Here is a 72,089-nt window from a genome sequence, read left to right as displayed (position 1 = left end):
AAGAGGATTTGCCAGAGTCATTAGCTGTTCTCTGTAATTAGGGCTGACCTGGTGCATTTTGGTCCTATTTCTAGCAGCTTTTAGTTTTCTGAAGTCGTTCATTTGGGCACTGATGTGCCTCATAGTGTTCTTCTGTTGCATGTCTTCTTTATCTCTTCCTATGGGCTGAAGATTATCTTTCTCCTTAGGAAGAAATTGTGGGAAACACTTGAACATTTTGATATATATGGGGCTTACCAAGATTTTCTATGCTATATTTGTAATTCCTTCAATTTTAGTCTGTTTCTTTTCTTCTAGGCTAATCTGTTCAGAAGATGTGAACGTTGATGCTGCTGGGTGTAGTAAATGTTAAATCTGGTCCATGAGATTTTTGAGGAATGTGGTTTGTCCCCTACCCAGAACTGCATGTGTCCAGTCCCAACCAGATTGGATTTAGTCTGCTCTCTGTGAAGCATTGCTCTACTTGTGTTCAGTTTATTAAATCAGATAACCCTACACAGCAAGGTTACATTCTAGTCTCCTGCGGAAGAGATCTTTGTGTCTCAGACTCTGTAATTTTCCTACATTTCTCTGGTAATTAATTTAATACAGCTGTTTTTCCCTTCTCCTCCCCCCCCCCCTCCCCCCCCAAAGTCTGAGGTGATCCAGCTGTTGGAATTACTCAGCAAAGGAGAGTTGTTCTGTAGGCCATCTCTGTGGATGTCTCTCCCACTGTAGCCATTGCAGAAGAAATAGGGAAGGACACTTAAAACAGCATATGGAACAAAGCTCTTCACACAGCTGTATTTCCCAGCTCTCTTGGCTGGCTCAATGGCAAAGATGTTTGTAGTGGATCATGATGTTACAGCAGCTTGAATATCCATGATAGGGTTTAGCAAGTGCTAAATTGGTTGTGGTTTTGGTGTTGTTTTTTTGTTTGTTTGGTTGGTTGTTTTTTTTTTTTTTTTTGCTTTTTGGGGTTTTTTTAAAATCTAGATAATAAGTCTTCCAGTTGTTCTGTTGAAAGAAGAACATTAAATTTTGAAAATTCAGGTGTTGCATTAGGGAATGTTACGTCCATAATGGTCTTTTCTGTATGTGCATTGTTGTGGTTGATACAAAAGCTCTTGTTCCATCACAAGGGCATGTTTCAGACCTTATGTTCCCCTTCCTCCCCTGCAGAGAACTGGATACAAACACGTGCCTGATACAGGACCATCCAGCCCTTTAGGAGCTCAGAATTAGATATGGACCAGCCTTGCAGGTGGTCTCATGGCCAGCTCTGATCACTTACAGTTTAACTGCAGCTTCAAGCAGGCAGGTGCCACCCAACCAGTCGTGGGATCCTGGAGCATTGTAGGTGGGATCTCCAGGGAATTTAGTTGCTAGGAAGCATCACCTCCTTAGTGAGCTCATACAAATTAAGGTTTATTTTTTAAGAGGTTAGTAATTTAGTCATGTTTGGGAGTTTTCTGCAGAGATCAAAACACAAAAGATTTTGCCTTGACGCCTTGCAAGTTTATGGTCCAAATGACAAAACCTCTTGAGCTGTTCAAGGAGTGACCAGAAGCTTTTCACATGAATAAATCACTCCAGTTTCCCATGCCTTGCTTCAGAATTAACTTGAAAAATTTTGGCTGACGTCATGCCAAAAGTCCAAAACAGCAGCAAAACAGGGGGGAAAAAAAGCCTCCCAGCAGAGGCCCAGCATGGAGAATATTGCCAAACTTGGGTCTGTTTGTGCCAAGTTTATTATCAGGCAGCAACAGGGGCTTAGTAGGTAATGCTCTCAACCCACAGCTAATGAGCCCCGCAGCGCAGGGAGTAAGGAACACTGTAGAGAGAGCCTGGTAATGCTGTGTGCAAGGCCCAGATCATATCAGGGAATAAAAAAAAGGAGAGCGTGATCTCTGGGCATTATATAAAGTGATTTCTGTGGATATTAGTCTTTCTAAAGGAATAAGTGTTGCAATGACAAACAGATCTATAGGTAGAGTTTAAGGCATGTGGACAGATGTAGATTTTCCTGACCTAAGTGTACTGTATTTTGCAGTCTGAGCCACAGAGCTGCTTTTCTTTTATAAAGTTTTTTTATGAAATACAGGAGGAGGGAGAGGGTTAAAATAATTTTCTCAACATTAATTCTGCCTCATCAATACTTCATGGCCTTAATAGATTTTAGAGTTACAGTCATTTGGGAGATTATTTTATCAGCCAGATTCAGTGGAGGCTGCTGAAAGTAAATGGAGGGCAGAATGCATGTGTGTGCAATACAGGATGCTGTGGTATCAGGATTTAATTATTACGGGATTTGCTTAGGAGATTTCTCTGTGCTATTTATGAAGCTTTATATTGGGCATTAAATATATTGCTTATAGGCATCTGATCTCTTCAATAAGATTTTGGTATGGATCTCCAGGTACAAGTGTGTCTGTTTCCACCTCATAGCATAAGCACACTGCTATAGTTCTTCAAATCTCATTACACCTGCCTCTTGTTTAAATGCTTATCTAACACAAACTTAATGAAACTGCATATAAAGGATCATGAAGAGGAGGAGAGATCTCATTGCAGATTACCAAAGCTGAATATTTTTGGACATGGAGTTATTTATATTATCATTCTACTGAGCTCAAAGATAAAAGAAAGCCTTGGACGCAATCCAGAAAAATCAGGAACAGAAACTAGTGTAAAGATGATGCATTAATGTGTCTTGAGAATGCCTGCAGTGCTGTATCACAACAACCATTCCGAAATAAAAATTAAGATGGGTGGTTCCTGAAGGCTGGTGCTCGGTGATGTGGGAGGTTGCTGCTGGAGGTGTCATACTCCATTAGCCGAGGTGGAAAGCTCTGTTTTTAGGGAGTGCTCCACATCTTTCTGCAGCTGCCCTGCTAGCAATGGGAAACAACATTCATGGGCTCCAATGGGTCCTCTGCAGCCTCCACTGGTCTGGAATAGTCAGCTCTTCACAAGACATATTATCGGGGAACTCACTGATGGTGTTTTTTCGAAAATACTCAGCAAGCTTAAATTCATGACAAGTTGGTGTTTGTGTTAGCTCTGAAAACCTCAGAGCTAACAGAGGTTTATTCAGCCTTCTTATAAATAGCATTTTGTCCTGGTGACCTTTATACCTGTACAGCACCCACCTATAGGAGTCTACCTAATATAGAAAGTCATGTTGCTGCTATTGTTTTTAAGAAGAGAAAATAATAAAAGATTCAACTGTGTAAATGTCACTCCTGCCCAGATCATTTAGTATTACAAGACAGGGAGAAGTCTGCTTTCAAATTTTCCCTCTGGCAAAAGCTTGAAAAACCTTGAATACTGTATGCATGCTTGATCGTGTCATGCAAAGGTAGTAGTAAAAATACAAAATCTACTATCTAATTCTGCTAGGGTCTTGAATGCTGTGCTGAGTTCTGAGCACTAGTCTTCCTAATCTTACAAGGTGGTGTTGAATCCTATAACAGCCTTCTAGGGAAGCTATGACATAGCCACCATCATGGAAACATGGTAGGATGGTTTGCATGACTGGACTGCTGCAATGGATGGCTACAACCTCTTCAGAAGGGACAGGAAAGGAAGGAGAGGAGGCCTTGCCTAGGGAGCTTTTAGATTGAGTAGAGCTGAGGGTAGTGACAATGAGATGTGGAACACCTGTCATATGAGGCGCAGCTGAGGGAGCTGGGGTTGTTCAGCCTGGACAAAAGGAGGCTCAGAGGGAACATTATGAAGGTTCTGAAACCACCTGAAAGGAAGTTATAGCCAGGTGGGGGTTCTCCTCTTCTCACATGCAACCCGCTGTACAATGAGAGGACATAGCCTTGAGCTGCCCCAAGGGAGCTTTAGGTTGGACATAAGGAAGAATTTCTTCACAGAAAGGGTGGTTAGGCATTGGAATGGGCTGAAATCACCATCCCTGGTGGTGTTTAAGGAAAGACTGGATGTGGCACTTAGTGGCGTAGTCTAGTTGACATGGTGGTGCTTGGTCATAGGTTGGGCTCAATGATCTCAGAAATCTTTTCTAACTTAATTAATTCTGTGTGATCCTGTGATCCTATTATTTCAGATAGGACTGATTTACTGACATAAGTTTTGTGTTGTTATTTAATTGAACTGTATTTCTTACTTTGTATTTTGTTTTATGCAAAATCATGATAACTGAAGGTAGTGACATTACAGGCAGAAGGATAAAAATAGCACGAGATATTTTAGATTCTTTGTAAAATTATTAGTTAAAAATAGACATAGATGTTAAATACGATCTGAAATGTTAACTAATTTGATCCCTGGCTAACAAACATTCCCATTCATGCAGTTAAGATGCTACATAGAAAGAAGACTTTATGGGAAACAAACTTCAGTTGTACACTATGGAAACAGAATTTTGAGTCATCTCTTGTCCTCTTTTGCTGCTTATCAAAAGTTAAAAGTTTGTCTTTTGCTTCAGTGGGAACTTACATCAAACTGAAGTACAGTATGCTTTAAGCTAGTGATTGCATCAGTCACCAACATCTGTTACTGAGGGGTGCTGAGTCTGGTCAGCTGTAATTGGACAGAATCATCAGTCTGGGGAAGACCTCATTTTCCATGATATTTGTTGCTTGTGCGTGACACTTAAGAGTTTTTGTCCATTTTTTCCTCCTCTGCTAATTCCTCAATATTAGGGAATTAGTGTCTGTCTGCATGCCATTTACTATCAACCATAATCCCCCTTTCCCCTATTTCCTTCAATTTACATCCTTTGATGAGAAATATTTAGGCCATTACATTCTTGTCAGACAGACGCTGATGAAAGATCTGTTAGAGGAAATTCTGCTGTATCTATAGAGCAGGGTATCTCAAAATACATGTTTAGACATATAGAGAGCAGAGACTGACAGCTGATAGATGCTGTAGACTTCTCATTGTTTCTGACCATGGTCATTATGCCAAATGTGTCAAAATACAGGGAAACAAATTTGTATACAAGTGAAGGGACATATTTTTTGGCAGGGAAGATGTAATATCCACTCTCCTATTTTTAGGGTAGGATACCCCTTATGACCATTTTGGTATCTGCTAAACACCTTTGCAGAAGCTTATGATCATTCAATTTGCTTTATTAAATTCTTTTTTTCTTAAGTTTTGCCTTCTAACTGACTGTAATTAGACAGGGAGGCTTAGTTTGAGTTTAACCACTGGCTTTCCTGCGTGTCATTAGATAGTGTTGGGGGATTATTAGGCACAGCTGTAAACCACAGTATATGTCTTCATTTTCTTTTTTGGATTGGACTGTTCATAAGCCAAGTGTTTCAGATGACAGAAAAAGAGAACATTAATCAAAGCTGACAAAGCAGAAGGAAAGTTTGTGTTAAACTATGAGGCTGTTTGCAGCAGCCTTTTGCTCACCCCAAGGAAGTAAGAGCATGCTGAAGACACAAGCTATATTACTAGTGTAGAACAGAATTCTTATGTGTTGATGCTAGCATATTCACCATTTCTGTGTTAGTGCAACCTGTGCCTTCCAGATGTGTGCCACCCTGTACATGTGGTGTAGGTGTTATCCCAACACCGTTTCTTGTCTGGTTATGTGCATGGAATATGCCATTGGCTACTATCAGCAGTAGTAAATCTTGCACAAACTGCAGCTCCTGCCATGCTCTGAGCACTTGCACGTGGTTTATGCTCAGCAAAAGGTGTAGCACCCTTCATCTAACATCTCTTGCAGCAGTGTGCAAAGGCACTGTGTATTACATAGCAGACAGAAAGCAGCCGAACTTGGAAATGCTTCAGAAGAACGCTGGGAAGAGCTCTCAGGAAGGAGCTCCATTTCCAGGCAGAGGGAGGAAGCACTTGAGCTGCTTGCTGTGCACAGCCAGTGGTCTTTGAGAAGAGCTCACGTTCACATCAGTTTTGTTAGTTTGCTTTTCCATCCAGTTTAGGTCCCCTAACTTGCATCTGCTTTCATCCATACTTTTCTGCGTGTGTGATTTGGGTGAATGCATGTGAGACCTGAATTTTAATTTTGTGGGAAATAGACCTGTTACTCTGGTGTTGCAAGACCCCTTTTACAGCACTTTCAAGTTTCCAGAAATCAAAAGAATATGATGGGGGTTGTTTTGAGGCATATGTTTGAGACAGCACTGAAAATTATTCACATTGCAGGGGTCTTCTAATTGCTCTATGAAGTATTTCTGTTAACATCAATAGTTTCTATTACTATATTAAATATTTCCCTAGTTGTGCTTCTGATTAAAGAAATAAAAAATTCCTAAGCTGTTGCTTTTAACCACCTCTTCTTCTCAAAGAAAACTCTTGCTCAATACTATGAGAGTCCAGTACCATTCCAGGCCACCATCCTGCTTCAGTAGGAGCTGTAAGAGTGCTGCCACTGATCTCCTTCCACTGTAACCAGCAATTCTCAGGGTATTTTTTTTCCCCAAAATATTTCTCCTCTTTTTGATGCTACTCATGATTTTGGTCAATGTCTTGCTATGCTCTTTTGGATCTCTTATGTCTGGGATGAATTCCAGGAGCTTTATGGTGTGGCTTTAGGCCCCACTGGATTGGAGATGCTTCTGCTGGTCACCCAGACAAGAACTCTCCTTAACTATTTAACACCAGAATATAAAAACAAACAAGGAAAGTAAAAGCATGATATAAAACCATTTTCATGTTCCAGGGTGGAGGAAGAAGACACCCTAGGAACAGCTGGAAATCAGTTGTATATTTTGTTCAGGTTTTTAACCGGCTCTCATAGAAATCTGTTTTTTGATGGACAGTTCTCTAATGGCAGTGGACAGTGAGAGCATAAAATTTAATATGCTCTTCAAGTCAGGAATGGTTGAAATACCAGAAAACTGTGAAAGTCTGAGAGAAATGCCCTTGGAGCTTGCTTTGTCTGTTCACAACTTCCCCTTCCTTGTATTTAACCAGTTTGAGTCCAGGTCGTCTGTCCTAGGCTCGTTTGTGTCAGTGAAGTGGGGGAGTGTGAAGGGAGTTGATTTTTAAAATATTTTTCTTTTTTTAATTTTATTTTTAACCCAAGAACACATGAGCAAAACAATAGGCTGTATGCCAGTTGAAATCACTGTGGTGCATGCAAAGTGTCAACATAGCTGTTGGCACTGTCAGAAATCTGCTCTTGGTTAGTTTGGAAAGACATTGACTAGTAAGTGACTCTCCAAAGGTATTTCTGTGATTATGTGGCAGGTAATGACACATTTACTGTGTTAACAAGCTTGACTGTAGCTTGCTTGACATGTCCAGCAACCTCCAATTAAACTTTCTGTAATTTACAGAAATAATTCCTTCTGATATTGCATGCTAGTACCCTGCAAGAGTCTGGAAATATCTAAGTCATCCTAATCCATTTATTAAATTTTATAGGGGTTGCTTATCTCATGATTGAACAAAATCTTGAGAAATAGGATTCTTCAATGGAGCCCAGTCAAATCTTTTGCAAGGGCTGCTAAAGCTTGCAAGTAGAAGAAACTGACACTGCAGATCATTTAAATCTGTATTATCTTACCAGTGGGTAATTTCCAAACCCCACTTATTATGTAAATGTATTCAGTAACCAGAAGGAGGCTTAAGGATGTGAGAAATCATACTTTTATGTGTTGTAAGTCATCTCACCTGTGTTATGTTTGTTCTGGGTGAAAAATAGTGACTGTTTTTCAGGGACTGGAAGCCTCTCCAGGGATCTCATCCTCAAATCTGCAATGCTGAGATTTACAGGAACAGCCTTGTGATGCCTCTTGAACCTTTTGGAGCTTCCTGTTTCTTTCTTAGTCTTTCCAGGACTGATGTAATTTTAGCTACTTCTTAGCAATTAGATTAGACACAGGCAATTTCCTTGCAAAATTGCCTGAGCAGGTTCTTCCATAAACTGTAATAAACTTGTGTGGCTCAGCAATGTTTGCCAGAATAATTAAACTGGACTTCAGCAGCACAAATAGGTATGTAGTTAAAAACCACAGATCTGCTCAGGTGCTTGTTGGAGTTTCTATGAATATAGTCTCTGTCATGGCCATATGTGTCTTCTATTTATGGTTTCTGCTGCAATCTATGCATCACTCACTCTGGAAGATCATGTTTTAAGTACATTGGACAATAAAGCCCTTGCACCTCTTACACCACAAATGTGCTAACATTAGACAGCTTCAGTTTGTTCCATGTGTGTCTTTGGCGGTTTTGTATTGTTTTTTTTTAATATTATCCTTGGAAAATATCCTTGATTGTGATTATTTTAGAATAATACTATTTTAAAACAATAGCCTTGAATGTTCAGAGATCTTAAGACAGACGAAAGAGAGCAGTTAAAAATTTCATAAAAATCAAGAACCACCTTTGTGAGCATCTTTCCAAATAAGCCTGAGAACTGTACAAACCTGCCAATTTCTTGTTCATGCAAGGGCTGTATTGATTTTGTGCAGCATGACACGTTCTGCTAGGTCTTTGTGCAAAAGAAACTGTGCTAACCTCCTGCCCCTTTCCCTATCAACCTCATCACTTTCTGACTGCATGTGTCTGGTGCCCCTGCAGCTATCCCCATAAACACAAATGCCCCTTTAAACATCATTTCTCAATCATTTTCCTCTTCTTTTCAGAGAGCACAGAGAAAGCAGAGTGTCCCTGTATGGAGACATACCATTACATTTCCATCCAGTAGTCTGATTGCTAAAAAGAAAAAAAAACCCACCCATGGGTAATTAATACTGTGTGTGTAGTTAATCGATTTAGAATTAAATGCCACTGGTGCTGCTGAAAGGTCATACTAGGTTTTGTTATTGCTTTGAAAAAAGACTGTTTTAGTGAAGACTGTCTCTGAGAAGGGATATTGGTTCTTTGTGCACTGCCCGCGACAAAAGAGAAGCTGGGGGTGCAGTTTCCACAAAGGATGCTGTAAATTTTATTGTCACCTAGATTGTGGGGTTCTGTGTTGATTTTAAGAGAGAGGCCCTTCAGTGTAAGGAAGAAGCTGTATCTTCTTACTCGCAGCAAAAGGAGCTTGTGTGCCAGCGGTCTTGTGGGTGAGATAGGAACCTCGTCCCCTGCTTCCTAGTCCATCATCCTCATCATTAGATGATTCTGCCTCCCAGGCAGACTGATTACTTCATATTTTCATTCATTAATGATTTATCAGACAGCTCCTCCCCTGAAGGCTCATCTCCTCCGTTATACTCACAGCCCACACGCAACCAGCAACACGTAGCTGCCAGCTGGCACTCGGGCTTTGGGAGAGTGAGCTGCTGGTAGCCCTTTCCACATCTCCTGCTGCCCCCTCCTCCCCTCCCTAACCAGGTGAGCTGCTCAGCTCACCTGCCTGCTCCTTGGTGGCTTCTTAGATTGCACCAAAGCCATGAAATCCCCATGCATCCTTTCCTTCTATGCCATCTCTCCAATCTGATTGTTAAATTGGCTTTTCACAAATATTTTTTAATAGGAAAAATATAGAAAGAGAGATGAGGTCACACCCACCTGTAATGCGGCCATGCTTGTGTCTTTGTTATGCAAAGAGCGGCCTCTCGTTTTGGTGAGAGGGTTTGCTCAGTGGTGACTTAGATTTTAGCAGAGCAGCAGGAGTGCTGGGGAGAGACTGAGCGAGCAGGAAGGTGTGGGTTGGCAACAGTTTCAGGTTTTGCTATCAGGTGCTTGGCACAACAGCTCTGTTGAAATCCCTCTCCAGTTGTCTGTGTGAGAGAGTGATTTTTATCAAGTTGCTAAATATTAACTCTATTCTTGTTCTCTGTTCTGCTCCCAGGAATCAGGCATGCTCTGCGGTCTGGGAAAGAGAGTCCAAATGAATTCTCATGATGAAAGGGGGGAAAATCCAGAATTGTTTGCTACTGTCCAACTTGTCCACTGCAGGCAGATGGTGACTGAGAGAAGTGGGACCAAGGGCTGCAGGACAGGAAGAAAAAATATAAACTAGGAGAAAATGAATAAATTAAACTCCCTTGAGTCATTTATACATGAATGTATAGCTACTGAGTGCTTAATCTACTCTTGGCAAGTGGTAACTGATAACTAATATCTCTCTTACCTCTCCCACACCCTCCCAGCATCTTCAGAAAGGAGTGTGACAGGAATAATAAATCTCATTATTTTAACAGGCTAAAATGGAAATTATGGATTAAACATGCTATGGATGCCTCAGCAGAGAGAAACTGACTGTTCCTATGATGCCTGAAGTATATTTTCACTTGCACTGTTTTTGAGATCTTTCTGTATTATTCAGGGCCCTCCACTTACCTTTTTGGAAGAACACTTTTAAGTAAACCAGTGTTAAAAACATCAGTGTCCAATTGAGGAGCTCTTTTGCTCCTGCTGTTTGAGGGTAGCTAGAGCCTGACACTGCTCAGGCTTTGGGGGAAGTCTGGATCTAAATCTGGACTGGATTATTTTTTGCTCTAGATCTCTGAGTTGGCGCTTTGTGCTGCTGTTTTAAGGAGGGAGATGGAAGGTGGAGGGGAGTTCAGGCTGACACACATGGTGGTGCTGCATGAGCGATCAGTTCGGATGCCTTTGCCTTTGGAGCAGAGAGGTGTGTGAGAACAGTAGCTGTTTGCATTCTTTGTGCAGCCAGGTGTCTGAAAACCAGTGTCAGCTCTGAGGGTCTAGGAACTCTTGCTGGTCCGTGTCAGAGGAGGCTTCAGGGCTCTCACAGAGAGGGTGGAAGACCATGGCAGGGCTCTGCTCACACAGGCTGAGAGGAAAGTGCAATTGTACGTGACTCAGGTCAGAGCAGGGAGAAAACCAAGAACAACAGCAAGTAACTTATTTCAAGGGGTAGTCTGTGAGCAGAACAAGGACATGGGACATGGGTCTTGCAAGCCTCTAGACCAAGGACACAGTCCATTGCTTGCTGTGAGATTGGTGCATCCCAGAACTGTGGATGAGGATGGTAACTGAGATGTATAAAGCACTTAATGCATTAGCAGGTGTGTCAAAGCTTCTTCCAGGTCTCAGTAAAACTTGTCAAACATGGCACATGACTGTTAACAGAGCTAAGGGCTTGTTGCCTGAGGAGATTTCCATCAGTGAAGCTGGCTGTAAATTTACAGCGCCTGAGTGCTTCATTCTCTGTTCTCATTACATAGGATGTGTTATCTTGTGCACAGGGTGCATTAACTGTGCAAGAAGTTGCTGTAGTTCAAAGAGTATACACTGAATTTCCATCTAGTGCTAACTGTCTGGAGTAAAGCACAGCTCACGAAGCAACTGTTTAGTTTTTCCTTGCATCCCATCTCTTAGCTTTACCACTTAGATTGGAGCACAGGACATAAAAAAGAGGGAATCTGAGCCACACCTTTTCCCTGTAAAATGTGTACTATGCTTTTGTTACCTTACTGAATTGTTGCATTTGTCTCTATCTTGTAAGAGGAGTGAGAGGAGGATTTTTCTAAGTGCACCAGGTCTTTATACGACCTGGCAGAATCACAAACTGCTGCAGTTAGAGAGGGCTTCTGGAAATCACCTACTCCAACCCTCTGTTCAAACCAGGGCCGACTTAAAGGTGATGTCTCAGAGTCATATCCAGATGGGGTTTGGATATCTCCAGCAATGGAGACCCTACAGCCTCTCTGTGTTCAACAGCCTCTCTACAGTGTTCAACACCCTCACAGTGCAGGAGTTTTTTTCTCATGTTTAAACAGCATTTCCTGCACTTTAATTTGTGCCTATCACCAGTCACTGGAAACCACTGCCTTGTCTCATTTACATCCTCCCATGAGTTATTTATACACATTAATAAAATTGTCCTAAGCCTTCTCTTCTCCAGGCTGAAGAGTCCTAGCTCTCTCAGCCTTTCCTTATAGGATGGATGCTCTAAACTCTTAACCATCTTTGCGGCCCTTTTACTGGATCTGCTCAAATAAGTTAATCTCTTTTCTGTACAAGAGAGCCCCAGATTTTCAGCGATCTCTAAACTGAATCCAGCACTTCCATCATGTCTTACCAGTGCTGAATACAGGGGAAGGATCATATTTCTCAACCTGCTGGAAGTGCTTTTTCTGATGCAAGCCAGGAGGCTGATGGTCACCTTTACCATAAGGGAGCACTGCTGGATCATGTTCAACTTATTTTCCACTGGAACAATCAGATTTTCTTCTGCAGTGCTGTTTTCAAGCAGGTCAGCCCTGGATTGCCTGAACCCTGCTGATTCATGTTGGCATTTTTAGCTTTTTCTCATGTTTAATGTGTCTGTGGAAGCTATTTCTTTGTGGAGACAATTTAGTTATTTTACATAATTACACTGCTGAACTAATTGAACTATCATCCTGAAATCATGTCCTGTGGAAAGCAGTTCACAAAACAAGGCTCAGTGAGGCTTGCACCAAGATGGAACATGTAACCCACCTAACATATTGGGGTTTATTTCCTCCCTTTTTCTCACGCTTAAATGTAAAATAAGCATTATATTGAAGGAACCAGGCAAAGGCTAATTTGCCTCATTTGAATGTGAAAAGGAGCCCACATCCTTCCTGTGCCCTGCAAAGAATGCCGAAAGACTTTATAGAGAAAACAGATGTACTAATATGTATCACTTGTTGGGGGCAGGGGGAATTCAGGGTGCTGCATTAAAGCAGTGCTGAACTTGCAAGAAAACAAAAGCACCAGCATACAAAATATAGTTCTGGGAAGCTGACAATGTTGGAACTCTTTTCTTTTGCTTACATTTATGCTCCTGGCATCTGAAAAACTGCTCTGAAAATATAAATACATACAAAAGGAAACAAGGAGCCTAATTTTTCATGTTTCATCTTCAGGGAAGATGGTTAAGTGCCCAAATGCAAACAAAAAGCAGAGGCTCCAGCCCAACTGTAGGGAAATCTCCTGCATTTCAGAGACAATGTTGCCTCACCAGAAGAATACACTACTTACATCATAAACAAAGCAAACCTAACTTTTGGAAGTATTCTTTGATTTTATTTGTGTTTTAAATACCTCTCTAACACTCAGTATGAAAGAGTTTGTCTTGTTAGCTCACCAAAAATGCAGGATACAGTGGGGAGTTTTAATGGTCTGATGGTTTTCAGCATGGGAGATAGAGAACAAATGAACTCAGATGTTATTTCTGCATCTATGCAATCCAAGTCAGATTTTCTGTCCTTTCCTGACCCATCTGTTTATCCCTTTCCAAGAACTTTGGCATTGAGCAGTCAGCACTGACTGGTCAGCTTGTGAATCTGCTGGTATTCATAACTTGCAGATTTGACCCTGTAGCACTATAGAGTCTCTTGCCAGCTTTTAACTTGTAGACAGGAGGTAGTAGTATGTGGCAATTTATAATATATTATATACATGTACTGTCAGTCCCAGTAATAAATAGGAGAATGCTTTAAAATTTTCTCTTAAAAGGTTACCCCAGACTTCCTAAATTAAAACTGGTTTTCTAAAAGCAAAGAAGTGAAGTGTAGCAGTTACTCAGATTTCTTTGTTCAGCAGTGATAGCTGAGTAACATCCATGGGTAGGTGCAGTGCTTAGTGAAGATGTTGTGTTCTTTTCCCTAAATGCAGCATAATGGACATTTTCTTACAGTCTGCAATAGTGAGGTTCACTTCAAAATTGACATTTCCCACTTGATCTGCTGTTTGCACCTTTGGAAAGTGTTCTTTATTCATAGGAGTTTTAAATCTCTAGCATTGACATACAAATATCCAGACGTGGATAAGACAGGCTTGAAAAGAGAAACTTTAAGCCCAATTACCAACAGTTTGAGGTGTTTGAGTTGCAGTGTAAGTGCTGGCTTGTTTTGTACAATCAGGGTAAATAAAATCTTGGCCTTGAAGTGGTGATATCCGTGTATTGGAACAAGCATCTCAAAGAAGCACACTGCAGAAGGAAGGAAGCAGAAGAGAAATTAGATCACTTTCCTGCATTATTTCTTGTAAGTGTGGTCTTCTTATGTATGGAACACACATTTCCTGTTGTAAAAATATTGAAACAGCCTGCAGTAGCCAAACAACAAATTATCTGCTGTCACTGAAAACTGGAGTCAGAGGAGCATGTTTAGAGGGAAGTATTGCAAGACAGGAGATGATCAGATCTCTCATGGTCTGAAAAGACAGTGAACATGAACTACATAACCACTGCTGTGATTGTCCTTGCAACCACAACTTCACAATGTGGAAGAAATTATAGACTGACTCTTCATACAAATTGCAATGTAAAGGTATGAGTGCACTTGGTTCTTGCTTTTTGTTTTGTATCATCTGTGCATTTAGACAGAACCATGTGGGTATCTTAATCCTCTCTTCCTCATGTGCCTTCATCCTGGAGTGTACGTGCTTTCTTTATTTCTGTCTACAGTGATTTGGGTTTGTACCTGTATTCCACACTTTCTCTTACAGTACCATTAAGTCCCAGCTGCATGAACTGCACCATCTGTGTTTTGTGATAGGAATCACAGAAGTGTGAATCCAATTGAGTAACAGAATCACCAATCACAGAAGTGTTTGCATTGGAAGAACTTTTAAAGCTCATCTACTCCAACACTCTTGCCCTAGACAGGGACACCTGCCACTAGACCAGGTTACTCAAAACTCCATCCAACCTGACATTAAACATTTCCACCAATGGGACACCTGCAACTTCTCTAGGCAGTGTGTTCCAGTGTCTCACCACCCTCATTGTAAACCATTTCTTCCCTATCCAGTTTAAATCTACCCTTTTTCAGTTGAAAACTGAATTTTTAAAAAAGTCACTACAGGTCCCAGTAAAGAGTTTCTCTTCATGTTTCTTGTAAGCCTTTTTTAAGAATGCTCTAAGGTCTTCCTGGAGTCTTCTCCATGCTGAACAATCCCAGCTCTCTCAGACTCTCTACATAGCAGAGGTTGTCCTTTCGCCTGGTCATCTTCACGGCCCTCCTTTTGACCTGTTCCAACAGGTCCAAGGTCATGTGCTGCAGATCCCAGAGCTGTATGCAGAATTCCTGGTGGGAATTCTGAGCAAAGTAAAGGGACAGAATCACCTCCCTTGACATGCTGGCCCTGCTGCTTTTGATGCAGCCGAGGACTCAGCTGGCTTTCTGGGCTGGAGTTACATGTTGCCAGCTCATATTCAATTTTTCATCCACCTGTACCCCCAGGTATTTCTCCACAGGGCTTCTTTCAGTTCCTTCATCCCCCAGTCTGTACAGATGTTGGTGATTGTCCTGACCCAGGTGCAGGACCTTGCACTTGGCCTAGTTGAATTTCACAAGGTTTGCACAGTCCCACCTGTCAAACCTGTCAAGGTCCCTCTGGATGACATCCCTTCCCTCCGGCATGTCAATGGCACCCCTCAACTCGGTGTCATCCACAAGCTTGCTAAGGGTGCATTTGATCTCACTGCTTATGCCATTAAATAAACATCTTGGACAAGGTAGGCTTAGATGAGATATGAGGAAGCAGTTCTTTACTGTGAGGGTGGTGACACACTGGAACAGGTTGCCCAGAGAAATTGTGGATGCCCCATCCCTGTTCAAGGCAAGGATGGGTGGGGTTTTGAGTAACCTGGTCTAGTGAAAGGTGTCCCTGCCTGTGGCAAGAGGTTGGAACAAGATGGTCTACAAGGTCCCTTTCAACCCAAACCACTCTATGATTTTATTACTAAATTGTTTACTATTCCTGATGATTGGTGGCCTTAAAATCCTTTTGCCTGAATCTTGTGACGCTTATGCAGGTCCCAACACAGATTAAAAGATTCTGCGGCTTCTGGTGCTCAGCCAAGCTGTGGACCACAACTTGTGGCCACATTCTGGGGGCAGGTCACATAAAGGGCAGTAGACAAAGGACAAAAGTCTGCTTTTACTTTGTATATGGGTGGTTTAATGTTCCACATCAAGTAGCTTCAGTGGCTGTTGCACATGATCACTCTTCTCTCAGACCACACTTCTACGGACATTGAAAATGGTTATCTTTATCTGTCTCTCAGTCATGGTCAGATGCAGGCTTTTATTGTGGTAGAGTGACCCACACAAGTAGCTGCAGAAGAGCAAAGTGGGAATCCTCACAAGACTTTCTCTTCCTGGAAGCACTCCAGGCACAGAAAGGGGAAGCCTTAAGTATCTCATCTGGTTTTTGCATTATAAAATTGCAGACAATCTTTCTGTATGGACTGATGAGGGAGGAGCTGGAGGACTGGGAGAAAATAAAAACTGTAAATAGCAGAGCTGGAAGCCTTTCTTAGGAGAGGAAGTAAAAGAGAGAGGAGGAAATGAGCTTGGGATCTGCCTTTTTGTTTGGTTTTTATTGTATAAAATTGAGGAAGCAGCGATGTTCAACCTTGGTATTTTCCCTGGTGAGTTCTGAAAAACTATCACTGATGTGTGAGTCTTCCTTTTTTTACAGAAGTAATTTCAGGAGCAGCATTACCAGGTGGAGAAGAAAATCTTTAGCTTAGTCTTTTATTCTCAGGACAGACATTGTGACATCCTTGATCTGGTTTCCAACCATAATTCATCTTTCCTGTTGAGAAAAGCATTCCCAGCTTCTCTTCTTGCTGTCCCTGTGCAGGAAAAAAGTCAGTGTTGCCTCAATGTTCTCTGACTTCATACTATGCAGCCTCAGAGCATGCTAGAGCTTGGATATTTAAGTGAGTGCCAAGGCAGGAAGGTATAGTCCTTTCAATTATATTGAAAGCAGGTCCATGCAGCCCCCTAAATTTTAGAAGCATGTGAGAAAGGGAATAAGAGTGGTTTACATTAAGTTGAAGGAACTGTGCTAGGAACTCTTTTGAATGTACTGTGTCCACACAGGACTGCATTAGGCTGTTCCTGGGATTTTAAATTCTTATCTTTTATAGGACACGTTTCGTGCATGTTATGTGCAAAGAGCCAATTATATACAAAAGTTGTGTAAATTTAGCCTATAAATAAAATGCTGTGTATACATACAAATGCTACTTCAGAAACGTTTGTCTTGGTTCTCCATTTCTTAGACAGCATGTATCAGTATTGCTGCTGGGAGGTGGGCATGTGTTTGGCTGGGGTTTGGGTTGTGCTTTGTTTCCTCTCATTGTTTTCTTCAGTGAGGAAAGGAGATTGGATAAAACCCTTTTCTGGTCTCTGTTGACATCAGCACATTCGATCTGCCTGCGTCCAAAAGAATTATGTCAAAGCAATTGCCTGCATTTGTTTCTTAGCGTGTTCTCCAGCAGCACTGTCGCTTGAGGGTCAGACTGGAATACATTAAACTGGAATTGGGGCAGAAACTGCAGCCAGCCTCAGGTCAATGATGCCTCTTGAGATTTGTGAAAGTGACACTTCTGGGGTTCATTGCATTAAATTCCATAGCATTTCTGTGTCTAGTCTGGGTGAATTACAAAGGCAGATGGGATGGTTACTTTCACATTCTCCCATTTAATTCTGTGTCTGTGTGTCTAGAATAAAAGAAAAAGCCTTGCATCTGATTTATTTTGCAGTATTTAAAAAAAAAAAAGAGTTTTTAAATCCATATATTAAAGCTCTTTGTTTCTATGTAGTGTTTATGGTTTATAGTTAGGAAGATTATCATGGTTATTTCATCTGTAAAATTCTATTTCTGGAGTCTTCTGCCCTATTAGTGACTGAAAAGTTGCCACAGTTTTGAGTCCTGAGAACTGTTGATAGGAATGCTGGGTATAGCAGACCTGAAGGGGAGGGGTGTGTGTGAATGCATGTACACATACACACCGCACTTGGACTGGCCTTTTTCCTCCCTAAAATTTTTACAAACCTTCTTGCTGTGATTCACTCTGCAGAAGCTTTGTACTACATGTTTACTGAAGACAGGATGTTTCTTTTATGTTTGTGACATTCGACCAAGATTTCACTATGCTGTGCATGCTGTGTTTTAGCAGGCATCACTTACTTAGCATAACCAAAAGTTTGAAAAACACATTTTTTTCCAACTGTTGAACATAAAAATAACTGTAGAACCATAATTAAATTTAATTAAATGTTTGTATGAAATAACGCCTTCTAAATCTCTGGAGTGGCATATGTGAACTAGTCCTAAACTCAAGTAATTGAGATTATTTTAACTGTTTTATTTGCAGAATTTACACTGCAGAGTTCAGTCATAAATGGGTTGATTCCAGAAGCTTAAAATGAGATGATGCCAGCAACTGGCACAGCCAAACACTTCCAGCCTTCTCACTCCTGCACATTGATAGGATTAATACTTTCTGGCCAAAGGCCCAGGTTAAGACAGACAGCATGCACAAAAGCTTGTGCTGCCTCCTTAAAAGACATCAAATTTAATTATTGGCAGGCTGTGAGATGAAGCAAATCTGATCACCAGGGCCCCACAGCTGAACACATGGTTCTCAGGAACCCAAATGCCTGACCCTAGTCTTGGGACAGATAGCCAGAAGCTTTCTTGGCAGCACCCAGTTCCCTCAGCATGCAGAAAGGGAAGGAGAAGACACGTAGATGTCCTGAGTGACCTGGGACGTTCCTGCAGGACTAGCACTCATATCCATTCATTCTGCTTAAAGGATCTAACTTGTTTTCCTGAAGAAGGTAGCTAGTCCACCAGTTCATCCTAAAAGGATGAATTTGGGAAAGGAAATATCTGTGAGGTATGGAGGACTCTTTTCCACAGCATAATTCTCTGAGGTCACCTTCTGTGGTCGGGGTGTGCCGGGATGAGATCCCAGCCAGATTCCTGGGACAAGGTCCCAGTGGCATGCAGCAGATGAAGTGAATTGCTGAAACAAGGAGTCACCGGTGTTTTTTCAGTGCCAGAGCCATAACAACACCCATCGGTTTCCTAGAAGTGGTTTCCTTGGCATCTCAGTGTGAGAAGCTTTGTACAGTGAGGTTTTGTGTGCAGCCAGGTGCTAGGAATTGAGAGAGGCTGCCTGCAGATCCTGCAAAAGATGGACAGTTGGGTGTCATCCTTACTTAGATGGCACCTCATCCCCAAAAGCCTGGCATTTCCCCGGAGATGTTTTGTAAGCAGGAAGGCTGCCAGGATGAACACACTCCAAGGAGAAGGAGAGTTTCTTGGTGGCAACACAAAGGACAGTGTGACAGGTGACCACTCAGCTCACCTGCAGGAGCTCCTGCTTTGTAACAATTAACCCAAACCCTGTGGGCGTGCATCCTTTCTGAATCAAGCACAGTTACTTTCACAACTTCACAGAGGTGGGCAGTACCACATAACCTGTGGTGCAAAGGGTTAATTACTGGTTAATTGCGGAACAAACTTGCCTGTTCACAGCCTGGATTGGAATAATTTTCAGTCCTGATGCAATTTCTACCTTTGCTAGATCAGAGCCTGCTGTTACAAAATTTATTCAGTGTAAGAATACTGCTATACCATGAACAAAATAACAAAACTCCCTCTAAGATTTTTGTTTATAACAAAGCCTTCTGTAGCCCAGTGTTTTCAGTTATTTAATTTCTCTTTCCTGAACACTCTTCCAGTTTTTCCAACAGTTTTTTTGTAAAATGGAGCAGCAAAACCTGAAACATTATTCACGGAGCTGAGGTACAAGAACCAAATGCAGCACAGCATCACTGTAACCTACCTACTCATCTTTTGATTTTCATTTGTTTGTACAGCTGAGGCTCCCATTAGCCCTTTTGGCCACAGCCTTGCGTGGGGAATTCATGTCAAGCTGATTGCTTCCCAGGACCCCTGGTCTCATATTCAGTCTCTGCTTCAGAGGATAGAGTCCTCTCTCTCCCTCTGATCCTGTAAGTATGGCCTGGATTCTTCATTCTAACAGGGTGATTTTGTACTTGGCCATATTAACACCTAAACTGGTTTCTCCCATCTTTCTACATACCCCAGTTGCTCTGTGTCAGGCTTGCTCTTTTGTGGTTTGTTTTCTGCCATTCCCAGTCTCATGTCTAACCAAAATGACTTAACTTTAATCCAGGTCACTGCTAAGGCTATTAAATAGTAAAGGGATGATCACCAATGCCTGTGGAATCCAGTAAGAACCCATTTGTTTGCTAATAGATAGTTTCCCCTTTACAGTTGCACGTTGGTTTCCTTAATTTATCAGTTTTTTAATACTTCTAATATGACTGTGGACTCAAAAGTGACCTCAGTATAAAATAGGTTTAAGGTTTTAGCCTGATCGTATATGGTGCTCTCCATCAATGGAGTCCTGCTCTCCATGTGCAGATGGAGACACTCCGTATAGGCTTCAAAGTATTCATAAAGATACTCTACAGAACAAGTCAAATGACTTAGATTTGTAATACTGTTAGCGATGCTGCCTTCATTAAGTGAACTTGTAATTTTTGCAAGAAATTACATCAAATTAGTTTGACAGGATCTATTTTCCTTAAAGCCAAGTTAATTGACTTTAATTACAGAGCTTTGAAAAAGTACTAATTGAGACCAATATTAGTTGTTCCATCCTTTGCAAAATACTGGAAACTCATCCAACTGGCCTGTAATTACTTTCTACCCTTCTCAAATAGTAGCCCAGCATGAGCCTTCTTCCTGTCCTTGGTCCTTCCCCAGGGGTCAAGAACTGCTTTAGATGCAGTAGCAGCTCCAAGGCTACCTCTATAAACCTTGTGAGACAAGTTTATTTCTAGTAACTAATCTGAATCACCCAGAATAATTTATCTGCTGCTTAACATTCCCTCTCCAGGGTCTGCTGTGGTGGGAATCTATTTCATTATCATCATCATAAACAGATCATCCAGCCTGTGTTTTTACCTGTGTGCTAATCAGAAACATTTAGGGAATAACTTCTGCTGCTGTCATATTGTTATGAACGATTCTACAATTTTTATTGTTCAAGATTCATCTTTCATAATCTGCTTGGAAAAATTAAAAATGTGATTCCTGAGTTTATGTGCCTTTATTTTTTTTCTAATATCTTCTTGATTCCTCTGTATAATCTTTATTTGAGCTTTTTTTTTTGTTTCTTATCTCTTCCTCTTTCCCCTTTCATGTACCAGTTTTCTATGTAAGATTATATATGTTTTTTCACTTCCCTGGTAAACCCAGCTGTTGGGTGTTTTTCCTTTTGTGTGTTACTTTTATCTAGCCCATTTCCATGGTTGTAACACTGTAGACATTTAGGAAATGTCTTAAACTGTTTGCATATGTCAGCAACTTTCTCTATGTTCTGCCTTCAGCCTGATTTGACTCCCATTTGCTCTAGTTTTGTGAAACAGCTTCTCAGAAAGCATGCCTTAGGATCTTAATTTATGTATCCATAAAGAGCATATGCTCAAATATTGCAAAAAATTCTGCTCTTGATTTGATTGCAGACAATGTTAGCCATTTGCACAGGAAGTGTTTGTCCTTTTCCATCTAAACAACAAGTAACCTTCTGGTCTGTGATTGTTTCTCTCAAGACAAAGTCTTGAGCAGGGATGCTAAACTAGGTACGATTCACAGGCGGTTCAGGCATAGCTACATTACGGAACCAGCGGTGAGCTGTGCTTGTGCCAGCACTGCAGCTCCTGCCGATGGCAGCCCCCGGCTGGGGCTGGAAGTGAGTGGGTCCTGCTAAGTGTTGAAGAAGTTCATCATCCCTGTAACTCTCCAAGATTATTTATTTCCAAGCTGTCAGTCAGTCAGATGTCATTTCTGACACATACGGCCTGGCACCACCCTCTTCTATTTGGAATTTTTAAATTGGCTACAGCTATTTTGGTTAATAATATAATAGTCTAAATACAGCTATTATTTGTCGAGTACTATTTTGCATTGCTACTTTATAGGCAGAGGGTTTATAATTTTTTTTCAGAATCCTGTAATTAGCATATAAGCAACTGAAAAGGGTCATCTTCTCACAGCCTTTGGTTGATGTTCTCCTCAGTATCATGGTTTGTGCTGAATGTGCTTGTGGTTGCTTATTTGACTTGACTCTCCCAGCCAGCCTGGCTTAGAATATCAGTTTGTTCCCTATCAAGAGGTCTTTTTCCCTTTACAACACAATCCACAAATCTGTCATGTGTCCCCTGTGCTGTGGGGACAGCACAGTTGTTAATTTCAGTGGCCTTCAGATTTTTGTCTCTTTGTGCTGGGAAACGGGGAGGAGCTCCAGACAAGATCTCCAGATCACCTGAATTGTCAGGAGTTTTGTATTTCACGAGGTGTATCACAGAACAGTCATTTTCAGTGAAGCCCTCCTGTCTGCTCCAGATTAGTGTCCACTTTTGCCTTTTTGTTTTAAACACACAGAAATAAAGGAACTTCTATGAACTCTTCCTCATGCACTGAGCGTGTAGAATATACCTTTGGGTTCTGCTTTCCTAGCTCTGTCCCTTCTCAAACCTCCCCCTGCCTACTTGCTACAGTGGGAAACAGAGAAAATCTTGATGCTTTGTGAGCACTGCTCAGCAATAACTTAAACATGGGTGAGTTACCAACATTATTTTGGTCACAAAGCTGAAGCAGAGGCAGAAGGTTTGGGATGCTGTGGAGAAACTGAGCCCATCCAGACACAGTACACTTACCTAAGGTGTCATCTAGCAGTAAGCTGCTGTCATACACTGAAACCACATTGTCAGCAGCTGGGTTTGAGAGAACAGGTCTCGCTAGAGAACTTTTCTATGGGTGTGTGACCACAGGCAGGGTTTCTGTGCGTCCCCATTACTGGTGTAGTCAGTACCTTCAGCACTCTGCCTTTATCACAATGTGACTGCCATCCAGTTTGGGGGACCCTGCTTGTCAGCATCTTTGCTGCTGTAGATGAAGGCAGCTACAATGATGGTGAGAAAGCTGGGGGTTTCTTTGTGGGCTGGCCACAGGCAAATATATGCTCATGCTTAGGAAGGAGAGTATTTTTTTTCTCCCAATGTAACTGGACAAATAAGGGATTTAAATAACTCTATTAAAATATTAGCAGTAGCAACCTAGAAGAAATGAAATCTCCTTCAGGAACGGGTGGTGTCTGGAAGGGTTTCAAAGTCTCCTGATTTGAGACTCAGGTTGCTCTCTTTTTCTTGCTGTCACATCCTCTAAGTTCTTCAGTCACAAAACAGAAATCATACAAAACAGAGAAGGGGTTAGTTTGATTCCTGCATGGGCAAAGGGGGTTGGGGAGGGGCAGTGAGGGGGTTTTTTGAGTTTTTTGAGAGAAAATATTTTTTTATGCCTCTTTCATAGTCCACAGTGGCAAACAGGCAGAACTTTTCTACTGTGCCCTTCCCTTTTTCCCCCTTCCTTCCCTGCCCATCCTGATTCACCTTTGGCACTCTGCTCTGTGCCACTCCCATACTGTGGGTCAGATGAACAGCCATTAATCCTGGGTAGAATCTAAAAATAAGAATTGAAAGAAAAAGAACAGTGTGAATCAACCTGCAATCATCTTTCTGTTCTCCTAATGGGAGAGAAGAAAGAGGAAATCAGTGGAGACAGTGTTTTACTTCTTCTCTTTCCAAGACAAAATTATTCTGACATTTGCAGCAGTTGTTCTCTTGCTATAGGTTTTCTAATTTCCAAACTTAAAAGGCACTTTAAAATTTAGGTGCATTAGCTCAAAATGCTTATGCAGACCATCCACCCACTTCTCTCTGCTCATGAATAGAGCTACCACAAGCAGTCTGATGGAGGAGGCATGTAGCTGGAAATCACACCGTTGAATTTACATGGTGTTCTCTCAGAACCAGGGATAGATCCACCCTTTGTGGGCATTAACTACAGAGTAAGCAATGTGTTTACCGTATGTAGCTGCTGCCATTAGTTCTTAGTTTAAAAGATTCTTTTAACACGTTTCAAGCATTTTTAAAAAATCCTATGTGTAGTTTCGAGTCTGACTTGCTCTTCAGTTCATGAGTGTAAAACCTGCGGGCATTCCCTCTGAAGTTAGTTATGCATAAGTCTTTTTCTTTTAGATTACAAGTGAAGTTTGGAGGTTGGTGGGAAAAGAAAAAAAAAAAAAAGAAGACACAGAAGAACCTTTTCTCAGAATTGCTGCGTTTTTCTAGGGCATCTTTTTTCAAAGTAATAAAAGCCCTGAGACAGTACAAGGCATAACTCCGTTACTGTAACTTTAAGAGATTGCAGCGTGAGCCTTTAATTGCTTCTTGTGTTTTGTTCTGGCTTGGTTTTGCTGAAAGGGATGTATCACAGGGAGTGGAAGAGAATTCACTGTTTTTTGAAAAAGACGGGGCCCCGACATTCACAGACTTGGCTGGCAAAGAAGCGGCACAAAACCAAAAGGGTGGAGACGTGTCCTTTCATGGGCAGTTTGGAGGGTTTATCTTCTCTTCTTGCACTGGGGAGCTTCTGATTATAGCTGCTCAAACAGCACTGTGGTAATGCAGATTCCTCTGGCTTTGCCAGGTGACGTCCCCACCAGACAGCTACCAGCCAGTCCCACCAACACAACTGCCCCTCAAAGAACACATGGACGTGGTTATTGCTCCTCACACCCAGCTGGAACACTGACTTCCTTTTTCCTCTCTAACTTGTAATAAAGAGATCATATAGCTGTATGGATAATAAACAGATTGTCTGGGTTGTAGTAAATCTCTTGCCAGAGGGGGACCAAGACATCCATCGCTCTTCCTTCCTTCCTTGCCCTGTCCCATGGACAGCTGTACTCACGGCCTCTGGCAGAACCAAGGCTCTGGTTGTAGCTCAGTGAAATCCTTCAGCATGCACCCTCTCTTCCCTGGTCCTGACCCCCAAGGCTGGCCAAAATTAAATGGGCAAGGTGAAGCCCAAACCTTCATTTTTCATGACGGTCTTTTAGTTCGGGTCTCAAAGGAGGAAAGAGGGAAGGCAAGCACAGGGCCACACTTTGCAGGCATGTGTTAAAAGTTAAACCTTGTCTGTGGTGTCAGGAAGCTGTTGTTTCTAGGGCAGTGTCCCCAGTCACTCAGTAATGGGGAGGAACAGCAGGGCAGAATGTGGCACTTCAAAGCCCCCTCCAGGGTCTGCTCTTCTCACAGCAGCTGGAGCTGCTCCCTTCCCTGAACTCCTTCTGCCACTGTTGTAGAGGACCTCCACAGCAACTGTAAGCTGACAAGAAACAATAGTAAGAGCACTCCAGCGCTGTGAAAGGCATTTGCTTTGAACCAGGACAGTATGGCAGCAGGAGCTCAGCTAAGACTGCTCTTCCTGCTCTTCCAGCCATGGATGTCCATGGACACTGGGCAGCAGCATGACTTCTGACTGCTGCAGATGAACAACTGAACTGCTGGGTTTCTTTCCGCTCAGTCCACTAAAGCAGAATCTGAGAGTGAAGCATTAAAGGCCTCCCTTAAAAATCAAATTATGCAGCCCAGGAATTTTTGAGTGTTGTTTTGAAACATACTTGAAGTTTTGCCCTGGTGTTTCTGGCTTTTTGTTAAGGAATATGACTTTGTCTATGTGAGATTTTCTGCATATCTTTAACAGTCAGAGGACATCCAGTGGTAGTACTGTGTCTTCTCTAAGTTACATTTTTTAAGGCAACATTACAAGTGTAGTGCACATGTAGATTTGGAAGAATTCTACACACATCTCCAGCTTTGTTCAAGGCTGAACCAGATCTATTCACAATGCAGTAAAATTATATTCTTTCTAGATCGGACCTTAGTATAAAAGTTATTGTATATGTAGTAACCTGCAACCCACAAGCCTGGGAAATAATAACACCCAGGAGTTTTAATTTTAAAGTATTTGTTGTATCTCTCTGACCTAAAAATTGTGGAATCACTGGCTAAGCTGGAATGTAGGCAGTCCTCTAAAATGTCTCAGAGTTAACAGATAAAAACAAAAATAATGCAATTAAGTGCTGCTATTTTATTCCATCTGTTTCATTTAAGTTGGCTTGAAACTGACACAGTATTAATTCTGGAAATCAAAAATGCTCCCATCAGCATAGATGTGAGTCAAAGCAAGGTCAGCAAGCAGACAGCATGAGAATTTGTGACCTACATAAGACTGGTTTTAAGTGCCTGTTTGTAGCCCAACTTGGAATGTCTTCCTAGTAACTTGTAATGGTCAAAGGGGGTGGGTGAGACTTCTCTGAAAATTGGGGAATTTAATGTGTCTCTGAGTTGTGTTTCAAAATAGATAATCCATCAGATTCTCTCCAGGGATCTACTAATAGGGCACGGAAAGTAAGATATTTCAACTTCGGGGTAAATTTCTGTGTTGATTATTCCCACTATACAGCCTGCAGGAGGCATTCCACAGTCCTTTTTAAAGTCTCTTCTAAAAATTCTTGGAGTTCCTATTCTTGGAAAGCCTTTTTTGTCCTCCTTGAATCTTCATGGTAACTCAGAATGTGGCATTTTGAATATTAAATCCTACAGTAGCTCATAAAATTTGGTTTATTTGATGTCACAGACTGATAGTTCGGTGGTGCTTTCAGTAAAACATAAAGCACCAAGAAGATGGCCCTTAGAGATTTCATTTTTCACAGCCATGTTGGATGCACTCCTCTAGTTTGATTCATGCCTGTTCACCACAGAGACTGAATAAAAGCCAAGGATTTTGTGCTTCTGATTTCCTTTTAACATAACTATTTCTTAACTCAGCTTCCCTGCTGATGATTTCCAGACAAGATTTGTAAGACTTGGTCAGAAAAAAGGCAGTTGCTAGTTACCAGTCATCCAGCCTATCCCTTTCATGTTTTTTACTGAGAGAAGTTATCTTAAAAATATGCCATCAGATTTCATTCCAGAGAAATCCAGGAGGAAAGAAAATATACCCTGCTGGGTCTGAACTTGTGCTGGGTCTGAACCTGCTCTCCATTTCTTCAGCTGGCTGGAGCCCTCTCCTGTGCCTGTTCCCTTTCATGTGCAAGGGGTTGGAGGACAGAGGCCACAGCATGGATCAAAGGGTGCAGGGTAGACAGGTTTTCCTCTGCATCTCCCAGTACCTCTCTCTCAAACACTCTAAGGACCTATTTTCTCTTGCAGCTCTAAAAAAAGAAGGTTCTGAAGACGTACCATAATTCAGACTTTCTGCTGTGAGTTGCAAAAGCTCTTGAGAAAACTTATGATGCTCAGAAGGACTGATTTTACACCATTCTTCCCCCATCCATATGCTTACTACTGCAGAAGCAAAGGTTAATCAGTACTTTTTGCTTTTCAGATATCACATGCTGGAGCTTTTACTTTTAAAATAGAAGTATAAAAAAAGGAATTTTCCTGCTACTATTGGACTTTTCCTAGGCTTTGATTAGCTAGCAGAGGACGGGTTTTGTTTTTTTTAATGGAGTGGATGTCTGGCTTTGTTAGGTGTTTCAGTTTTGGCTTCCATTTTGTATCAAGAACAAAAGAAAAATTGAAGTAGGATGATTTACAGTACTAATAATAATTTTAATACATCTCCTTAGCCTTCATCTGTATCCTACCTGAAAGTGATTAAGGTACTATGACTATATAAATTATTAATAATGATATAATGAATGTTATATCCTTGTTGACTAATGTTTCCACAATGTGGGTGGAAACGACTCTTCTGGTTAGACACATGTTGGATTGCAATGTAAATGTTGGAGTCCAAGAAATATAATAAGGACAAGAAAGGAGACAAATAGCATAATGTTTGTTTCCATTTGTCTCTAAGGAAGTCTCAAAACCCATGAAAATGGGGGGTTTATGTTTTCATGAAAATACGTTTTACATTGCCCATAAAAACACAACTTCAAAATAAACTAATTCAACTTGCTTGCATTAGTAAAGTTCATTTTAATTAGGCCAGTTACATACTTTTTAACATTACCTGTGTCAGACTATGATAATGTTGTGTGACCCATAACTCACACATCTGAGAAATGCTGCCTTTCCTAGTGGAACTGGACTAAAAACTTGTTCCCTTACTGTAAGATGCACAGGATGTTGGATGAGCAACATTGTGTGCTCATCTCTAGAGAGTTTAGTGTAAAACAACTCCAGATTTTATTTGGTGATCTCAGAGCAGGCTGAATAATTCCAGCCTTCCACAGTTCCAAATGCTGACATGCAGGGAGATTAAACTTTTGGATATTAAAATCCTGCTCTGTGATGCTGAAGGAGATTAGTTTTTGGATTCCATTCATTGACACAAAGGCCAGTGCTGAATGGAAGTGATATTTATTGAAACCCCTGAGTAAGGTGAAGTCACTTTAGGCATGTACATGCATACACGTATTCTCTCGCATTTAGCCAACTCCCCATGTTTCTTTGAGCCAAGAACAGACAACTTTCAGGGACTTGGCTTGAAAAGATATGTGCATGTAACACCCTCTGGCACATTTTACAAGAGGTTGCAATCAAGCAGTCTTTATACTTGGATTGTCTAGATACTGTGACAGTGGGAGGGGACAAGTGAAAGAAAAAGCCCATTTTGTCAGTCGTTCACTTTGTATCAAATTCTCTTTCCCTGTATGCTGCTGTTAACAGCGAAAAAATAAAGCAAGCAAAGCCAAATAAAAATCAAGACATTCATAATTCACTGGTTCTCTATACATATAGTTCCTAGTAATAAAAACCCAAACCATTTTTTAAACTAGTAGTACGTATGTATACCATCCTCTTATTTATTCACTTTTTTTCAGAATAAATACTTTTAGCATTTTTTCTTTTTGCAGCTGATTTTTTATTTCAACTTTTTCCTTATCAATGTGTAAATGAAATATGTAGGGTTGTCTTTGCAGCAGTTGTAAATTTATATGTGAAATATTCTCAGATTTCAGTGGGGTTTTTTTTTCCCTGCTCAGATGAGCATTTGTCAGTGAGCAACAAGAAAACCACTTTCCCTCCCACTGGTCTCCCAGATTTCATGTATCATATCTCTTTTTTCTTTATTTTTCTTGTCTACGTTTTTCATGAAAGCACATGGGGAAAGAAATAAGAGGAGAAACAGAGCTGGGAGGGGAAAGGGAGGAGGTGATAAGAGTTTCACAGGGATGTAAGTCTGCAGGCCAACAAAAAGGCTGTGAAATTCTTCTTCAAACAGTAAATCCTGCATATCACTTAGTTGCTTTGAGGCGAATAAGCCCATGTTGCAGCTTTTAAGCAGGCTGATTTAATAGCTTACTCTTCCCTGCTCAGGTGGTCAGCACCTTTCCACCCTTCCTGTGGAGCTGGGATTTCTCTCCTGGTATCTCCCATGCAGCTCACTGCCCATGTTTTGCTCTCAGCACATCACAGCCACACTTTCACAGAGGTGTAGCAGGGTCCAAGTAGTGAGTCCCAGACTCATCCCTCCCATCCAAAGCCTTCTGGGCTGTGCCCATGCTGAGAGCAGGGAGATGAGCCATCACCCCAAGGGCTCTTCCTTTCCTCGTGTCCTGCTTCACTCCCTGGCAGAGCTCATAGGACTCCCTGGTTCTGAGAGGAGCCAGGAAAACCTCAGTTCTGAGTGACATCTCCAAACAAAGGGTCTCCAGAGCCAGAAATAGTAAAAGCAGTAGTCATGATTCCACAAGCAGTTTTTCACAGCTTGAAAAGCATGAATCTGGCCAGGGCACCTCTGCACCTCTCATGGTCCCTGTGGGCTCACCTGATGTCACTACTGGTCCTGGGGATGCACAATTCTCTGCACCTCCAGCTCCAACTCAGCTTCCAGGGCAAGCAGAGGCAGGAGGTCATCATGGCTACTGCAGCAGTAACTGCAGCAGTGTGTTTTGCAGCCTCCAGGCTGCAAACCCCTTTCCCTCAACCAGTTATTGCTTTAGTTTCTTGAAGGATCCCAGCTCATGCCACCCATGCAGCAAGTGAAGGGTTAGGAGTCCATTTTTCTGTTCTTCACAGAAGACTTAAACATTTTGTTGAGAGACCCTGCTGAGTGGATGTGGTGTCTTGAAGGGAATAATGAAATGGAAAAAGGGCTGTTTTAAGTTGGGCTAAGAGCAAGGGAAGGTGGACCCATGGAACTGCAGGCAGTACAATTCCAGGAAATAAATGAAAATAAAATTACAGCATAACAGAATCATTTAGGTTGGAAAAGACCTCTGAGACCATAGCATCCAACCTTTGACTGATCACTGCCTTGTCGACTAGACCATGGCATTGAGGGCTGTGCCCAGTGCTAAACCCAGTCTGGCTGGGTCTGATCCATTGGCGGTCCTGTGTGTGCCCTGTGATAGCGCTCAAGATGATTTGTTCCATAACCTTCCTGGGCACCAAGGTCAGACTGACAGGCCTAGATTTTTCCAGATCCTCTTTCTGCTCCTTTTTGTGGATGGGTGTCACATTGGGCAAATAAAATGGTGCTTGTTTTTCTGAACAGTCTTGTAGAATAACTGGAAGAATCTGCAAACTGTAGAAAAGCCCTTCAACCGAAGTGTTTTTCTTTTTAATTAGGCAGGTTAGATGTGGGAAGCAGGTATGCAGACTGTGGACTGTCACAGTAAAACAGGGAACTGCTGCATAATTTTTCAAGCATCAGCACTGGTGAAACATTCTTTTTCCGAATCCCATGAGTTTGTCAAAACCAATTTCTTGTGTTGATGTTGGGGTAAGGCATAGAAAATAGCCAGCCTGACAGCTGCAGAAAAATTTAAAAATTTCAAAAAGCGTAGACTTTTTATTTACCCAAAGTAATAGATATTGTCTGAAAATAAATGTGGGGAAAAAAAATACTTCTCTATATATTTTTCTGTTCTCTGCATTTTCTTCCCACTTATATAGTCTGAAAAAAGTATGTCTAGTAAGTAATTTTTTAATATTTTTTTCTGCCACCTCTCCTCCAACCCCACTGTTCAGAGTATGTTGTTTTTTGTGCCAGGTTGCATCTAAGAGTCACTGTTACTGGTTCAGATCAAGGATGCATCCAGGCAAGTACCTGATTCCCTAGGTTCAACACACCCAACTCCAGAAACTCAAGTTTTGTGTCTAGGTCCAATTTGGGTTAATAGGAAGGAGTCCAGTAACACCACCACGTGGATTAAAGAAAGTTACAGCTAGCAGATGAAAGGCAGCACAGGTGACAGGAATAACCTGGCAGGACTGCCTCTGTGATGTGGCAAATCACCCTCTGTCTACCCCCATACAGAGAGAGACAGGCACCTGAAATAAAAAAAAGATTGACCCAGGCCCTGGTTGTGTCCCATGAGGGTGCTGCACAGGAGGTTACAAGAATTTAAAAAAAAAAAAATGTTGGAGCAACCTTTTGAAGCTGTAATTTCTGAAACCCTCTCAGTTTCATCCTGTGCAGAATCTGTACTTGGAGTTGCTCTGCATTTGACGTGTTAATTCTTCTGGGAGTTTCTCTAGTTTCTTAACATGTGTACCTTTGCCAGCCCCACCTTCTGTTACCAGTGGTTTTAGCTCCTTTTTTTTTTTTAGCTGTGCTCTCTGATATCTCCCTCCTACTTTCCTGCTGTAATAATTCTTAGCACACTGTGGCTGCTTTTCTGCCTGCCATGCAGAACTCCAGCAATGGAAGAAGGTTTTTATTGTCTTTAGGTGAAGTCCACTTGTGTGTAGTTAGCAAAGTCAAATATGAACCACAAGCTGCCTCATTCTGTGTCTGAGGGCAGTCTTGAACACCTCTAGCTGCACTTTTTTGGCTGAGTCCTTCACCTGCCCATTGCATCCTCCTGGCAAAGGTGAGCAAGATGGGTTTCATCCTCTTGGTCCCTCCATGCAAAATATTGCCTGTCAGGGCTGGACAAAGATCTGCCACTACCCTAAGAGCAGGCAGGACCCCCTTCCCCAGGCCTCAGGGAAGATTTTGTGTGAGCTTTTTTCCTACATGTTGCTGTTTATATTCAAACCACTGCAGGCTTTTTTCCAAAGTACTTAACTTTTGAGCAGTGAACTTAATTTGAGCCTCATCATATGTGCATTTGGAGGAGACCTGGTGAGCATCAACCTATGAGCACCTATCCTTTCCTTCCTCTCCTAGGATTTTAGATAATGGGCTGTGTGCAATGTAAGGATAAAGAAGCAACAAAACTGACAGATGAGAGGGATGGCAGTTTAACTCAAAGCTCAGGCTACCGCTATGGGACAGATCCTACTCCGCAGCACTATCCTAGCTTTGGTGTGACTTCAATCCCAAACTACAACAACTTCCATGCCACAGGAGGCCAAGGGCTGACCGTTTTTGGTGGAGTCAACTCCTCCTCTCATACAGGGACGCTGCGTACAAGAGGAGGAACAGGTGAGCTTCAAAGTTTTATTTTAGTGCTCATAGTGTCAATCATATGTCTACAGCAGAGTCCTGACTGTCTCAGCATGTTGCTTTTAGGAAGAGTTATTTCATGAAATAATGTGAAGAATTGAAGTAGGGTGGGTGTGGGTCTTTACCCCTACCTTTGCTAATTTGCAGGTTCACTTGGGGCTGAGAAATTATGTGTACATGCCAAATTTGGCTAACTGCCTCATCCCTCTACTAGGGAATGTAAAGTGTGGGCTGAGCCACCTCAAGTAGTTAAACACATGGCATGGCTATGGCTAAACTGTCCTTTAAACCCCCTTTGCCTGCTTGGGATCCTGTGACTGTACAGAACAAAGGAGGTGGAGTGACCACTGGCTGCATAAGATCAGAGAGATGAGAATCGTTCAGGAAGTTGGAGGGCTCAGTTTGGTTTGCTCCTCAGCAGCTGGAGTAGCTTACCTGTGGCTTAGCCACATCATCTCTTGAGGGTCGTTTCCCTCCTGTCTTTTGTGATGGAGTATAACCCACCTGTCTTTTTCTTTAGGTGTAACTCTTTTTGTGGCGCTTTATGACTATGAAGCAAGAACAGAAGATGACTTGAGTTTTCACAAAGGAGAAAAATTCCAGATACTTAACAGCTCGTAAGTTTTAGGCTTGGGAATCTACTTTTTAATAGTTTCAAAGTTAAAATGTTTACAATAATGTTTGCTTATGCCATTAGTAAAATCTGATGTTGGATATTCAAGTTTGGAGGGGATTTACTCTATGCTTACTTACTGGTCCTTGCATTTAGTGCAGTTTTGCAAAGTGCTGTAATGTTGGGGAAAAACCTTCAACCACATGCAGCTTTTCTTTAAAAAAAGGTGTTAGATTGTGTGATTTACTGGTTACATTTTACACTAACCGCACATTCAGAGACTAACAGCTCTGTACCTCATCAGTAGCTACAGAGGTTCTGCAAGGCATGTGCTAACACTTTTTCCAATCTGCTGCAAGTATCCCTACACAGAAATGAGCTAAAAGCTGTTTCACAGAAGAGTCATTATCCAGACTCACGTGCCAGGTTCAAAAGCATTTTTCTCCCTTTAAAGGTAGATCATGTAGTCAGAACTCCCTAAATTCTGTCGCATCTGACATGAAAACCACATTTCCATCCTGGAAATCATCAACTCTAAATTAATTTTATCAACTGCCCACAGAACAAAAAAAATCCCTTAGCGATTTAAAAATAACTTCTAAAACTCACTGTGCTACTGACCTATATCTGAACATCTTGTAACTCTTGGCTAAGAGCATAAAGTGGCAGGCTCTGTGTTATGTTCACTACTGACATCATGTAGAGGTAAAAATGGGTTAACAACCAAGTATGTCACTTTCTAAAGGCTTTGTGATATTGGTCTTCTCTTTTTCTCTTATAATATGTGACAATGAGGCAAATTCACCCTTGGTGCAACTCCTGGTAATTTTAATATAGCAACTGCAAGGTTGGAATTGGCTCAATGTGCATTGAAGTTTAAAAAAAAAAATCAGGTAATTCTGTGGAATATTTCATGAAGCTAAAGAGCTTTGATGTAGATGAAAGCACAGAAACTTCAGTTATGAATTGTAGAGGGAGCAGCAGTTTAAAACCTTTCTGCTTCTAAATTAGCTGTTGGAAACGGGCTCTTTTTAAACCTATGATCCATTTTTGTTCACATTGCCTTCTGCTTTCCTAACCTTGCACAAACTATGCCATAACTTGAAACAAGAAGTTCCACACATTATAAATACCTTGTACATGCCAGTTGGTGAAATCTGGCAGTGCTCACCAGGACTTATGGAGCAATCATCCTCGGAGTTGGTGAGGCAGAGAGATTCCTCTTAATGTCAATGGTTGCAGTACATGCATTTTGATGCAGGTAATTACTGCCTGGAAGAAGGGTTTCTAAGAAAGGAAAAAAGACCAAGCATTAATTGATTTTTCCTGTAGGATTATAGAAACTCAGTTCCCATTGTAGTTAGGTCTCTTTGCTTATAAACATGGCCCTAACCATAGCTCTGGAATAGTGATAGCCAGACTGGGAATCTCCAGAAACCTGTTTTTCTGTAAGAATGCTTCCTCTCTTCGATTATATCAGGAATTACATGAAATAAGACTATTTTTAAGCACCTGCCAATGCTGCTTGCAAATAGAAGGCATATATGTGCAAAAATGTAGTTTGTCTGGAGTTTTTTGAGGGGTTTGGATTTGGGTTTTGCTTTAGCTCTCAACAAATGAAGTTTGATTTGTGCTTTGGAGCAAACATTCAGCACAACATCTGAAATTACATACACGGGGTATCCCTGTTATTTGAACCCAGAAATTTTACTAAAGGCAGTCTGGGTAAAGGAGGTACCTGTAGAGTGGTTCAGAGCAGAACCTGACTTTGGGACTTTGAAACACTGGGCCATCCCCAGCATTCCCACCACCACACCCTGTCTGGCCCCACTGACTAGCTTCCTCCTACCTCAGCTGCAGGTCTAAAATTAAGAGCTGTGAAAAAAGCCTGCATTCCTCCTTTTTGGCAGTGCTTTGAGAGATTTAAGCTTCTCTGTCAAAGAAGAGGGGGTTGTTCCTGATGCTGTGATCAACTACAGGACTACTTTTTTCCTCCCTAGACACGACAAGATATCTCCATCTAGTGGACTCTCTGCACAGTAAGGACAAGAGATGGAGTGGGACAATTTATCAAGCTTAGTGTGGAATAATGCCTCAGAAATATTCTACAAGCCTATGGGAGAAGGGTTAGCACTTCACTGGCAATACCAGAGACACAAACAAAAAGGGCCATTTGCCTGACATACCAATGCACACAGGCTGTATTAAAATACAGTCAACTGCCAGCCTCTGCAAAAGCTATTTGTACTTCATGTTTCTTGAACTGTAAAATTGGAAGCATCTTCTTTTTGACTAATCACAGCTGTTTTCTGGTTGTTTCCCATAGAGTTCGTGCTCCTTAAAACTGTTAAATAAAGTGAAGTTGAAAATTTAAAGGATTCACCTTGACACAACCTTTCCTTCCAGTACTAGCTTAGACAGTGTGTTTTCTATAACTGTTTGCTTCCAGAAGAGGCTGAATTTTTCAGTCATATTTGATAATAGCGTTTTATTTAGTGAGCAAGACTCTGGTTTAGAGAGAGAGAGAAGGGGAGAGAGGGGAACTGAGAAAGAGTTTCTAAGCAGTCCAGAAACAGAAGAGAGAAAGCTTATTAGTAGTGGTAGGAGTTAAACATTAGTGAATCTGATGCTGAGAATGAAATAGGAATTGCTAAATCCCAAATCATTGCATCCTGCAAAAAGCTGAGAAATAAAAAGCTTCTCTTAAAGCTACATATACTGCAGCAATGCGCATTGTCTGAAAGGCAGTACCTTGTCCCACTGTGTGCACCAGTGTAAAGCAAAAATTCATGCTCAGCCTACAGAATGCTGCCTTAAGATGGTCCTGCATTTACCTCTTCACATTTAAATGTTGTAGAAGAGCTTTTTGTCAGTATTTGAAAATGCAGCCTAATCTTGTGCTACCTCCTCCAGGTGGCCAGCAGAGGGAATCTAAACAACGAAGTGTGATTCTTAAGGGCCATCTAAAACGCCATGTTGATAGATGGCTTTTTGATATCATTGGGTTTCAGATTAATTATGCTCATAGAAATTTAAAACTAGCAGTGAATTGTGGTTTAACCTCAGAGAACAAGTCAGCCCCACACAGCCATTCATTCACTTCTCCTGTGGTGGGATCAGGCGGAGAACCAGAAGGGTAGAAGTGAGACAACTCATGGGTTGAGATAAAGGCAGTTTAATAGGTAAAGTAAAAGTCACACACAGAAGCCAAGCAAAACAAGGAATTCAATCACGCCTTCCCATAGGCAGGCAGGTGTTCAGCCATCCCCAGGAAAGCAGGTATCCATCATGCCTAACCATGACTTGGGAAGGTAAACTCCATCACTCCAAACATTCCCCCCATTTTCATTTTTCTTCCCCAGCTTTACATGCTGATCATGATGCCATATGTTATGGAATACCCCTGTGGTCAGCTGGAGTCAGCTCTCCTGGCTGTGTCCCCTCACACAGATCCATGCACACCCTCACCCCCTCTCTGCTCGGGTGTGAGGCTGAAAAGGCCTTGACACTGTGGGAATGCTGCTCAGCAGTAAAGAAAACATCCCTGCCTTATCAACATTGTTTCCAGCACAAATCCAAAACGTAGTCCCAGAGCAGCTACTTTGAGGAAAATTAACTCTATCCCTGCCAAAACCAGAACACAGCATTCATTTTGGCAATTTTCCTATAAGCTCTTTCAAGGGTCTGTATTAGAATAATTGTTATGGACACAGTTTTCAATATTCTAGTCCAAATTCAGCCCTCACTAAACCTGGTTACACTGGGCTGTTCTGCCTCTTCACGCTGTTACACTGCATCTGAAAGGCTACACTATTAATCCCTGCTGCAATAATTCTAGATGCAAAGAAATATGCATATTATTGGAGTTTAGGGGCAAACAGCTGTCTCGGAAGCATGCCAGTGATGAAGAGATGAGTTGCTGTGGCTTCGTACGGCCGCGCAGTTTTGGGTGCTGTTAACAGAGCTGTGTCTTTTTACAGCTGTGTCTTGCTCTCACTTCTCCTCACCTCTGTTTCCACAGGGAAGGAGACTGGTGGGAGGCCCGTTCCTTGACAACAGGCGAAACTGGTTACATTCCCAGTAATTATGTGGCTCCAGTCGATTCCATCCAAGCAGAGGAGTATGTTTTCTTTTTTTGTTCTTAAGACCCATTATTGCTGTATTAGAAGGCGGTGTGAGGAGTTGGCTTTGATTGATTGCAGCGATTTTTCAAATTACTTACATTATATTTATTTCAGTTCTTAACTGCACTGATAAATAATTAGGTAATTAGTAGCAAAAGAAGCACGAGCTCAGTGCTTTTTCAATGTCAAAACGAAAGAGGAAAACCCAAAGGAACACAGGTCTGCTTCCTTTTTTCAGTTGTCAGCTAATTTCAAGCTTTAACCAAAAGGTGCCCTTGCTTTTCCTGAACCAACTTGTAAAAATATTTTGAGTCAATTTGTGTGCAAACTGTCCATTAAAGAGGGCATGTTGTATCAACAGATACAAATCCTAGGATAGGTAGGATGCCCACAATGCATATACAAGGCTGCCCAATGAGGATTTATTTTCTATGCGAAGAAAAGAAGTGATGTGTGCATTCACATTATTTCCAATACAAAAGATACAGTGGAGGAGCTTATAGAGCTGAGCAAGTACAACTGGAGTCTGTACTTCAGGTTGTTCTTGGTTGATTGTGAAACAACACAAAAACATTGCTGCAGGAAGCAAAAAAGGCTGCAACTCTGAAAGCCTCTTACAGAACCACAAGTAAAGTGGTTGAATCTCATCCTTCTACTTAGATTTTATAGCTGTGCTACAACAAAAATATTGAGTACTACTAAATCACTATGTAAGTCAAATATTTATAGTAACATCTGCACAAATACTGCTCTTTGGCAGCAACAGTTTTCTGCCCTTTTCCTTGTGTACACCCTCCACCCACCACATCTTGGTTTGCCCAAGTCTGGCCTTTGTCAGAGGACACCAAGCACTCTCAGCAGCTGCTGATTACAGGCTTAATGCAAAGAGCTACTGCTCAGCACAAGGAACATCTACTACACAGTTTGTCATGGTGGCTTCCCAGCATGATAGAAGAGACAAGGTGTGACAAAAATGGTCGACTGTATCTGGGTAACCACAGTTCCTACACAAAATCCTGTCCATGCCCGGGCTTTGTGACACTATTTGGTAATGCTACATAGCATTTGTCTTACTATTTCTGGTATTTCCCTAAGGTGGTACTTTGGCAAGCTTGGCCGAAAAGATGCTGAGAGGCAGCTGCTGTCATTTGGAAACCCTAGAGGTACCTTCTTGATCCGGGAGAGCGAAACTACCAAAGGTAGGCTGGGCAAAGGTATTCTGACTATGAATGAGAATATGGGAAAAATTGTGCTGACTGTGTGATATACTGTTTTCAGTGGTATGAAAGTAGACATAACTATCATTTTGCATGCATTTGTGTTAGGGAATTGGATGTCTGGACATCCTAGGTCTTAGGGCAAGTGTTCAAAGGAGAGAACAACCGAAGTACAACTCACATTCAACCCACGGTATCTGCGGTGCAAGCCACATGGTGTGAACTTTTGAAATGCTGGATCTTTGGGGGGAGCAAAAAAAAAAAAGGAGAAAAAGAATTATGCAGCAGTTTCAACTTCATATATTAACAGGGAAAATACTTGAATATACTTCTAATTAATATATTCATAAAGTATTCAATTGTATCCATTCTGTTTAAGTCAAGTGGAAGGGTGTATTCTCCTCCTTCCCCCTAAAAAGTATTGGAAGAGTTCCAGTTTTCTTGGTGGGTGCTATTTCTGCTTTTACATTTTGCTCACAAGGCCTGTCAACATCTTCTTCAAAAGCTTCACATGTATGAAAAGATCTTTCTAATTGAGCAACTATTGAGCAGGAAACCTGCAACTAAGTAAAAACAAACCTGGCCATTTCTCAATTAACCACCAATCCAAAACAAAAGCTGTGGGAGGCATAAGTCACTAGAATTAATTCCATACAAGTTCCGTAGTCTAATGATGGTTCACATAATTAAAACACCAGCTTGTCAGTGCTTTGATCAGAGCACACTATCAGCTAGGCTTAGCGTGCAAGATGTCATGGCTGGTGAAAGAGTTTAAAGAAGCAGTTCATACACTCCTCTCTCCCTGACTTATCTTCAGATGCTGCTTTCAATCATCTTAAATTTTAAGTTTTGCATTATTCCCTCCTGCAGTAACTGGATTCTTCCTTTGCTGCCTATGACTCTGAAGACTCTTTTTGGTGCAAAATCTGAGTAGATTTCCTGTTGTTCCAGGCAGACAATTTCTTTTCACCCCACAGCTTCACCATTCTTCCCATAGCAGTGAGGCACTCTCACTGGGAGCAAGACAGGCTCTAACTTGCTCTTTTTCTTCAAATAGCCTCCACCTGTTTTTTTTTCACCAACAGTTGCTCTGATGTGTGTGAGGAGCAGGACTTCATCCCACTCTGTGCCAAGTTTAAAAACTCACTCATATATGCAGCCATGGATCCTGAAAACAAACACAACACTGTTTCTCTAAACCACATTATCAGTTTAGTCTGGTTTCCCCAGTTTTTTATACAGTGACAGGAGATAATGTTTGCAGCACTGTTTACTTAGCTATGTCAGAGGTTTTTCTAATTTCTTGTGAGACACAAAAGCATTGGGGAAATGCAGTAATCCATCACAGGGGGACTTAGAGCAACATGTTTAATTTCTCTGCATTTAAAGCTCTCTACATCTTCAAGCAGAGTTTGAATCAAAACTATAGGAAAAAAAAACAAACATGCATGTGGGTTTTTTGTAAAAAATGCCTATTGCCCTTTTCATCATTGTGATGTTTGAGTATGTTGTTAAAAGTAAACAGAGCGCTCGAGAGAGAAAAAAAATCAGTTGGGTGGGCTCAAATGGTGTGCTCTGCCATGAGTCTTCTCAAAATGCCCTACCCTAACTAGGCATTGTAGGCTTAAGGCGGGAATTGTTTTATGACCTAGAATTGTCCCTTCTGCTTTAAATAATAACAATAATAAAATTAATCAGGATCCTGTTAGGAGTATCATCACAGATGATTACAGTATTAATTTAACCTCCCTTGATCATGGTTGCCTTCTCCTTCTTACTTTCAAAATAAATCATATGGAGCTGGCTTTTCATTTTTTCAAGCCTGACTACCCAGGTACTTCATCAGCTCTTGTCTGTGTAATCATTCACCTGGTTTCAATCTCCAACTTTCAAGATTGTCTGGTCTTAGTTGTTTGGCTTTATTTTAAAAAATCATTAGTATGATATATTGTAATGTCTTAATTATATCCCAATTTTTTATTCTTTTTATCTCTCGTACTTAAATTTGCCATCAGGTAATAATTAATGATATAGATAACCAACAGCCTAAATAAATGAATAATGAAATACATCTTGGTTCTTGTTTATGTCCAGGTTTGAACAAAAGCTCCAGTCCTGACTGATCTGAGGTCAGCAGGGGTCCACAGAGGGCCACCCACACAGCTCTGATTGCAGACCTGGAGGAACAGATTGTTTACATTTTCCTAAAGAATCTAAAATAGTGACCAGATATGCAGGGAGCGTGACTAAAGAAAATACAGCTGCTGCCAGTGGATCAAAACTCTAAAATGCGGAGGTGGAGAAGAGTGCCTGGAAAATTCTGAAAGGAGGCTGACAATGTACAGCCCAGAGTGGTGGGACAAAGCATGCACAAGATGTGCTTGCAAATCACCAAAAAGATTTGAACTCCTAGTTGAGAGAAATGTACTGATTCAGGGGGAGAAACTCTTCAGAAAATTGTCCTGAGCAACTAGTATTTTTCTGCACTTAGAAATCATAGAATCACAGCAAGGCTGGAGTTGGAAGGGACCTTAAAGATGATCTAGCTCCAACCCCACCAAAATAAATACATGAAAGTAATTTTTTTTTTAAGGGGGGAAAAAAGAGACATAACCCCTGACACTCCTTCAAGGGTGCCTCCCATTCAAATAAACCAGAATCATCTGTTCTAAGTGCTGGCTCTTTTCCTCCTATATAGGGGACAAACAACAGGGAATTTGAGACGTCCTTGGAGTCAGGGTGGAGACACTTTGCTCATTGCATCTCCCTCAGGGATTAGCCACCCACCAGTGTAACCTGTTGTTGGCTAACGTGGTCAAGGAGGCTTTTTCCTGAGGATACATCGAAGGAAGACATCTTACACTGGGACCACCTTTCATGTTATACAAAACTCTTTGCTGGTAGTTTTCCTTTTCTGCCCTTAGCTGACATGGTTACCTCCTTCAGAAGGAGGACCTTCCTGAGCTCTCTGCAGCTGACAGTTTCCTCTTCTCCTTTTAATGCCTAAATTCCCTTGAATAAACACAACATTTGTCTGAGCCATGTGTGAGGACTTGTTTCCTTTGCTGCCTTTGAAATGGGCCATGTTTTTATTCAGATGACTCGTTATGCTGTAAAAAAAGTGGCTTTGCTTTTGACACTGTAGAGAACACTATCCAGTGTGTCACTAGATGTGAAATAGAACTGTCCTCCAAAGTAAGACACCTGAATGTGCAGATCTCCACGTAGGTGGCTGACCTGTTTTTGTAGTCAGCAGGAAACCAAGGCTCAGTTCAGCCACCCATGAGTGCAGACACCGAGTGCCCACACCAGCATTACACCACAGTGCCAGAACACTCATGGAAACTGGGCTGGGATTCAGCTGCCCTCATAGCACCAGAGGCTTATGTATGGGCATATAAATCAAGCCCCCTGCAGACTACCACCGCTGCACCTAAAACTAAGTCCATCAACTGAGGTTCCTTTACCTGGCTTGAGCATCCAGAGCCACTTCAAATGCCTGCAGGGCATCCACATGGCTGGAAAAATGTGACAGCCTGTGGGAAACCTGCCAAACAGCATGTCCTGAGACATCTCACATGGCACTTAATCCCTGTGTTAGGGCATCTGAATCCCACTAGTAAGTTCTGAAGCGCCACATAGATTTGGGAAGTTAAACACAAAGTTCTTGCTGATCTACTGGTGCTCAATCTTGGTGCAGTGTTACTTTCCAAAGACTGTGGTGTATAAAGTCTTTATTTGGTTGTTTGTAAAGAAGTTTGAGATCCATCTGAATAAGACCACTGCCCATATATAAAGTCATTATCTCCAGAGCTTCCTGTGAAAATCTTGGTATTTACCACCCACTGGCATTTACATAAAGTACAGTATTTGCAGTGTAACCTGACACTTAGAACAGGAAAAGTCAATTTAACAGCCTGGAGCAGTAAATGTTAAAATGTGAGTTTTCATTTACACTGAAGTCCTGATATCTTTCTAGAATATTGTGAAAGGGACATGGTTGTGAACATTCCAGGATTTCTGTAACACTTATCTCGTTGTGTTAGATTAATTTGTTCTTTTTCAGGATACAGTGAGCTTTTTGGAAGCAATGTCTCTTTCACTTTGTAACAACTGACTAGGAAACAGAAATCTTTGTGATTAAAAGCTAATTACAGTTTTTTATTTCTCCTTTGTTTGGAACAGGTGCCTATTCCCTGTCTATTCGAGACTGGGATGATATGAAAGGAGATCATGTCAAACATTATAAGATTCGTAAACTTGACAATGGTGGATATTATATCACAACTCGGGCACAATTTGAAACCCTTCAGCAGCTGGTTCAGCATTACTCAGGTAATTTTTTAGATAATATATGGCGCTCTGAAGTATTTTAAAACAGAAGTGTTTGCTACTGAGCTGATGTATGTGTGAGATGCCCTAAAGAGTCATTTGATCTATGACTCTTGCTTGTTGTAATGCATCTTCTGTTATCCCTTTCCCATTAGAGTTACAAATGTCTTTGAGTGCTGTTCACAGGATACAGCAGCAGAGCTTTTAAAACCTAACACTTTACTGCGCTAAAGGTTTTGCCAGCTCTCCCTCTTCTAAGCAAGCAGAATTACCAAATTTGACTTGCACATCTCCAAGCATGAATTCCCTGTGAATAAGTGAGCACTACTATGTGCCATTTTGCAGCACACTATTGCTAATAAAGCAAATAGGAATTGCACTGTGGAATTCAGTCACCTAAAACAATGGCCAAAATGTTTGCATATATTAGATACATTACATATATTTTCCCACTGGATTTTTGTTCTGTGGGAAAGTATTAACATTTAAATTACTTTAAATAAATAAGGCAATATGCATGTTTCTTTATACACACTATTTGTGTTCACCCACCAATTTTTTTTTTAATTATTCCTGTGAATAAAGTGTGGCATGCACTATTCCACCCAAAAGTACATCCTGCCGTCACTGGCAATTGGTGTACAAGTGCAACTTCAAAGCCCCCCAGACCCCTGCATAGGACAACTGGTTCTTACACAGAAGACCACCATGCTTCTCAGCATGGTCATTTTTAAGCAGAAATTTATATTTTTAGTTATTTGCTCTTTGGGGTTTTTTTTCCCTTCACTTTAGCTTTTTATAATATTATTAACAAATTACCCAAATGCTTGCTGCTCAAAAACTTTTCATAATTTTTACTTGGGAAATCAACTTCTCTGTGGGGCATTTTTCTGTATTCTTTGTATTCTGTCTGCTGTATTCTTATGCTATTCATACTAGACATCTGGCTGTCTTCTCCACCCAATTCCTGATGGGTGTATGCTGCCAGGGAGGATTTCTAGTTGCTTCTCATGACTCTACTTCAAGCTAAATGAGGTATAAAACTCACATATAAGGAAGATAATTTACAGCCTCACTATAGCAGTTGGTTTACACCAAATTTTAGTTTCCTGTGATTAGCTTATTTGGGTGGCATATTTTCCATGCGCAGATGCAGAAACAAATAGATCTGGAAACAGCCATTTCTTTCTGTGTAACACAGAGGCATAATCAGTAGGATCCAGGCAGGCTAGCTGTGGAGACACGGTACAGCAGTCCAGAAGTTTCCCTTGAATCCTCCAAGACCCAGATGAACACAGGAGTCCTTCATTCCATCCCAGCCCCAGCTGACTCAAACCATGCAGGCTCCCTCTAACTGCCTGCTCTGCACTCTGAATTCTGGGGGAGCCACAATGCACAGTTGTGCTAATGAGGTGGAGCTTGGTGTTGCAAGGAACTTCAATTCTTGCCCATCTTATGATGCTGAAACAACCTGTTCATGTGCATAGAAAGAAATCCTGCACAGAAGAATGCAGATCATGTTTGAGTCTGAAGTGCAATTGCACTTCCCCACCTTGTTCTGCTCTGCTGCACTTGCTTTTAGATGCAAGTCTCTGTGCAGGCTTTATATTGCAATCTGCTTTGTGCAGCATGGTACACTCCTCATCAAATATGTGTGTATATGTATTTCATATGTATGTATATATATCACTGTTTTTACTCTTGCCAAAATATCTTGTGTGACTTTTGTCACAGTTCAGTCTTCTGTGAAGCTTTGCAAGAGATAATATCATGAATCTGCCTCAAACAATGTAGGACTGGATGCATATGCTAGTGAAGGTTTGCTCTAGAAAGAATGTCAGACTTGCATGACACCTACAAAGACACCTTTTTACAGAGCAGGATATAGTAAATGCCTTTTCCCAAGCTACAAAAAGTCCACTAAATTTTCATGGCTGTGATTTGTCAGAAAAAAAATTAATTAATATTCTCTGTGTTTCTTTTACTCAGTGCAGAAACAAATCAGATTGTAACTGACAAATTATTTTTTAAAAGCTATACTGTACCATAGTAAACCAGTCACTCAAGAGGTAATCTTAATGCAGCATTGTGGGAGGAGGGAAATCCTGAGTCTGCAAGAGAAACCAATGTGGTCACCTTCCATTTCAGGCCGTGCAGAGTCTAAAATATTTCCTGCTCTGTCTCAAATGAATATGTTTCAGTGTTCAATTCCTAATCTTCCAGGATGCTTTGTGGTATGCAACTAACAGCTGTTGTGAGTAGCATTGTTTTTATGCTTACTGTATTTGTTTCATGTCACACTTTTTTTTCTTTCCTCTCCTTTGCTGTTGGCTTCACTTCTGGCTCCATCAGAGAGAGCTGCAGGTCTTTGCTGCCGCTTAGTAGTCCCCTGTCATAAAGGAATGCCAAGGCTTACTGATCTGTCTGTCAAAACCAAAGATGTCTGGGAAATTCCACGAGAATCCCTACAGTTGATCAAGAGACTGGGAAATGGGCAGTTTGGGGAAGTATGGATGGGTATGGAGCAAAATAATTACTCTAAAATAGCTCTCTGTGTGGGGATTACAAGATGGAAGGTGAAAATGTAGGACATTGTGACCCACAAGAAAAAAAAAATCTGTGAAGCTCAAACTGTTAGGAAAAATGGCTTTGGAATAATGTCTTTGACTTTGAAATCCTTTAATCTTCAACTTTCACTATAATTGATGGCAAAAGAAAACTGAAAATCCATGTTTCCTTGGAAGGTCTTGATTTTGACAAATTACCACTGTCTTAATAATAAATCAAGGCTCGCATAGTAATCTCTTGGCCATACCAAGAAGCCTTTTTCTGTAAGCTAACAAAAGAATCCAAAAAACAGTGTTTGCAAATGAACTTTAATGCAGCACTGAGAGACCCTCACCTTCCATCTTTCTCAATGCATGCATAATTTTGGATTATAAGTGTGTTTTTTTATTAATTTCCTCTCCTATAGAGAAAGCTGACGGTTTGTGTTTTAACTTAACTGTGATTGCTACGAATAATACCCCACAAACTGTTGGATTGGCTAAAGATGCATGGGAAGTTGCACGTGATTCATTATTTCTGGAACAGAAGCTTGGTCAGGGGTGTTTCGCTGAAGTGTGGCGTGGTAAGGCAGAGAATATATTTTGCTTTGGATGGATCTTTTAAGGCCCTCTTGGCAGAAATAAACATTACAAGTATAGATCTTAAAGCTAAAAGATCATAATAGTATGAAATGTTAGTTTATATTGCCTGAAACAGTCAAATGTAAATATAGTAATCCATGGGGATGCTGCCTTTCACTTGCACATAGTGGTATGAAAGGTTAGGACATTCAAATTCATTGAGTGTATTGGCTTTATTTGGGTGACTACACAATTGCTAGGTATCAAAATAGGAATGATGCTAAACCTGTAGGGCAGACTGGCTAACCAGAAATTAATCTGGTAAGTAAGCATTTTTCTTTCCTCGAGTGTTGTATCACTGATGGAATCACATCCTGAAAATGTTCCCATCCACTCTCCCAGTTTAAAAATATTGGCAGATATCAGCAAGCTGATATTGTTGAGCTAGCTTTCTCATGAATCCAATTCTTCAAGTGTCTGTGAAATTTGTATCTGCAGCAGAACCCAGTAACTCAGTATAGAGACCAGGGACAAGAGAGGCAAAACTTGCCAGGCCCAGCTGAACCCCCCACTTTGAAGCCTAGAAATACTGACCTTTCAAATCCACTGACATTGTTTTCTGCACACTTGCCAGCTTAACTCAACCATCATGGGCCTCATTCTTTTAATGAATACAAAACAATAGCAATTTACATAAATCTTAGTATGCCCATAGCATTGAAACACTACATAGTGGCCATTTCATGAGATGTGGCTCAATTCCTGTGCCAAATTGCATTCTGTATAGACTCTAAAATTACCAATTCAAATAAAGAATCACTATACGTTGTTTCTTCACAAAAATTTGAGAGGGCAGTTTGACCACTCCTTTTGTTGCAGTGACACAAAAATATGTACAGCCAAAACAGCCAGTGGGTTCTCCTGGGTTCTTGCAGCTGTTTCCCATTGCAGGACTACAGCAAGGAGCACAGCAAGCCTGTGAGATTTATAGAATTTATAGACTAGAAATATAGAAATTTCTAGAATCTCACCAAATTACAGTTGACCTGTTGAAAAGAAAGCTGTTTGCATTTCTACTGGCATTTCCAGATAATTGCAGTTTCTCGTTCTTGTTCTCCATCTTGAATGCATGCACAAGTTTATGGTTGATGTTAATACCTTATGGTCAGCTCTGTGTGCCATAGATCTTAAATCAATGCAACAAGTTAAAGGAACAAATGTTAAAAAATAAATAAATTCAAAAAAAAAAAAAAGAAAAAATCAGCTACGAGAAATAAAGTGCCAAGTACCAGTACGAAGTATCTGTCAGAAATGCAAAAATTATTATTATAATTATGAAATTATGTTTCTTAATGTATAGTAAAAATATGTTAACAGCCCTGAAACATTACCAAATTAGAGTAGATTAACACAGTAAAAATTAATTTAAAAAATCATTAAGAAGTAACTTAGTACATATGGGAAGAATTCAGAAGGAAGCTTATGATATTTTTCTATTAGAGAAATTTACCAAAACAGAACAAGAAAACTTAAGAATTTAAACTGGGATCAGGGCTGAGAGGATAACTTAATATTTTTGTTTGATTTTCTTTTTTTGAACTGGAGAAAATCATAAAAATGTTTAAAAACAGACTTGCTGAAAACACTTCATGGTAATAGAATGAGTCCTGGGATTTTTATTAAAATAGAGAGTGCACAATTAATCCTGTTAACACATGAGATGAGATCCTATTTTATTAAAGCCAGTCTGGTGCCCATGAAACTCTGGTTTTATTCCTGGTTCATATAATTTGTGGTACCTCTGAAAAGTGGTCGTGACTGATGGCACACTGCATTAGTCTGGAGCCTCAGTGACTCCAGACAAAACACGCTCCCTGTCACCCATCAGAAAAGATTTTGGCCACCCTGCTTGAAATTAGAGGCAAAACCACATCCTTCCCAGCTTACAAAGGAATGCAAAAGAGCAAGGTCCTGCTTCAGCTCTGGTTTGAAGAACTGAGAGAAATTAAGGCTTCAGGAGTCCTTCTGAAGTGTGCTGGGGTAGCAGAGGTGGTAACTCAAGGCGTTACTCCAGTGACAGGGGAGTGGTACCTGGCACTAAACTGGTAGAAGGCAGTCAAGGCTTAATGAAAATCAAACTTGCCCTGCACATTTTTGACTAATATGTGCCTCAAGCTCCCACCAGACATTTGGGATTGCATTTGCACAAAAAAAACCCCATTTTATGGCTCCTTTTATACTCTGTCAGGTTGCAAAAGCTCACAATAAAGTTATTTTGGCCTAACCAGTTCCCATGCAGCAGCTGAGCCCTGTCAGTTTTCATGTACTTTTAACAAAGATAAACTGGGTTATTTTACACATTACCTTTTTTTGACACAGTCTTTGTGTACTTTGTGAGTTTTTTGCTATCCTCATGCTTAACTACAGAGGATTAGTTTTTAATGTGATTAATTCCCGAAATCATTTAGTGTTGTTCTGCTTTATCACACAGCAGCTCCTTATCTACAGATCACATTCAAAGCCATGTCAGCCCTGCCTCTGGAGCTGGGTTCTGGCTAGTCTGGGCAAAGTAAAACCAGAAGGCAGTAGGAAAGTGGCATTTCTGCCCATTTTTCATTTTCCTTCTTTTTCCTTCCTACACAAAAAAAACCAAACAAAAGACCCACTCTTAACATAAATAGGTCTTCAGGGTTTTCTTTCTTTCCAGTACTCCTCCTCCCCCTTGCAAATACCCAAGTGAAGCCCCACCTCTTGCAGGATGCCCTGAGCCAGCCTTCCCCAGCTCTCATCAGGTTCTTGGGCGGGCTTTTGGGTGTTCCAGGAGCCTTGGTAGGTGATGACTGAAAAATTGTCCATTTCACTGCTGACCACGAGTAAAGAGCAAACTGAAGTGGACAGGAACACCTCATTTTCTGTCAGCAAGTCCTGCGGATAAGGAGGGGAAGGAAAAAGACACATTTCAATTTGGAAACACACCTGTATTTCTAAAATGAAATCAATTCAGGATTTGTTTCTCAGGAGTTTTTTGTTGGGTTGTTATTTTGGTTTTTTTTCATCTGATCCAGAACAAAACCAAAATGTTGAAATGTGTTGCAAATTAGAAGTTCTGGTTTAACCAGCTTTATTGTCCAAATCTGTGACTGGAGCTGTGTTGTTGTCTAGCAATTTCTTGTTAGCAAGGGAATACACAAAGATGGGTTTCAGCAGTCTCAGGTTTCTTACTTAGAGAAAGTTTCTGGAGAGATCACTGGAAACATTGTCTGAGTAGGACGATGGCAACTGTGCCCCAGTGCCAAATGGGAGAATTATTTTTCAGTGTAACAGAAAAAGACTAAACTATGAAGGAGGTGTGGGAGGAATATAATGATAAGGCAACATGGGAAACCAAATTTTTTAAAAAACCTTACATGAAATGTCCTTGCTATTTTTTTCCTTGCTTATATTAGGCATCAGGCAGAAAAAGGAGCGGAAGAGATTTAATCTAACTAAGTGTCTGTGCTTGTAGGTACATGGAATGGAAATACTAAAGTGGCTATCAAGACCCTGAAGCCTGGTACCATGTCTCCAGAATCCTTCTTAGAGGAAGCCCAAATCATGAAGAAGCTAAAACATGACAAATTGGTCCAACTTTATGCTGTGGTATCTGAAGAGCCTATCTATATTGTCACAGAGTACATGAGTAAAGGTGAAGCCAAAGCTGCTGTGCTTGATAATATTCTTTCTTTATTGGTTCTCCTTGGGGATGCAAAGGGAGGTGCAGCAGGGTGCATGCAAGGAATGAGAGAGGGAACAGGAAACTAGAGTCACCTCTGGCTTCAGAAGAATTATGAGTTCCACTATAAACTGGGCCCAAAACCTGATGTACAAAGAAAATCTGTACTAGCTGAAGGAAAGAGAAGCTGGTACAGGCTAAGTGATTCCAACTGCATCAGCATTTTAACTTCCCTGACCTGTGGTATGCATTTCTAGGTTTGATACTACATGCTGCTTCCCAAGATCATAACTCTTCCTGGCATCGGGGAGTTCTTAGGACATCTTTCAGTGTTTACTTGTTGGCCTAGGATTTCTGTTTCTTCATTCAGCCAACCCTGAATCTTGTCACTGCACCTCCTTCTCAGATCACACTTTACTTTCAGTCCACCCCATTATCATCTTAATACAAGATTTGCACATGTTATTCTTTCCCTCCTCTTTTTCCTTCACTTTCCCTTTCTCCATTCTCTTCCTTAAGCTACTTAGCTGGTAACGGTGTAGTAAAATGAGAAAAAGAAAACTTTTTGCTCCATCAGATCTCCAGCAGGGGTGCTGAGAGCAGAGCAAAAACTCTGCTTGTTTTGGAAAAGCAAATGAACCAAATAGGAAACATAAGTTCTCGCAGGGAAGTTTCATTGTACATTGGAGGATACACTCTGAAATTTTAAGTGCATTCTTGCAGTCTATTTGGAGTTGACTTTTATTTTCCTGGCAGGTGCTTGCCCACCTCCCTCCTCAGAGGCATCCAAGCCCTGACTAACTCACACTTTAATCATGTCTCAGTGACAAGCATATGCTTTTTCCCTTTAAAAATAAAGGCTTTTCAAAACCCTTCTGAAGTATGGGGTTTATTTTGGCTTACTTTACTGGTTTGTACTGTAACATTTTACATCTTTGGATGTGAGCTTGAGGCTAACGATTTATCAAGGGAGAAATGCTTATTCATCTGTCTTTTTCCTTTATTTATTAAACCATTTCTCTAGCCTTATTTAAAGGAGACTGCAATATTTTCTGTTCAGGTACAAGATTAGGACAGAAGCTATAATGTCCTAGGCCCTTTTTTTAAAGCAACAGGGTACTTTCATGTTTTCCCTTGCACGGGAAAGCGATGTTCTTGTGACTTTTGCTAAAGTTGCTTTCATTTCATCTAATCTCTTCTTTGTCTTCTAAAATTAATGCTGTTCATGTTGTATTTAGTTCTGGTTTACCTAGAGGAGAAGCACTACCAATTTCTAAAGAAAAATAGCCTTTGCAAATGCTATCCCCCTCGGGCTCACCAGGCTCCGGGCTGACCTTTCTTTTGGAGCAGGTTGAGCTGGGATCTGACTTCTTCCATAACTTGTATGGCTTGGAACTGAGCTGCTGCTTTGCAGTTAGCTGAGGCCTTTAGAGAGCAGCAGGCATGTAATTTTAAAGAGCACTGGAAATTTAAGAAAGATCAACTTTCTCAGTAATGGGCAGGAAAATTTAAAACAATCCCATTTCTTTTCTCTGCAACTCTCAGTGGCACATTCTTCTGCAAGCAAACTTAGAGAGTGAAGTGACTACAATAGGAGAATTTGGAGATATTATGGGTTTTTTTGAAACTGTCCCTTGAATTTGAAACATTGCTGTCTTTAATATTGTACATATTGCTGCACCTCCATTCTGATGAGTTGTTTCCCTAACATCTCCTGTTGTATCAACTCTGCATTTTCAGGGAGTTTGCTAGATTTCTTAAAGGATGGAGAAGGAAGAGCTTTGAAGTTACCGAATTTGGTGGACATGGCGGCCCAGGTCTGTCTCCAGAGCACTGAGAAGTGAGGTGTACGTGTTTTCTAGCCCATGTATGTATTGAATTTGTTTTAAATGCATGGTTTGTCTTTCCCGCTGTTCACAGGTGGCTGCAGGAATGGCGTACATTGAGCGGATGAATTACATACACAGAGATCTGAGGTCTGCAAACATCTTGGTGGGCAATGGCCTAATATGCAAGATTGCTGACTTTGGATTGGCAAGGCTGATTGAAGACAATGAATATACAGCCAGACAAGGTAAATGCAGCAGCAGGGTAGCACTGAGCGTCATTCTTGTGGCAGAGAAAGAGTGGAACATGGTTTTGAAAAGATCCTTTGATTTTGAAAATATCTACGATGCTTTGGAGCTGCTTTTAGTAAATCCTGAACTCTTATTAACTCCTAGTCAGAAGTTCACTGCTGAATACATCTCCTAAAGAGAATGTCTTATTTTGTTGTCTATTCTTTGAAAACCAAAATGAAACAAAGGTCATGAGTGAGAACACAGCTGGAAATGACAGCAAAGACAGGAGCTTCAGGGTGCCAGAGAAAAGAGAATATTTTACTTACTGGTTAGGAGAGTCTGAATGTGGTAATCCAGAAAAGTTTATGTAGGGTATTTTGTTTGTGTGCCTTCTAGCATTTATTAACCACTACTATCACTCCTGTACTATTCTTACTTTCTTTATTTCAAACAGGTCAAAGAGTTGTGCCTCTGTGCAATGGAGCTGCCTCTCTGAGCACTATATTTTCTTTCTTTCTTTCTTTCTTTCTTTCTTTCTTTCTTTCTTTCTTTCTTTCTTTCTTTCTTTCTTTTTCTTTCTTTCTTTCTTTCTTTCTTTCTTTCTTTCTTTCTTTCTTTCTTTCTTTCTTTCTTTCTTTCTTCATTGTTTTAATAGAAATGCCATTTTCCAGTGCTACACAGGGCACTGGGCACAGACGACCACTGATACACTGTGGAAATATAGCAAAGAGTTTTGTAGCTTTTTCTAAAAAGCATGTGTTTTCAAACTGAGCCATGTCACAGCCTCTTTTTAGTTATTTTTTACCAGTCATGCTTAGTTGTCAGATGTTGGTCCAAGCTGCAGAGCTACAGTTTTGTTTTCTTTCTGCTGGCAGTATTTTGGTAGTGCTTGCTCAACATGTGTTGGTAAACACGACTCCATCCTTCCAGTGCCAAAGCCAAAGAGGACCCCATTAAACCCTGTTGTACATCTCCAGAAAGTACAGGCCAGCTAAGTACTTCATAACCTGCATTTACTCCTTCCTCTTGTGAGTTTCTTCCCTTGAGCAAAGTCCCTATTTCAGCACAGACCCTGTCATTAATTCTTAGGAAACAGCTAACCTCTCTTTGTAACTTTTTCTCTAAGTGTTGACAGAAGGAGCCAGAGAGTTTCCAGCATGCCTTGCCCTGGCCTGGGAGCAGCAGCTGCACTCTCAAGCTGTTCTCACCCCTCTGAACTGCTGTCAGTTCAGAGTCACAGGGATGTGGACCACAGGCTGCATCCACCCTACAAAGTGCTTGCTTCACAGTCACACAGCAAGGCCTGGTTATTTTGGTGGGGTCTTTGAAGAACCTGTGACAGATACTAATGCAGACCTTAACTACTATTGATTTCAGCCTGAGGGTGGGAATATCTTCTTGTTAGAAAATATAGGCTTGTGTCATTCTCTCTAGAGAAGTAAGAGTGTCTGGAGAGGCTCTGGTAGACAGAAAGCTGCCTGCTTGCTGTTCCCCTGTGTAAAACAAGAAGAGTTTTCCCTGAACAAGGCAGGCACATCCAGTATGCAAAATGGCTTTGAAACAGTGTCCTATATTACCTCAGTTTCTGCCTGGTTTGCTGCCATGTCTTTTGTTCCCTTTGGAAGTCACCCAATGTATAGTTTTACATGACTAATTATTTGTTTTCATAGACAAGTATGTGACCTACTTCTGGCCAAATCTCTTCAGGCTCCTGATCCCTAGGAAATCCTATGATGACCTGTTTGCCTCTCCGTGTGAATCTCTCAGAATAGTTTTGCTCTCTTCACACGTTAAAAAAAGCCATGAAAACCTGTCTGCCTGTTATTGAGGAGAACTTTAGATTTTTAAATAAAAATCACGGGATTTGGGGTGAAGAAACTCTGAGAAAACTATAACATCAAGCCTGGCAGGGAGAAGGAGCATAGCAGTGGGTATCTCTTATATGCCTTTTTCATGGCAGAAATTACTTGTGTGGAGGAAAAATTGTCTGAGGAGGGAGAATTAGTTTGGCTTTTAAATGCATTGCTGATGGTCTGGAGATCTGAGTCATGTTTGCCTGGCTTCATCTTCTGGTGCCAGTATGGAGAAGTCACCCATCCTTCCCCTAATTGAGGGCAATGGGCAATATTTCCTTCCCCTGACCTCCAAGTCAGGCTGAAGTCCTTCAGAGCTCCTTAAAAGAGAGACCCAAAGAGCTATAACCACAGGCATCATGTAGAAAGGTTTTCCTACTTTCATTAATATTTTTTGTCCCTTTCTTAAGGAGTAGGAAGGGGTGCTTTTTTTGACCAAGTAGCACAAACTCAATTTACATTTCATGACAATTAACCTGGTTTCCAAGACAGGGTGAGCCCAAGACCTTTAATTTATTGAGGGAGAAACATGGTTTCTAATGCACCAAAGGATTTTTTTTTTTTCAACTGGAATTCAGTTCTGGCTTGTTTAGTTAAGCGTCAGTTTGAGCAATGCTTGTTGGAGACCACAGTATCAGGAGGAAATGGTTGCCTCTGCTTGTTTCCCATGACCTATTACTTCAGCCTCCAAGGGGATGCATCTGGGGACTGCTCTGTTTATCTAGCTGACTACTGCTTCAGTGGGAATTTTGACACAGGAGGAAAGCTTGGCCAGCAGAGGGGAAGGGAACAGGGACTGCTCTAGACTGGCAGCTCCTATGGGAGAAAGGAAATGTTTTTCCTTGCAAAATCTGAAGATTAAAGTCTCTGGTCACTCTCCTCAGCAGTCATCCTTCTTTTGGCTTACATGTGTTAGTACAGAGCTCATTGTTGGCGTGGGGAAGAGGTGGTTTTCTCCAGCTTCGCTTGATCTCCTACTCCCTTCCCCCACTGTCACTTTTGTCTCTGATTAAATATTTTGAAAGGAAACAGATGGGGATGCTTTGAGCCCCAGTGGGCTAGAGTGCAGGATTCCTGAACCTGTGTGGGTATTGCTTAGCCTGGTGGTAATGTTTTACTGACTGGTTTATTTTCTTTTGGGTTTGAACAAAGGAAGCCTGACTGCTCCTGATTTATGAGAGATAAATAAAAAGCAGTTCGTTGTCTGCACTGCCATTTCTCAGCAATTGTCAGGAAGGAAAGAGATGGTCATGCCACTAATGATTTAAAATGTGTGACCAGCAGCTATACACTGCCATTAAATAATAAAAGAAAAAAAAAAAAGAAAAAAAAAGCTCTTGGCTTGTAATGAGCATTTGGCTCCTCTCGTTTTTAGAGGAAGTGAGTAATCAAAGGGGGAAAACATGCCTGTTTAGAGTGACGCCCATTTCAAAGGCTACACTGGGAGACTGTATTGCAGCCTGTCCCATTGCTTCTTTTGGCTGTTGCTGTTGCAACATCTTCCCCACACACATAGTGTCAGGCATGGAGTCTTGCTTCCTTCCACTGGTGATGATGCTTGTGTCAGCCCTGCAAGGCAAGACATAAAACTCCTGGTATCCTACAGGACAAAGAGAAACTTCCCATTACCTCCAGCAAAAGATTTCCCATGCAGTTCTGCTATCCTTGCCCTGATACGGTTCACATTTATGTTCAGTTCTGGCCGAGCACATGGCATCTTTGTGGAGAGTGCCAGTGCTCCACAGAGTCACTGGGTTAGAGTTGTTACTATTCTAAGCAGCAGCAGCTGACGCAAATTTAAAATTTTCTTAATAAAAAAAAAGTGCGGAGTTATTTTCCAGTTACGTTTCTACTGCACACACTAGCAGCACTTGCAGTAGTGCCGCTCTAAGCACATATGAAACAATAAGGATCTTTCTGATGCCTTCCAGACGAGTCAGAGCTATTTTGGGACCTCTGTGTTTGTAAATTCTCAGATCATTTTTGCCTCCTTAACACGTAGAAGTAACTCCTTCGTGCCCTGCTTAAAATCAAGCGACGTTTCTTGCATGTCCCTTTGCAGGGACTTGCTCACCAGCTAATCAGAAGCGTTTTGTTTGTGACTGACTGTACTGCAGGCAGTACAGGGGCATCCAGGGCTTCGTTCTCGCTCTTTACCTGGGGTTGCCGAGCCAGCCCGGGAGCGGACAGGAGAAAGGAGCCCTGGTTCTGAGCCGGCGGGGTCCCGGGGGATCCCCGATCCGCTCCTGCAGAGCCATCTGCCCTGCGAGGAGGAGCGCGGCCAGGGCGGGGGGAAGGGGAAAGGGAGGGGAGGGGAGGGGAGGGGAGGGGAGGGGAGGGGAAGGGAAGGGAAGGGAAGGGAAGGGAAGGGAAGGGAAGGGAAGGGAAGGGAAGGGAAGGGAAGGGAAGGGAAGGGAAGGGAAGGGAAGGGAAGGGAAGGGAAGGGGCGCTGCAGGCGGAGAGCCAGAGGGGTGCTCAGAGCCGCAGCCTCGCCCCCCGCTTCCCGGGAGGGCTCCGCCCGCGGAGCCTGCTCCCCATCCTGATGTTTGCCAGGCTCGTAATTCCGTGCTCGTTCTCACAGCGCAAAAAATGCAATTGCACGGTCCCTCCCACGCGGCACTCATCATCGCCTGCCGGCGCTCACTCGTTTCCTGTTTCATGCTTGCTTCAGCACTTAGTTTTTACCTTTTGCAGCTTTCCCTTTCCAGCCCCAGAAGCGATTCAATGCCACACTACATTCCCTGATTGCTAATCCAAGAGGTACCCGAGATTTTGGGTTTCGGAGCTCCTTCACTGGGTTTGGTTTTAAGGTACAAGAGGTAGCAGGTTTGTAGCATTTCCCAGAAACAGGATCATTATCAAGCTGGCAGTGGCTCTGGGGCATGAATTTCAGAGGTTTCTACTTCATCGAGATTTAGATCTGAAAAGAAACCAAAGCTCTGAGGGATTTTCGATTGCCTCAGAAGAAACCCTGCTGAGAGTTGGAGCTCAAGGTCACTCAATCATCCCAGCCCCCTCTGCTCCTTCTCATCACATAGCCTCCTTGTAGCCAGCAAAGAATTAAAGCAGGGCCATGGATTGATTTTTCCCAAGAAAATTCTCCTGGGATATAACCTGTATGAATGCCTGGGCAGAGCTGGGCAGAGGTCCTAAGAACAGGGCTAAACCTCACAAAAAGTCCTCATAGGCTCAGGGCTGGCTGTTCTAACCATAAATCGTATCAACAGTTTTGATTTTGTGTGGTTACAAGCAGTGCAGAAACCCAAAAAAGGCTTTCCCCAAGCTGTAGAATTAAAAAAAAAAAAAAAAAAAAAAAAGGAAGATAGAGAACTGAGATAAAAGCTGCAGATTAGTACCTTGTTCTGGGGCAAAAATAGGTTATCCTGACCTGATGAATACAATGTACTGTTGGTGTTCATGCGTGGGGTTACTGATGTTGATGTGCTGGTTGTAATGAAACAAGTTCCAGCAACAAAAAGAGAGAAATCCCTCCCCCACTGATGCAAAATCTGCCTTCAGAGTAGGAGATGGGCTGCTTTGTCAGCTGGGGTAATTTGGCTTATCAGATTTATTAACATGCTTGTCAGTAATACATGTTTTATCTGATGCTGTAATTTCTTTGCAGCACAAAGTCAGTGTTTTTAATAAGCTTCTGAGGCCTGGGCACAGAGAGGCAAAGGGTTTTTTAATCAGTGTGCTGGGAAGAAAGTAAGCACAGGAGCTGTGTGTCCATCAGGAACTATGCACAGCGTCCGGCCTGTGCTAACACTCCACGTAGCTACAGGAAGCTTCAGGGCAGTGCTCAACACATTTGGGAACTTCTGTGCTTTCCCAGCAGTGCACTGTCTCCGTTTCCAGTGCCATGTATTGAATGAGAGGCAGCATTGGAGGGATCCCTGTTAGACAAACACACCCCCCCATTCACACAAGCTGTGTGTGATCTCCTTGTGCTATGGCAGTGCATGTGTTGTACCTGCAGGTGACCAGCCTGGTGTGTTCTCCCTGGTCTCTGCTCTCCCTTCACTGACAGCTCTTCCACACTGGGCTGCAGAATCCCTTGGACCATCTAGCCTCCAACATGTGTTGCAGGGCCAGAACACCATGAGGCAGGGCTCTGCCAGCAAGCACTCTGCCAATCTTGCATTTTTCTCCTCCACTACCACTCCAAATCTGTCATCTCTCAGGAAATACTGCACAAACTGCAAAACGTGATTTTTTAAAGTTAGTTGCTTTAGACAGAGAATCATCCACAGCAGGGGCAACATAGAGAAGTAATGAATAGCTGTCTTGTCATTTGGAAAATCCTCAGCACAGACCATTTGTCTTTCCAGCAGTGCTCATCACACTCCAGTGAGGATTGTACTGCTCTAGTTCTCAGAAAATGGGATGTCCTGGAACTAATTCCCCTTCTCAGGGACTTACCTTGCTTCTTATTTTCCTGTGGTTTGACAACACACCGCATACTCATCTCCCAGTGACACACTGGCAGTAAGTTGAGGAAGACAAAAATACTGGGGGAGTTGGCCACAAAAGAGTCAAAAGAGATTTCCTTCCTCCGAAAATGAGTTGTAGGTGGTTGCTACCTTTGGATCTGAGTATGAAGCACAGGGGAATTAGAGCAGCTTTGGCTACATTTCTCAGAAAAACAGGGCTGATTGAAAAAAAAAAAAAAAAAAAAAAAAGAAAACAGTTGAATAAAATGTGTGCAACATGTAAACAATCAAACCCCCCTGCATGGCCATCTCACATAGCACCAGCCAGTGTCTGAGGCTTCAGGCTCCTGACCAGCCTGGAGCTATTCCTTTGTTCAGCTGGCACAGGGTGTGTGTACAATCTCAGCTGCACATAGGAGAGAGCAGAGGGACATTGGCCTTCATGCTCAGGGCTGCCTGCACAGGCCCATCTAAAGACATGCACTGCAGGCCTGGGCACCAGATACACACAGCTTGCAATTTTTCCAGGGATGGGCATGGGCTGTACAGCCCCAGGATCTCCCAGCAACTGGAGCAGCCAGTTGCCAACCCCATGTGGCTGCTGGTGCTGCTGAAGCAGGGTCAGGTCTAGGACAGAGGCTCAAGTGATGGCAGCTTCTGCTGCAAAGGGCTCACACATCACAGACAAGGAAAAAAGAGAAGATGAAGTTATGCAAATTTTGAGTCTTGTAAACCAAGACTGGTCACAGGAAGAAGTGTAAGTGAAGGAGATTGAGACCAAAGCCACACACCCAAATCTTGCCTATATATCAACCTATGAAAATTCACAAGAGACAGACTTTAAAAAGTGAACAGGCATCCAAAAGTCCTCCAGCATCTTTGTTGTGCTTCGGCACAGAAGTCCTCTGGCACAGCGGGTTGTGCTGATGTGCTGATGCTTAACTAGACTTAAGTTCCTGACTTCAGGCATTAGATGTCTGAAACTTTCTCTTGCATCTTTTTTCATCCTTTAGCAGCACATTTTCAAGTCAGTTAACAGGACTTACTTGAGCAACTGCAATATTCCCTAGGAAAAAAATGTATTTGTACTAGAGTACTAGTCTCTCTTGGGATCATTTACACGTAGAGCAGAAAAAATTTTAGCACATCAAAGTTTTACTAAGTAAGGAGAATTACCATGTTTACATTTTACTCTTGGTCACGTCAGATTGGGGTGCATGGCAGAAGATGTGGGACACTGAGCCCTGGATGTGATGGTGGAACAGTGCCAGCAGGGAACTCTAAACAGTGCCAGAAGTTCATCCCTGAGAGTGATTCGTCCACATTGTTACACTTTCATGCTCCTCCTGAAAGCAAAGGGAACTTTTATGAGAGGGTGATGTGAAGTCGAAGTCAGTCTGTTTCCAAATTCAAGAGTGTTTGTCACTAGGGATCAGCAATAAGCAATGCAACTCTTTTGCCTGTATGTTAATACAAGGCACCAGGGAAATGTCTGCAGATTTTTTTGTACATACTATGAGTTAATAATTACCACAAGACTTTTCTTTAAAGTCCTACTGAAAACATTTTCCCTAAGAAAACAGTCAATGATTGGAAAAGCAAATAAATCAGTGTTTAAAGGCTTGTTATCTTACTATCCTTACTGAAACTGGCTCCTGCAAGCTCTGATGATGGATGAGCACATTAGAACTGCACGTATTTAAGGCACTACAGGCTTTTCAGTGCCAGGAGCTTAAAAGTACACTGTAAAGTTATAAATCACAGGCCAAAGTTGTGCCTTGACATCAAGCACTCCAAGCAACTCGAATGGCAGTATTATTTTAAAGTACTTGTGTGTTTCTAGTGAAATATTGGATTTGCTTTTAATTTTTGTTTCCATCATGTTTGTTTGTTTGCATTTTGCTCAGCTTGAGCAGTCAAATTGGGAGGTATACATCCAGTATAGCTCAGTTCTGCTTATATGTGCTAACTGTGTTTGATTTGCAAATATTTAAAACACTTTGAGAGAAATTATTTCTATTATATTTGGTTTATATTTGGGGTGGTATTTTTCTTCATTTTCTAAATGTCAAACTTCAGTTAAAATGTCTTATCTTTCTCTCGGGTTGTGGGACAAACTGACCCCTGCCCTGCTTAATCTTTCCTGATTCCCTACACGTTCTGCCCAGCTGTCCCCTCTGACTGTACTCTAGGGTTGGTTAACACTTGTCTGCAGCTCCTGCCACCTGCACATGTTGCAGAACACAAGAGTAACCTGTGACCTGGTGTTTTGGTTCTGTCTCTGTTCTGGTTAAGACCCATGTATTCTATCTTTAGGTGCAAAATTTCCCATTAAATGGACTGCGCCAGAAGCTGCACTGTATGGAAGGTTCACAATAAAGTCAGATGTGTGGTCTTTTGGGATCCTACTGACGGAGCTGGTAACAAAGGGGAGAGTGCCATACCCAGGTAAGAAAAATGTCCTGCTTCACCTGGAAAAAGGAATGGGAATGGGCCATGTGTTTAAGCTGGAGTGATTATTTATATTCACTGAACTCAAAGGAGAATGGCTATAATGTGTAAGTTTTGTGTATGCTTGAAAACAGTTCTGACTCAAAGCTGCTTTGTGATGGTCATGATAAAAATGACAAGGGGACAATTCAGCATATTCATTTCTACTGTTTTAATTGTGCTCAATTCAATTAATATAATTTCTAGACAACAAATGAAAGCAGTGTGAAATTATTATATTCTGGAGCAAATAACTCTCCATAGTATTGCATTTACTTGAAGATACCAACAGTTAAACTCCCGCAGAGTCCTTACTCTGTTTATTCTGTCAGTCTAGTTCACTACAAGGTCTGAATGTCTGGTACTATCAAATCTCTTTTTCATAAACTCTTACATTTCAGTCCTTGCTTTTGAGATGGATGGAAAGGGAAGAAAATACTTCTGTAATGTGCAGACCAGAGCTCATGACAGGGTCACAGCAGGGCCAAATTCTCTGCATGGGGGAACTGGAGGCCCCATGGCTCTTTGTTGAAACCCTGCCAAGTGTCCAATGGATTAAGATTTTTAGGAGGTGGTGATTGGCTCTGCCTATGCAGAAAGAGTTTTTTATTCTTGTTTCCCACCCTGAAGATTTTAGGCATTCAGGTGAAGAGGAAAGGGGTGAGGTGAAAGCCAAGCATTACATGGGAAAGAATTTAATCCCTTCTTTTTCTCCTTAGCACAGATATTAACAACAGGGGATGCCCTGCATTCCAAGATGCATCAAGCTGCATTTTTAGTCTTTTTATTAAAAAAAAATATATATAAATACTCAACAGTCTGGCTGTGTGCACTGCAGCTGATTTAATGGAAAGTGCCCTACAGCAGTTTCAATTTTTCAATCTGTGCTGTGATCAAGCAGTCAGATCCATATATCAAACTGAGCAGGGGAAGCATCAAGGTGGAGTTCAGTTTATCCTGTGGTGTCTCACACCACTTCAGAAGACTGAACTCAGCAAAACTAATCTTCTAGACTTTTACCAGGAACTTCTAGTTTGCTAGCACCTAGCAGCCAGTAGCTGATATTTGAGAAGAGAATATTAGGACTGGAAGGCATCTCATGACCAGCAGTGAACTTTGGTATGATTAACAGGGAGGGGAGCAGCTTAGCAAAGGTGTGGCTGTGACAACTGAATGAGGTAGCAGAAAATAGAATGCCATGTTTCTGTGGAATGGATGAGTCCCTCTGCCCAGCACCTCCCCATGTGGGGTGTTGCCGCCAGTCAGAGCACCTGTGTCTCCAGTCAATGCAAAGGTTTTCCTGCCATAAGGATTCCTGGTAGTTGTGTGAGAAAGCTACGATTTCTGCAGGTTTGTTGAGCATTTCAGCAGACATGGCATGCTGTGCAAAGGTCAAAGACAGAAAAAAGATATGTAAGCCATAATTGATGCAGTGTTGCTCCCAGAGGGTGGGCAGTGCTCCTGACTGGGCTGCAGGAATTCTCTAGTGGCTGCCAGCAGAACTGGGTGCATGGGGCTGTCTCCAGGGCAGAGTTAAGGTGAAAATACCATTCCATGCACAACCAACCATTTAAGCCCTATGTTTACTCACAAATCTGTAACTGAACACAGGGTTGGCCATGGCTGCAGAGAATGTCTGCACTTCATAAATGTTCCTTTCCCTCACCAAAGGAGAAAGAATCCACAGGATGTGCATTTAAGTGCTTGCAATATATAACTTCTTGTAGGAGCCATGACAGTAATCTCAGGCATGGGCTGTGTCCTGAAATTCTGGACAGTTTTATTATGAGGCAGCTTGAGCACATCAAAGAAAACCAGCAGGATCTCTCCTCTCTCAGCACCGTCCTACCCCTTCATCCCTCACTACATAAAGCCCTCACATGCTGAAAGTCCTTCCAGCTCACTCTCCCCCATCTGCACTAGGAAGACACCAAGTAGCTGGAAGAAATTTTTTGTGCGTTACATATCACTAAGTCACCAAATTTCTGGACAGTCATGTACTGCCTTGGTTACAACCTGCCCAGTCTCTCTGCCAGGGCCATTCCTTCCCACCAGGACTCCACTGTTGCTCATCCTGGAGGCCTTAGCCATTCTCATGGTCACCATCACTCCCCTCTGCCAGCTTTACATAAGGGCAGCCTGGATCTTATATTTGAATGTCCAAAGTCTTTAGAGATTTCAGTCCAGTCTCACTTTCCAGGCCTTAAATGGGGAAGTTTTTATAGGCTGAGGCAGCAGTGGAGGGGAACTGGGGCCTTCTCAGAAAGATCTGTCTTTGCAAGTGGATTGGAAGGTGAGCTTGGACTTCCCAAGATGACAAAGGCCTCCTGAGCTGCTTAGAAAAGACTCTTTTCCCCTGACATAGAAAGGACCATCTATATCCTGCTTCATGCTGGGAAGAGCAAGGACCTTGTGAAGGACAAAATTTCGTGAATCTCTGTCTGAGATAGGGAATAGGGTTCAGATGCACCCACAGGGCTTTTCTTGCCACTATGGCATGGCTTGCACGAGGAGGAAAAATGAGATTTCTATCACCCTGAGAGGCAGGACTCAACGTTCTTCACCCAAGTAGACAACCCGTAGGTGAGAGAATGTGGCACTGCCAGCACTTTGGTACCCAAGATGTGACACTGAAAAGTGTCAGCCTTGAAACAAAGAGGGGCGTGGAGCTGTCTGACTGCTGTAATATCCAGTTTCTGAAATAGTTGTGAGCATGTTGTCTTGATGTTCCTACTGACATCTTGTAGCAGGCTGCGGGAAGTGGAGAGAGGCCCCCAGACAAAGGGTTTGCTCTCTTGCTTTGACAAGCTCTTAGTGCCTGAGAGATGATTTATAGCACACATCCTGGTCCTGGGGTGGTACCCATGCCTGCAGTACACCATACCTCCTGCCTTCCCATGTCTGGAACCAGGCATTGTTTTAAGCTTGTGTAGAAGCAGGGAGAAGCACAATGAGTAGGACAGAGGGGGAAGGCAGGCAGTTTACAGCAGGCAAGCAGACTGGGTGCAACAGAACTTGGCATTCTTTGTCCTACAGATTTCAACCAGCTCCTGTCCTGATGCCAAATTTTGGAAGAGAGGCTGTGATGAGCTATACAAGCAGTAAAGGTTTTGCTGGCGGAGATAAAGATCAGTCCAGAGTTCATAATAAAACCTTGCCCCAACCCCCCCCCCCCCCCCCCCCCCCCCCCGCAAGCTCCCACAAGCAATACCAACTTTTTTGGAAGGTGCCCTCATGTTCATACTTCAACCAAGCCTGTTTCTCTATCAGTGATTATAATGGGCCGCTATGATAACTAATTTATGACCTTTTTATGCTTTCTTATAATCTCCACAAGGCAACAGATTCAAATAAGCAACTTTCACAACCTTTCACACAGAGGTTCTATTTTCATTACAGTGGAGAAATGAATAATACATAGGCCAGGGGAGGAGCCAAGCTAAAGAAATAATATGTTTAGTGGACCTTTTTCAGTGTCAGTTTCTTTTCTCTTTGACAAATGCCCTTCCCTAGCAGTAGTTGGAGACTGTGTGGATTTTTAACATGTTACCTTTTGGGAAAGGCAAAAATCTCAGCCACACCAAACAAGCACCTCTGACCTTGCCCCTTCTGCTTTCTGCTGCAGTTGTCACATCCAGAGCATTTTCATTTTAACTCTAGTGCGACAGCCACCGTGATGCTACTCACATTGCTGCCTCTGGCCAGGCAGCTCTTTGAGGCTGGACTCCAAGAAACCCTGCAGCCTTTGGGCAGCTGTATTCAGCTTCCTTATCCCTGGGGGAAGTTGGGCCACTAGTGCCAGAGAGCATGTGGTATCCGAGCCTGGGACCAAGTACATAATAGTGAGCCAGCATAGGTAGGTGTGTGTGACATCATCATGGATGTTAAATAGGAGGTTAAGAAAGATATGTACTCACCACATAGGATAGATAAGGTCAGGTGGGTTTATTTGTAAGCAAGGAAGCTCTTTTCAGAAATGCTGTAGCTCAACATTGCATTTATTCATCTGTTATAACAAGAAAATAATAACAACTTACTTTTAGAAACAAAACCAAAGCAAAAAGCAGATATTGATAACCTAGCTTTGAGGATGAGGAGATGTTGGGGCTTTTCAGGCTTTAATTTCTAAGTGAAGTGGCATGACTTCCAAGTTTAAAACTTGTTCCTCCTTTTCCACAGAAATAACTTGGTTTGCATTGCACTCAGTAAGAACAGCATTCAGAGGCTGTCTTTCCTTAGGAGCTGCTTTGCTGTTCCCTTCTGTGAGCTGTATTAGTTTGATCATTGGTCTGAAAGCATGCAGTGGGTCTGGAAGGAGCATCATTCTCAGTCTGTGTATCGGGTTTTTACATGGCCAAGCTACCATAGTGGAGGGGGAAGTGCCTGAGAAGAGGCTGTGACCTTGTGGGAAGCCAATTGATAGAGGAGCCCCTCCTGGAACATCCTGCCCTTGGAGGACCAGGGAAGAGTGATCCACGCTGCAGCAGTTTGGGGAGGACTCTTGCCCATGGGATGGACCCATGCTGGAGAAGTTCATGGAGATCTGTCTCTCATGTCAGGACCCCACAGCTGGAGCAGAGGAAGGACTCCATTCCCTGAGCTGCAGGAGAAACAACCAGTGATAAGCTGACCATAACACCCATTCCCTGTCTCACTGCACCACTGGGGGAGGAGTTAGAGCTGGGAAGGACGGAGGGATGTGGATAAGGTGTTTTTAAGGTCTTAATTTACTTCTCAGTATCCCGCTCTGATTTTGTTAGCAATAAATAAAATTGATATCTCTAGTTCTACCCTGTTTTGCCCGTCATACTATTTGGTGAGTGATATATCCCAGTCCTTAACTCATGAACCCTTCATTATATTTTCTCTTCCCTGTCCAGCTGTGGAGTGGAGTGGAATGAGAGAGAGGCTTTGGTGGGTGCTTGGCATCCAGCCAGGGTCAATCCACTACAGTCTAAGAAAAGAAAGCAATAATAAAGTAGCCTGAAACAATTGCTTTCCTCACTGGACTTCACATGTCCCAGAGTAATCTGTATAGCTCGTTAGTTTGGATGCAGGGACACTCCCTAGTTACAGCAATGTTTCCTGTCTTCTGGAAGAGCAGTGTTGCCCAGAGCCATGCTATTTGCCCATCTGCTGCACTCCATCTAATCAAGCTCCTAAGAGCACACCAAAGTACTCTCCAGTGTTTTCTTTAGCCATAATTGGAAACTCCAGATCCCTTTTTGTGTCACAACTCTTAAAGTGACTCTTAAAGTCACTGTAATTTAAAGTTCCTACAACTTTTCTAGGAAAAGCTAAGCAGTATTGCATTTCTGTCCCCAGTCTATATGGGCAGTAGATTTTTATTGTACTGAGCATTAGAGTGGCCATATCCTGTGGCATCCTGAGATTATTGAAGGTTTCACTAATAAAGCTGAATGGTGGGAGGTTATTTGATTTTTGGTCTTCTCAGGGAATAAAAAGCTAATGGGAAAGCCGTCTTTTGGGAATTGGATGTTTTCTTCTTGGCCAAGTCATAATTCTTGAAATATCAGGAGCTCACGCTGATTTTTCATAGAATTCTACAATGATAAAATAAGTCTGGGTTGGAAGGGACCTCTTAAAGGTCATCTAGTCTAATCCTACAATAAGCAGGGATATCTCAGGTTACTCAGAGCCCTGTCCAGCCTGAACTTGAATGTTCCCAGGGATGGGGCATCCATGACCACTCTGTGCAACTTGCTCCAATGTTTTACCACCCTCATTGTAAAAAACTTTTTTTCTTATACAAAATCCAGGTATAGTCTCCTTCAGCTTAAAACCATTACCCCTTGTTCTATCCCAACAGGCCCTGCTAACAGGCCCCCTTCAAGTACTGAAAAGCCACAATAAGGTTTCCTCAGAGCCTTCTCTTCTCCAGGCTGAACAACCCCGATTTTCTCAGCCATTCCTCATTTCAGGGCCCTTCTCTGGACTAGCTCAAACAGGTCCAAGTCCTTCCTGTGCTGGGACCCCAGAGCTGGATGCAGCACTGCAGGTGGGGTCTCACCAGAGCAGAGCAGAGGGGAAGAATCCCCTCCCTTGCCCTGCTAGTCAATCTGCTTTGGATGCAGCCCAGGACACATCTGGCTTTCTGGGCTGCAGGTGCCCATTGCCAGCTCATGTCCAGTCTCTCATCCACAAGCACCCCCAAGTCCTTCCTGACAGGGCTGCTCTTGCTCTGTTCATCCACCAGCTCAAATTGATACCAGGTGTTGCCCCAACCCAGGTGGAATAGCTGTACCCAGCAAAAGTATATTGCTGAGTATTTTATTTCACAGATTTAAGGATTTTAGGATAAAGTTTTAAGGGGTCTGGAAGCATACTGCAAGCAGAATGTCATTTATTATTTATTAAGAGTTGAAACTCCTGGGTATTCATTAGGAGAGAGGAGTTGTACAGACTGCTCAGATATTCTCTCTGTGGTGTTAGAAGTGCAGTTATGACAGACTCCTGCTATCAAAAGAGAAACACTAAAACTTGCAGGCTAAGATAAGTCTATAGAATAGGTTTGTAAACATAAATAGGCCGTTTAAGTGGTAAAATGTATACCTGAAGCACTGTTATTTTTATAAGTCTGAGTAGTAATCCAATCGATTTAGAAATAAAAGTCTTTGAAACTCTGCTTTTAAATTAGCAGTTCATGTCGAAACTAACAGAATTTCTTTGACAAATCCTAGGTGCTTCAGCCCTTGCTGGATGTATGAATTCCAGTGGGGAACACAAGGATTACTTGCTTTAGTTTCATAACTGGAGTTTATTGTGAAGGAAGAGAAAGGGGAAAGGAAAAAGGAGAAAATAAAAGAAGGGCATTTTCCTGGATTAAACTATGATGAAAAAAACTGGTTTGACTCACTTTCCAGGGACAAAAAATGTCTCTTTCATGTTCTTTTTTCTACCTTTTTGTTAAACAAAGGAAAGTGAAGAGCTGTTTATGTTTTCCTCCCCCTTCCATCTCCTCAGGGTTTTTCTTCCAGCACACAGTTCCTTATCAGGTTTCAGAGTGTGCTTTGCAACACTGAGTAAAGCACTGGAAAAAAATACCAAACATTTGATATCTTAGAACAACAAATCAGTTGGGAAGGAGCTTTTCTGCTGCTGTTGCTTCCATCCATATTGTACATAAGGATGTACTGCCGAAATAAAAATGAAGAATGCAGTTTGTTAGTGGTTATGTATACATACGAACAGATGAGCTACCAGTAGCAGTTATTTTCGCAGCCTTTAATATGTAAGGGAAGTGAAGCACAGCAGAAGTTCTCACCCCAAAACACGAGGTAATTCAGCTGATTCAAAGACAAGGATATGGAAAAAGGTGCAGATTTTTGTTCAGAACACCAATTTATAAAACTAATACTCAGAACACAGCGTGAACAAAATGCACATGTTTTTTTCTTGTAGTGTCTTGAAAACAACAAGGCCGGAAAGTTTGGGTTGGTGATGCCTTAGGTTTGTGGTGTCTAACAGACCAGTAGTGTTGTTTTGTAGTCTAATGAAAAAGTAAAATATTTTTGGAAATTATCTTGCAAGATAGTGAGGAACACCCAAATGTTTGTTCAGTGTGTTCTGGTTTGTTGTGAGCCTCTGTGACCCAACAACATCAGTTCGAAGTCAATAATGGAGGAGAACCTTAACTCTATGCAGAATCTGATGCCTGCAGAGGCTTGTTATTAGTCTGTTTTCATAATTTTGAAGACCTAACCATGATCCACTTTAGAAGCCATTCAAAGTGTTTGCTCCTAGTTAAAAACATCAAACACCAAAAATAATGATGGATGGATGCAGCTGGTAAATGAAACACAAGAAATCACTGCTGGAGTGTTGGTCTGTAGGAATACTGTAAATCAGTAATCTAACCTTTTTTTTGCAATTATCCATGTGAAAGGGAGCATTATGGAGAGGCCTGTAGGAGTATGAGACAGTTTTCGGGAGAGGTTCCTCCATGCACAACAAGCGGCAAAAGAAACAGTGCCCTACTTCTCCTTTGTCCCTTGTAGTAAAACCCACATATGAAACTAAACCAAGTACTCCTCGTGTTTGAAAATGGGAGATGCTGCAGTAAGCTAAGCAGAACCATGCTGTGACCATGACATGGCTAATTGAGAGCCTAAATATAAATACAAGGAATAAGTTGGGAGACCATGCCAGGGGTGGTTACAGTGACAGGATAGAAATATGACCCTTGCCCAGTCACTGCAAATGGATATCGGTAGGAGGAAATTGCCCTGGCCAGATAAGAGGAAAATGGGGTTTGTAATCCTAACATGAGATGAGAATCTAGATGTGGAGGGTTGGAATAGGCTGAATTTTGCAGATATTTCTTTCTAAGCATCCTTAATAATTGAACACAGCTGGGACATGAGGATACAGACTAAATACTAAATCCAAGGTTACAGCCAAGTTACCAGCCTAAATGCTACATAGTGTAAGGATTTTACTCCCTGTCATGGCTTAACCCCAGCCAGTAAATTAAATACCACACAGACACTTGATCAGTCCCACTGCCCACCCCCAGGCCTCCCAAAGGGGGGATGGGGAGAATCAGAAAAAAGATAAAACCTTTCCTTCTTATCTTGACAGGGTAATATCCTCCAAGAGGTTGAGATGATAACAGTTTAATAACTGAAATAAAGTAAAATATAATAATAATTTGATTGGAAATTAAAAAGAGAGGCATATAAGCCAAGAAAAACAAATTATGCACAATACAGTTTCTCCCAGCTTCTTGTGCACCTCCTCACTGGCAGAGCATGAGAAACTGAAAAGTCCTTGACGTAGGATAAACTCTACTTATCAACAACTAAAATATCAGTGTGTTACCTACATTATTCTCATGCTAAATCCAAAACACAGCATTGTACCAGCTGCTAGGAAGAAAGTTAACTCTATCCCGACCAAAACCAGGCATTTCTGTAAGTCAAACTGTAGAGTGGATAAATTAATCTGTATTGAAGAAGGTGATTGAATTATTCCTCACAAATAAGTTTACAAAAAATACAAGGTTTTGGGTTCTGGAGGTGGGACAAGCAAACTCTTCAAAAGGAAACCCTGCAAGAAGAAAGTGGAGTATTCCCAGGGTAGGATAGTGTCATGGAAGCCAGGAAGAGGATAAGCTAACAGAAAGTGCAACATCGAGGTGCTGGTTTCCAGATTCAGACACGGAGAAACTAAGGTGTCCCTGCTGGTTCTCCTGCAGAGCTGCTTGGCAGGGCCTGCTAAGTCAGGAGAATAGATTCTGCAGATGTTTTTCTGCAGTGGACCGTGGCAGGGCCAGCACAAAGCTTGAAGTCAGCATGCAGGCTTCCTCTGAAGCGCCTCTGCATGCCTCTGGTGCTGATGATAAGAGAGTATTGGGAGAGAGATGCAAATTAAAGCTGAGGATGACTTGCAGTTAATGTTTGGTGAAAAGCACTTCAGCAGAGGAATCAAGGGGTTACACAGAAAAGAAAAAGTAGCAAAGGGTCTGGCCTTACACTCAGAGTCAAGCAAGATGAGTCACCATCCCTGGAGATATTTAAAAGTCTGTGGATGTGGTGCTTAGGGACATGGTTCAGTGGTGGACTTGGCAGTGTCACGTTAACAATTGGACTCAGTGATCTTAAGGGTCTTTTCCAACCTAAATATTTCTATGACTCTGTGAAGGTAATACAACTTTTTACTTTTTTATTTTCTTTAGAGAGAGTGAAAGAGAGAGCTGTGGTTCTTTAGTGGAGAGGTTTTGCTTGGCATTTGACTTGTCCTGTGAGCAGCTTTGTTCTGTTTTTGGTTTGGGACCAGTCTAATATGGTAGAAACTGTACTAAGCAGCACAGATGGAGGGAGTGCAGGTCAGCAGCAATAAGCTTGTGGGCTGACACTGAAAGCAATGCTGCTGGACAATCCTGGTAGCCAGGAGTAGCAGAGCTTGTCTTGAAGTCCCTGCAGCATGACCTCACAGAATGCTTTCAGAAAGGCTCATGCTCAGTGTGAGAGTTTCAGAAATTCATTTTAATTTCTAGAATTTTGAATTTTCCCTTTTTTGCAATGCATTTGTTTTCCTTAAGCTCATCACATATTACACTTCATGGCTCCTGCTATCAGAGAGGCAAAGCACCAAATCCTGCCCATTGTGAGTAAGCCAAGAAGCTAACCATGAGAGCAGTGTTCTGCTCATCACTGGATCCTAAAATCCTCTGCTGAGAATGAAAATAATCCAGGTTACCTTGCAGTAGATGAGGAGATGAAACAGGACAACAGTGTGGTCGTGTTTCACTTGTCTTAACCAAAATAAATTGCTATGGCTGAGCAAACCACCTGTGTTGTAGATACAGTTATACCTGGTTAATTTTTCTGTAATTTACTGTGGATTTGTATGCCCTTCACAGGCATGAATAACCGTGAAGTCTTGGAGCAAGTAGAACGAGGTTATCGGATGCCGTGTCCTCAGGACTGTCCCATCTCCTTGCATGAGCTTATGATTCACTGCTGGAAAAAAGACCCAGAGGAGCGTCCAACTTTTGAATATTTACAGGGTTTTCTTGAAGACTACTTCACTGCAACAGAACCCCAGTACCAGCCTGGTGACAACCTGTAAATCCCTGATTTCCAGACACTGTCATGAATTACCAGGTGTTTCTTAGCCCTGTCCCACCTGCTCTTCACCTTCCGGCTCTGTGATCAGCTTCTCCAGAGTGCAACATCTTCCAGCACTGCAGTGCACAGGAGGGGCTGAAGCTGGGAACTTCCACAGCCCTTGCCTATGACCACTTGTCCTAATAATCTGAATGTCCTGGATGAAAAGGAGAAAAACACTTGTTTTTTCTTAATCAGAGACTCCAAAACTGCATTGTATTGATGTTATGTAAACTGCAAAACCTCTGTTCATTGTAAATAGTAACTCAGTGCCAATAACTGATCCTAGTGCTTTCCTTTTTTTAAAATGCAAAACTTATGTGATTTTAACTAGTCTTCTCCTGATTCAACTAAAAGTATTATTTTCCAGAAGTGGCCTCTTTGTCTAAAACATTTTTTTTTTCATGTTTTAACAAATAAAAAATCAGGACAGGTGTTTGGGTTTTTGCTTTTTTATATATAAAATATATATAATATATATACATACCTGTACATACAGTATATGGGTGCTATTGCAGAGGAGGCTCATTTGGAATTGAATGAATCCTGCTGCAACTGTACCCAGAAAGCGATAATTTTACTGCAGACATGAAAACACTGGTAGGATTCTGAAAGCCAGTGATCTAATTTTTGGCTTTTGCCAAGCATGATTTTTTTAAATTGGATTGCACTTTTTGTTTATGATTATGTACCTGTAGATGGTTGTAACTTTGCTCTTTCAGGAATCACGTGCTGTATTTACAGTAATGTTTCCAATGTTTGAGAAGTGTGTGATGATTTGTTCTTGAAATTTAAACCAACATATTTAAAGCAAGAAAATACACCATCACCGTTCGAACTGGAAAATTGAAACTGCAAGGACTTCTTGTGTCAAAACACGTATACTGAAATGTTTCAAAAAAAAGATTTATTAAGCAGTGTAACCACATTCAGATGGTCTTAAAATAATAGCATTTTAGCCATGTCCCCCTGCTAAACTGTTGTTCATGCAACTAGAATTTTTCTGTTTTATGTATAACATTTTCCCATTGTAAAATAAGTGTGTTAATTGTCCTGTACTGCTAATGAAATTACTTTCTCTGTGTCTGCAATTTCTCCAGTGGAATTACTATGCACTTCTTTACATTTCATGGGGGATGCACAGAACAAAGTATTACCTTTTCAGTTGTCTGTACCAGCCTTGAATTACTTACGTTTAACCAAAAAACACAAAAAAATTCCTTTCTATTTCTATTGAGTTTTTAATACTGAGTTGCAAATTTTGAAGTCTTAATTACATTTTGTTATGGTTTATTTGCAAGTTTACATTTTAAAACTGTTTAACTTTCTTAATTTAGTAATTAAAAAAAGAGCATTTTACATTTGGATAGTTGTTTTTTTGTTTAAACTGTGGAGCTAATGGTGGACATGAGATTAAAAACTTTTCAAGAAGGGGTGTCATGCCATTGGGGGCATCATATTTCATAGGAGTATGCAGACCAGTTACCTATGGGACATCATTTTCCAAATTATGAAGTCAGTA

General features: G+C 41.7%; 1 protein-coding gene across 1 annotated transcript; it reads left to right on the top strand.

Moving 5' to 3' along the window:
- Window positions 1-19,578: 19,578 nt before the first annotated feature.
- On the top strand, window positions 19,579-71,758 carry FYN (FYN proto-oncogene, Src family tyrosine kinase). Its single transcript, XM_062489952.1, has 12 exons — window positions 19,579-19,640; window positions 31,696-31,953; window positions 32,495-32,591; window positions 36,609-36,707; window positions 37,807-37,910; window positions 42,114-42,263; window positions 45,235-45,390; window positions 48,894-49,073; window positions 50,841-50,917; window positions 51,021-51,174; window positions 59,763-59,894; window positions 70,321-71,758. Exons 2-12 carry the CDS (start codon window positions 31,707-31,709, stop codon window positions 70,527-70,529), a joined length of 1,605 nt encoding a protein of 534 aa, XP_062345936.1. The 5' UTR covers window positions 19,579-19,640; window positions 31,696-31,706; the 3' UTR covers window positions 70,530-71,758.
- Window positions 71,759-72,089: the final 331 nt, after the last annotated feature.

The sequence above is a fragment of the Cinclus cinclus genome, chromosome 3 (genome assembly GCF_963662255.1).
Source record: "Cinclus cinclus chromosome 3, bCinCin1.1, whole genome shotgun sequence".
NCBI classification, from domain to species: Eukaryota; Metazoa; Chordata; class Aves; order Passeriformes; family Cinclidae; genus Cinclus; species Cinclus cinclus.
Note: the sequence above shows the minus strand (reverse complement) of the source record. Positions and strands in the feature narration are given on the sequence as shown.

Excerpts from the sequence above, each read along its gene's own strand:
- FYN (XM_062489952.1), top strand. The coding sequence starts at position 31,707 with ATGGGCTGTGTGCAATGTAAGGATAAAGAAGCAACAAAACTGACAGAT. Across the intron at positions 31,954-32,494 it reads GCGTACAAGAGGAGGAACAG|GTGTAACTCTTTTTGTGGCG; the intron begins GTGAGCTTCAAA and ends CTTTTTCTTTAG. Across the intron at positions 36,708-37,806 it reads GATTCCATCCAAGCAGAGGA|GTGGTACTTTGGCAAGCTTG; the intron begins GTATGTTTTCTT and ends TATTTCCCTAAG.